General features: G+C 33.1%; 6 protein-coding genes and 1 pseudogene across 7 annotated transcripts; 5 read left to right on the forward strand and 2 right to left on the reverse strand.

Moving 5' to 3' along the window:
* Positions 1–1,483: 1,483 nt before the first annotated feature.
* On the reverse strand, positions 1,484–5,521 carry LOC114731263 (PAP-specific phosphatase HAL2-like). 2 transcript variants are annotated; one of them, XR_003738906.1, is made up of 4 exons: positions 5,140–5,521; positions 3,103–3,790; positions 1,787–2,316; positions 1,484–1,670 (listed from the first exon to the last, which is right to left on the reverse strand). XR_003738906.1 is itself a non-coding variant. In XM_028918403.1 (3 exons), the coding sequence occupies exons 1-3, from the start codon at positions 5,291–5,293 to the stop codon at positions 2,013–2,015; spliced, it is 1,146 nt and encodes a 381-aa protein (XP_028774236.1). In that variant the 5' UTR covers positions 5,294–5,521; the 3' UTR covers positions 1,484–2,012. The 2 variants fall into 2 exon arrangements, 1 of the variants encoding a protein (XP_028774236.1); XM_028918403.1 differs by having other exon boundaries at positions 1,484–2,316.
* A 7,897-nt stretch (positions 5,522–13,418) lies between these two features.
* Positions 13,419–13,806, forward strand: LOC114731260 (uncharacterized). The gene has a single exon (XM_028918400.1). The coding sequence runs from the start codon at positions 13,544–13,546 to the stop codon at positions 13,748–13,750; it is 207 nt and encodes a 68-aa protein (XP_028774233.1). The 5' UTR covers positions 13,419–13,543; the 3' UTR covers positions 13,751–13,806.
* Positions 13,807–19,496: 5,690 nt separating this feature from the next.
* LOC114731258 (zinc finger BED domain-containing protein RICESLEEPER 2-like) lies at positions 19,497–20,850 on the forward strand. The gene is made up of 2 exons (XM_028918398.1): positions 19,497–20,489; positions 20,587–20,850. The coding sequence occupies exons 1-2, from the start codon at positions 19,535–19,537 to the stop codon at positions 20,637–20,639; spliced, it is 1,008 nt and encodes a 335-aa protein (XP_028774231.1). The 5' UTR covers positions 19,497–19,534; the 3' UTR covers positions 20,640–20,850.
* A 10,066-nt stretch (positions 20,851–30,916) lies between these two features.
* On the forward strand, positions 30,917–33,879 carry LOC114731259 (receptor-like protein kinase THESEUS 1). The gene has a single exon (XM_028918399.1). It carries the CDS (start codon positions 30,968–30,970, stop codon positions 33,500–33,502), a length of 2,535 nt encoding a protein of 844 aa, XP_028774232.1. The 5' UTR covers positions 30,917–30,967; the 3' UTR covers positions 33,503–33,879.
* An 813-nt stretch (positions 33,880–34,692) lies between these two features.
* Positions 34,693–36,447, reverse strand: LOC114731264 (uncharacterized). Its single transcript, XM_028918405.1, has 2 exons — positions 36,198–36,447; positions 34,693–35,576 (listed from the first exon to the last, which is right to left on the reverse strand). The coding sequence occupies exons 1-2, from the start codon at positions 36,427–36,429 to the stop codon at positions 34,789–34,791; spliced, it is 1,020 nt and encodes a 339-aa protein (XP_028774238.1). The 5' UTR covers positions 36,430–36,447; the 3' UTR covers positions 34,693–34,788.
* Positions 36,448–45,850: 9,403 nt separating this feature from the next.
* Positions 45,851–47,362, forward strand: LOC114731261 (receptor-like protein kinase THESEUS 1). The gene is made up of 2 exons (XM_028918401.1): positions 45,851–45,916; positions 45,971–47,362. The coding sequence occupies exons 1-2, from the start codon at positions 45,893–45,895 to the stop codon at positions 47,357–47,359; spliced, it is 1,413 nt and encodes a 470-aa protein (XP_028774234.1). The 5' UTR covers positions 45,851–45,892; the 3' UTR covers positions 47,360–47,362.
* Positions 47,363–53,493: 6,131 nt separating this feature from the next.
* Positions 53,494–55,758, forward strand: LOC114731262 (receptor-like protein kinase THESEUS 1; annotated as a pseudogene).
* The last annotated feature ends 7,054 nt before the right edge of the window (positions 55,759–62,812 follow it).

Below are 62,812 nucleotides of genomic sequence, written 5' to 3' on the forward strand. Positions count from 1 at the left end.
TTCTTGCCATGTGTTGCAAGCGACACTGGCAAGTGCATGTTCTGGGAATCTCCTTCACCCCTACACAACTAAACACCTTCCCTTTTTCTTTTTCTCTTCTTTTATTCTTTTTTTAAATATTATTATTATTTTATTTAAACTAAATCTAATAATTCTGCACCTAGTCTTCTATTCTGCCACGCAAAACTTATTTATTGAAACCCTCTGTCGAAACCCTAAGCCACACACGCGCGCGCGCACGACTTCCATCCACTGACCTACATGTAAGAAACTTGCCATGGAGTTCTGATCATGCTTGCTAGATTTTTTTTGAGGAAAATAAATATGTAAATATAATGTAGAATATAAACTTGCTTGTTCAACACAGAAACTTTTACTGATGAACATGGCTCTCCACTGAATCAGATCCTGGAAATTTCTAAAATATATTAAAAAAATGTCATATAAATATTCTCTGATAGACTCACATACACGATTTTTTTTTTTTTTTTAAAATGCATTGCTAAGGTTTCTCTTCAATTTTATTAAAATGAAGATGTTTTTTCCTCAAAAAAGGGTGTGCGTGAGTGGCTTGGGATCTGGCCATGCTTGGTACTTATTGTGGGGCAGATCCCCAATCCTTGGCAGATCCCCCTACCAATGAAATTTGAGTGTTATCTCTAATTGTCATTTTTTTGCAATTGGAAAAAAAGAAGAAGACATTACTTAGTAAACAAAGGGTAACAAAATTATTTATCTTTTTGGGGCAAATATATTTTTCGCATTGTATATTTTTTATGTACGTAATATTCCAATATCTTAGTATTATTTTATAAAATTTGAATATTATTGGATCACTAAGAAGCCGAATTTTGGGGGCCCAACAACAGATATTGCAACCTTGTACGGTCACATACGTTTGGGCTCAAATGTGATGAACTTTTCTTCCGCCATCAAATCTGTGGATTTGATTGTAAAGACCAAAAAAATCTCCGCCCACCAGCCCTGAAGAGTCAAGCTTCTTGGTATGCTCATGGTAAAATCATATACAGCCAACAAAAGCTTATCCAATTAATAAGGAGTTAACTCATGCCCACAAGATCATAAATTAAAGTTTTCTTTTCAGTGTGAGGACTTTGTTGGTAGACAATTTATAAATACCTCTATTAGCACTCTTTAAGTTTAGAAACATGTATTAACCCAAGCAAGCCTCCAGGACCTAATTCATCTAAACTTTTATTGTACAGAAAAAAAAAACCTCCTTTCAATTTTAATTATAAAAACTAAATAGCTGATTCACACAGAACGAAAAAATTAGTTAAATTAGTTATTTATAAAAAATATGATAATATCTTCAAAATACTCATTTTAATTATTTATAATCCTATTAATTGCGTATATTAATATCCGCAATCGACGCATGCTAATAGATGTCATTTAGGGGGGAAAAAACGAGTAGTAATATATGTAAGAGACATATGAGGTTACATTTGAAACCAAAACAAGCTCCTCGACTTTCTCTACATTTATGACTGGAACGAGTAATAAACTTTCTCATTCAGTGTTTCTAGAGTTTATATCAATTACAACCATCACCTTAAAATGCAATTAATTGTATCCATTGGCTTGTATCAATTTCTATGTTTTCCACGACCCACATCTGGGGTTTAGAGATCTAATCTCGTTCTCTTCTGCAAGGTTTTAACCACAGCCTTGTAATTTAGGGAAAAAATGCAATGACGATGAATTGCTTCTTCTCGTTAAAATAGAGAGAAGGATAAATAAGCCAGAATATGAACCAGATTACCTCAAAAGCTGAAGTTTCGTGACTCTGTTGGAAAAGGACTAATCAAGTTAGTGAGGATTGGTCCTTGTCCGATCGATAAGGAAGCATCTTATGCCTTCGCAAAAGTGTGAACTTTGTTGATGAATAACCTATAAATACCTATACGTCATGAAACTTGATTTGCCTCTAGTAAGTACCTTTGGTTGAACTCACCTAAAACCTTTTATAATCAAGCCAAAAAAAGGACTCATAAATTTGAGGAGTCCCAACTAGCATAAACAGCTGCAATGAGTTTCTCATGAAGAGTGACCCCAGAACATGCAATTATGCCTCTGTCAAGCCCTTCTAAGTACATTCCCTTTGAGAAATCCAGAAGGCGCCCTCCAGCATCAGTCACCACACCACCAGCCTCTTCCACAATCACAACACCAGCAGCATGGTCCCATATCTTTTCTTTGTAACCTGACCTTGCAAATTTCATGAATATCTCGGCATCTCCTCGAGCTATTGCCGCATATTTCACCATGCTGTGCACCCGCATTGGCTGTTTCCTGCCATTATAATGCATAAAAAAGAAAATAAGAAATACTTTTGGGGCATTTTTCTCTGCAGAATAAAATGAGATTGATGGACAAATAGAGGGAAAAATGTCACTCATAAGCATTAGTAATATGAGTAAAGTAGACATTGCACACCTCATCATGTTACGTTCCATTAGTTACACCAAACAGGCCATAATGTTTCCAAGTCTATAAATGGTTGCTCTTGAATATACCCTTTTTTTTTGTGCTTTACATGAGATTGCGAGTGAGGAAGAGTCTCAGGACAAAACATGAGTTTTTTAAGTGTTAGCTATGGGATTCTCCAATGATAAATTGGAAGGGAAAAAAAAATCACAAGACATGTTTAGCAGAGAACCGTCATAACAAGTATTTTAAACCTCTAATCTATAAAAGTAAAACAAGTATAGCATCGCAAGGAATTGCCAGAAAAAGGGACTTAAATGCAGTACAACCAATCACTCTACTGTACTTAAGAATTATTACACATGGTTTCACACAAGGATGTTGTATGATTGACATGGTCAGAAAAAGGTAAATACTTATTTAGTCTGTTTAGTGGAGAGAAAATACCAAGTGACTGCTGACTATTTTTACAATATAGAACTTCCAAGTTCCATATTTTCTTAAATCTATAAAAAATAGGCTAATTAGGAAGTAGTGAGAGATAAGAGTTCAGCAAGCATTTTTCTCACGTGGAAAAATTATTTCCATCCATTTGGAAGGATAAAATATGTTTAAATGTTAATTCATTAGAAAAGAAAAAGAATATCATACCTAACTCCCACGCTCTGAGCAAGCCCAGATGTGAAGGAATGGTTAGAATTTGCTTTTTCCACTGGTTCACATAGAGTTGCTAATGCTGGATCATCTATGGGAGAAACCTGAATAAGTCGAGCATAATTCGGCCATTCTAGAATACTATCTCCAGCAATTAATGGCTGCAACCATGCCTTGCCACTGCCTTTACTAGCATACAACACACACCCTTTTCCCCATGCTTCTGGAATAGCAGAGGCTAAATTTGACTTCGTTTGATGATTCTGGTAATGATAATCAAGACATTCTGTCTTCACTGGGTAGTTAGGGCACCCAAGAACTCCCAGAACAACTTCTCCATCCTCAACCAGAGCTAAGGCTACAGCATACTGATCCCCACGTACAAACCCTAACGTGCCATCAACAGGGTCAAGAACCCAGTGTCTTCCACCAGGGCCTCCACTTGAGTTACAACGCCTAATGGCCTCAAGAACTTCCGCAGTGCCAAGAGTTGTCTCTGGACTTCGGAGACCATACCTGTGTGCTGAGGCTAAAGATTCGTTGACAGTGCCCACAACAGCTGCCAGCAGACCTGCTGAATCATCTTTGGAGATAATTTCTGTATCTTCCTCAGCAACAATTGACACATTTTGACTCCCAAAAATTTCTGATAGTAACCAACTGATAGTTGCTTGAACACTCAAGTCTTCCCAAGCGCATACATTAACAACAGTACCCAGTCAATTAGTTTCTTATCTTTTTTTGAGGCAACATCCGGTCAGTTAAGTTAAAGCACCATTTCAACCAAAGAAGAAGAAGATGAAAACTTGAAAGCATCGTATGCAAACATGCAGCTAAACACGTCATGGTGGATAACATGGGTAATGGTGAATAATGTTCCCATAATCAGAGGAGGAGGGAGAAGAAAATGTAATATAAGCTATAATTTGAAGCCAAATTGGTAGTTAGCATTAAACCTTCCAACTTTCACTAAAAATCCAAAAGTCTCTACCTCATACATTGCTGAGGTAAACTTCAAGATAATAGATTTAACAGTCTGGAAGTTTACAACTTGAAAACAATCCACGACATACCCAACTAATACCAAAAATTCTAGGCATTGATTCAGCAGAATTTATATTCTTTCCTAAAGGAAGAACAAGAGCCATCAGTCAGCTTTAACATCAACAAAATTCATGTTGTGGTGTTCAAATTATGTAAACTGCATGCTGCTCTTCACCTTTGATTGGTATTCATTTTTAGGAAGTTTAGAAGTTTTCTTATGATTTACATGTTCCTTAAACTTTTTATGCAGTTTCCTTTTGATGAAAGAATTGTAAGATTTCATCACAACTAAAAAACAAGAAATACTGTAAAATTTCACTCCTCATCTAAGAATCACAAATTAGAAACTAATTCAAAGAATCTTCAAATGTAGGACGCCCAAAAAAGAACATATCAACTGAGTATATTTCAACACACGACATATTAAGTAAAGTTTATATTATGTTTCAAATTGTACCTCACTCCTGGCAACTATGAATAAACTACGATTCTACTATCACAATTGACATTGACAGCATAAGACAGAGAAATTCCATAACAATGCAACAGAAAATGATTGTACGAGATAATCTAAACTCGTAAAGTAACAAACTTGCACTTTTACCACGTCAAAACTTTCACAGAGCCAGTATTTTCACATTGTCAAAAAATAAAAGAATGAAAACCTGCAAGGTAAAGTTAGCTAGCACTATCAAGGCAATTATTCAGGTTGCATTACCAACTAAAGACTGATATAAAATATTTCATTTCATAATGCATCATTCTCAAATCCAAACTATGCCACTGGAACAAATGGAAGAAAGGAAAATCCATATAAATCCAGCTAACCAAAAAGCACACACAAGTGTTCCTACTGACAGTGTTACCAATGCAGATATTACCAGACCCAGAAACCAAAAAAATCAAACCCAATGGCAATTACGTGATTCACAACCTCGCATTAGCATAATCGGGAAAATAAATTTGGAAGTGGGGTCCCAATGCAGCTACCTGCAACAGTCACAGGAGAATCATCGTCCTTGGACATAACGTGATCATCACTCGCAGAGAGCAGCCGCTCCTGCACTCTCCCACAGAGAGCACATGCCACGTGGACCACTCTAACGGCCACCTCCAATTCCTTCGCGTGCTTGTCCATCTCCATAGTTAACCAGAAGGAAGAAAATCACAAGCTTCTCAGAAAGCCGGATTCAAAATCAAAGAATCCAATTCCCTCACGCGTCTCCCACATGATGGAAGATTGGCTCCGCAAAACATGTAAAATCGAAAACATAGGAAGACGGAGGGGGATTTAGTCCAAGACAATGGCGTTCACGAGGGAGCGGAATGGGTTGTGCATCGGAAACAACAAAAGGCGAAGGAAACGTAGAGTGTCACCATTAACTAAGCAGTTCGGGGGCGAGAGAGCAATACTTGAGGAAGAAGATCGCTGGCTCTCCGTCACATTCCCCTCGCACTTATTCTTTTCTTTATTTTTCTTTTTAATAGCATAAAACGTGCCCATGCGATGGCTAATACAGGGCCAGGCACCAGAATATCAATAAACCAGATTTCCACTGGAAGTCCAGGACAAGGGGTTGGGGGGCAGGGTGAAAGGGGGAAAGGGGGAAAAAAAACCAATTTTTTATGGGAAAACAATTCCCATTAAAAATTTTACTGGTGATAATAACTTGATAAATTTTTATACATAGAAAAAAGTAATAGGCTGCAAATTCAACGAAAGATTTTTTCCCTAAATAAAATAAATCCAACTTCGCCTCTTAAATCCATCCTTTGGAATTACGAAAAGTTTATTTCATAAATTATATAATAAATTCAAAAAAAAATTATGGCACATGAGGGTTTAGGTAAATTGAAAAAAAATTAAAGGCATGTATTGTTGTCTTGAAGAATTTTTTAAAAGGGGTGGAATGGTTTGGGATGCCCTCCCAAGTTAATTTTAATAAAACTGGGAAAACATAATTATCTCTAATAATTGTACAACAATTCTAAAAAATTGTTAAAAACAAACCATTTATTCTTGTTAGTATCATTTCACACAACTGACACAAAAACTTTCTTAAATTTTATTTAAGTATGAGGTTGCATGTATTGATATAATGAACGTGCGAGTTTCTTTTTGTTTTCCTGGCAAAACTCAAACAATAGAATGCTTTGTTACGTTCCATTTTGTCCTGCTCCATTCTATCCAACGGTTTTTTGAGATCCTATCACCAAGTATTCGAATTAGTCCTCGGATTGAGTTTTGTAAAATCATTAGTGAGCAGAAGCGGAGTCTTTGTCTACGGGAAACCTCTGCAGATTCTTCTTTAGGCTGATGGCTGTATTTTCACGATTCTTAATTAAAAATTAGGGAGAATTATAATCACATCTCACAGAAAAAAAGATAATTACCAAAAAGTCCAAATAACAACCTTAACAGCCTATAATGACAAGTCTTATAATAAGAATGACAAGAATATCTGTTTTTCAATTGTTTTTTTTATTTGGGACCTCCTTATGATTCTTTCTAAAAACTAATCCGGAATGGGACCTTTAGCTCTGCTCTGAGACTCTCTCAACAAGTTTTAACTCCATGGCTCAAACACAAAACTATTGATTGAGCTGGACCAAACCTTCATTAGTTCAAGAGAGCAGCGCTGTATCTTTCTCACACGATCATGTAACAAACTCGCCAGAGCCATGTGCAAAAATTTTATCGAGTTTGCACCCACAATCAAGGGACAAAAGACCTAGGTTCCCTTCAACCAAAAAAATAGTAATAAGTTTTGTTTACCAGAGAAAAAAATAGTACTATCTTCGGTCTTAATTATATAATCTCATTTATAGTCTATAAACGAGGTCTTATAATTAGTACAGGAAGTAGTAATAATTAAAAGCATATATTATCTTATGTAAATATGGCTAAGACTATATGATGCTTGAGAAACTAAAGTATTATCTCTAATCCTTAATATAAGAGCTAGTTAACTAATTTGAGTAGATTAAGAAAACTAGTTAAGTTAGTTATCATTGCTAATTAAGTATATTGACTAGAATTATTTTAAAAAATAAATAAATAAATAAATATGAAAAACAAAATAGATTGGGATCTTATATTTAAAATCAAAATAAAAGTCAAACCATTTCTTATATTAAGAACTGGAGGTAGCATATTATTCTTCGACGCACGTGCAGTTAGTTATAAGTTTGAAAGAGTGATGATTAAAGATCTTTTACGAAATCAATACAGAAAAATGACTGATTTAGAATTAAGACTTCAAAATTTACTTCTCAAATTTTTATATGTACAAGTCAAAGTCCTGATTTTATAGTTCCGGAAAGTAATGACTTATTGTATTTATAAATTTAAATATAAGATTACGAATTTGACTCGTGTGTAAGCTGGAGTCCCTACCCCAATGACACTTAACATCTTTTTTGAGTCTTCTTTCAAGCATAAAATTGTGAATTTGATTCCCATATAGATGCGATGGGTGTATGACTTTCTTTCGCAGGATAAAGAATGACAAAAACAAAACATGAAGTTCAATAAATTTAAATAATATTTTTTTAAAAAAATTCAGATATACTGCGCATAGCAAAATAAAAGAATCAATTTATCTTGTTGTCTACACATTATATTAATTAGCTTGTAAAAGCTAATAGCATTTATATTCAAAGAATCTAATTTCTTAAGCCACCCAACGCATCTCTGTTTATGATTTTCTCCTGGGCCAGGATGAGTTTGTTTATTCCCACCGTAGGCCAACAGGAATTGATACGTGTGGATTTGCTTTTTTACTTCTTCTTTTCGTTTGTTCATATGATCGTGTCCACTGTTCCTTCCTTCTTTTCTTCGGATCAACCCAATAAAATACATGGGCTTCAAGAATGTCGCACATCCAATGGGCCACTGATTTTAACTTTCAATTATATACACGTATTATGGTCTTCTTCCCTTGTTTTTTTTTTTCCTTTTCAACTATAAATTTTCCCCTACAATACATGGATTAGTATATTTAATTAGATTTAAAATTTTAATTAATTTTATTATTTATTGTTGCTCAAGATTTAATTTCTGTAAGAGTATGATTTTCTTATTCATTCAAATAGAACTTGAATTAAAGATGCGGAATTTAGGAGAAATAGATAAAAATTTAAAATTATTGATTTATTTCTCCATTTAAACCTACAATTCATATACTATTTAATTATGATACTCCAAATTTAATACAATATATTCAAATTCAAAATTAATTAATAATTTTTTTATTTGAGCTCCCAATTGAAATTTTATTTATTTAAAATGTTTCGCATTTAATTCAATATATTTAAATTTCAATTAATATGTTATTTAAATCTCATTAATTAAATATGTTCGGATCTAATATTATCATACCTGGCCTATTTTCAAATAAATTGAGTATTACAAGTTTTCAAAAATATAGTTGATTTTTTTTTTTGTGAACACCAAGTATGAAGGCCTTAAAATTTTAAAACAAATCATATACATATTTTTTAAGTGTTGCTAAAATCATACTCCTTATACTTAGAATGAAATCTACTTAACTAACTTAAATATCACACCAAAAGGAGAATAAATCAATTAATTATAATAAATATAATATAATCTCCTTAAGATGTTGTATAAAATTAGATTATACATTAATTTATACGTTGACAAATTAATTTAAAAATAAATATGAAAAATAAAATTAATTCAAATCTTATATTTAATATTAAATCTAACTGTTAAAGACATGAGGAAGCAGTAATTTTTAAAATTTTAGAATAACCTTTTTTTTACACTAACTTTCATTGGGTCATGTACTATGTACTAACATTTTTATTAAAAACAGAAGAAAGAAAAGAGAAACGGAAACAAAAATGAAATCAAAATCTTTTAATAAATTTAAATGATAGAAAAAATCGATAATTAAGGGAAATAGACTTTTCTCAATGTAATGGAGACACATAAGAAGACGGGACTTCTCCACGTCGCATTCCATGCAGACACATCGGGCCAATGTGACTTAACATAAAATCGAGTAGATGAGCTTTTTCAATAATGGATATGTTTGTGATTAAAACCCACCAACAAATTAAGTAAATTATATCAATTACCAATTAATTATTAACAACTTAATACTCTTCCGGTCCTTATTATAAGACCCAATTTAACTTTTTATTTGGTCCTAATTATAAGACCCAATCCATTTTCTCTCTTATATTTATGCATTTTTTTTCAAGATAATCCTTCTAATAATGATAGTTTTAGCCAATATACTTAATTAGCAAGAATATTTTAGGAATAACAACACTTATTTATTATAAATAACCAACTTAACTTACTTCCTTAATCTCCTCAAATAAGTTAATTGTGTCTTATAATTAGGATCGGAGGAGTATTTTTCAAAAGGAAAAACATAAACATGAAACATTCCAGTTCCAACCAACAAAACAGGAAGAGCCGTGGTTGAATTAGCTTACTAAGCTTGTGAAACGTATTTCCCACATTTATTGTCCTTTGAAATTTGGATTCACATATAATTCGCCACCCCATACTGTGCTATTAATTGTTGGGGGACCCCCATAGTCATAATCATATTTCTGTGCTAATAGCTAACTTCCTCGGCATGATAAGAATAATCACAATGTGACTATAAGGCCGGTGCTCACATGGATAAAGTCACATGAACACAAACTTCGTCGTTAAGTCGTTAGTGATCCTCTCTCTTCTCTCGTATTTAATAATGGATCTTGTATATGCAGGACACATTTTAAATACTGTCTTTGGTCTTTAATATAAGACTCTGTTTGACTTTTATTTTGATCCTAAATATAAGACCCTAATCTACTTTATCTCTCTTATTTATACATTTTTTTCAAAGTAGCCCTTCTAACAATGATAGTTCTAATCAATACACTTGATTAGCAAGAATATTTTAGAAAAGACAACACATATTTAGGACAAATAACTAATTCAACTTACTTCCTTAATTTTCTCAAATTAGTCAACTGACTCTTATAATTAGGACCGGAGGTAGTAAGAAACTATTAATTAGTACTCATGTGATACCATTTCTAATCTTTAATATATGAGCTAATTTGATTTTTAATTTGGTTTTAAATATAAGATTTCAATCCATTTTATCTCTCATGTTCATCTATTTTTTCAAAGCAGTCTTTATAGTAGTTGCACATGTTAAATATTCAATCAAATTGTAGCTTTAGCTAATACGTGATTAGCAAGAATATTTTTAAAAAAAGTAACACTTAATTATTACAAATAACTAACTCAACGAACTTCCTTAATTTTCTCAAATTAGTCAACTAATTATTATATTAAAGATCAGAAATAGTATTGTGAATAATTTCTTAAATTTTATATAATCCGTGTGGGTACTTATACTGGCTGGAGTAATGAGAACAAATAATAAATTCCTCCTAACTAGATTTGTTCTATAAAAGTATTGTCTTCCATATCAGATTTTTGCTCTGCGAGAATAAACCAGTTTCAATAACTAGGTTCGCTACATATAATGCTGATCATGTGAGAGCTTGGTTTATATATATGGCCTCTAGTACTTAATACTCGTAGTATAAGATTAGACAACTAATTCAAAGATATCAAAAAATTAGTTAAATAGATTAATTGTAATAAATGTGTGTTGACTTTGCTAAGCCACTCTTTTTAATCATATGAATTAGAATTATTCTTAATGAGAACTCTTTGTAATCAATAAGGATATTTTTAAAAAAAATTTAAAAGACAAAGTTAATTGAAATCTTATATTTATGACTAAATTTAATCTCCAACTAACACAAGGTAGTAGTGCGTTAGATTATATTATTGATTTTCTGTTAGCAAAGAAATAATAGTAATTTTCCTTGGGTTATTATCGCCTTGGCAAATGTTGTAGTACTACCTTAGTTCTAATTATAAGATATTGACAACAAGATATTATAACTAAGACCGGAGGTTTTTTTCTTTTTTTCTTTTTTTAATTTTCACTTCTGGGGAATTGCTATGCAACCTAACGTTAATAAATCTTTAATAGTCTGTTTGTTCAATATTAGGAGAAGTGATTAATCAAACATGAAGTTGTTGGAAGAACTCTAGGATAAACATGGGGATACGTTGAAAAGAATCTACTTTTAACTTACCTTGGTAAGTTTATCAGAACAAGTTGAAAGTAAACCCCCCCTTTTTTTTCTCAAGACTTTTCTAAGCTTATCAAATTAACATAAAGTATATTATTTTCAACAGATCACTATATTTATCTTATTGAGCTGCTTTAGCCTAATTTTTTTTTTTTCATGCAACTGACTAATCCAGTCAGGACTTAAATTTGTACTCCTCCGGTCCTAATTATAAGACCCAATTGACTTATTTGAGGAGATTAAGGAAGTAAGTTAAGTTGGTTATTTATAATAAATAAGTGTTGTTATTCCTAAAATATCCTTGCTAATTAAATATATTGGCTAAAACTATCATTATTAGAAGGATTATCTTGGAAAAAAATGCATAAATATAAGAGAGAAAATGGATTGAGTCTTATAATTAGGACCAAATAAAAAGTCAAATTGGGTCTTATAATAAGGACCGGAGGAGTATCATTCTTCTCTTGGAAGGGAGGCTACCACAATGACCATCAATTCATGACGTTTAATACTTGAGTGATAATTGTAAATCACTTAAAATTTATTTAAAATAGTAACTTTTTTTTCCAAATATCAATGTCAATTAGATGGTGAATATATTTTATTTATTAATCACTTTCAATATATGCTCTATACAAATCAATAAAAATCTTAAATTTAATAAATTCTCATTTAAAATTTAATAATTTTTAATTTTAATTTTATTTAATATATAATATATATGAGAAATAATTAATTTAACTAGTTTTTTAATTGATTTTTATATTAAGTACCGGCTATCATGTCGGAATGAACAATCAAGCTGACAACTCATTTTTCAACGTACTATATGGATTATTTGAACAGTGGAGATAAATTTTCGTACTGGAGGATGACATGTGCAGGACGTACTACGCTCTGTAGATGGCAAAATAGTTTACCATCAGTTTCCATATATTTAGAATAATAGAAAGGACATTTGGAGTTGTCCAAGTACCATGATATTTAAAACTTTAACATATGGTTGGCAAAAGTTTGAAATTTCAATAGAGAACACCCAAGTCTTCTTTGTGACCTACTTTTGTGCATAAATTAATTAATCGTACTCTGTCTAGTTGGAGAATGATAGGTTTCTCTTTAAATATCTCATGAATAATTACTGGCTTACAGTTCAATTCCCAAGAAGAAACCAACGAGTACCCTACCATAGACACTTTCATTCCTTTGTTTAAATAATAATTCAAGTCCAATAACTTCATTGCACATCATCATTACACCACATAACAATAAAATTCATTAGCATTGCATAAATATTGTTTTCCCTTGAATTACACCCTCTTTAACTTTTAGTTATTAAATTAATTTTTAAAATCCAATAGATTTCTTCTTGGTAAAATGTTGTAAATTTCATTTGCTAAGCCAAAAAAAACAAATACATACTCCCTATAAATCTATATATATATACATATATACTCCTCCGATCCTAAATGTAAGACCTTTATACTAATGTATATAAGAGTCTTACATTTAGGGCCGGAGGAGTGTTATATAGGGGTATTCATAACAGGGCTGGACAGGGTCTAGCTAGAAGGATAAACAAACTATATTTTGTTTTATATATATATATATAGAGGATTGGGTGTTGTATGCTTTTATCAATATTTATTTACTTATGTATATAGTAGTATTTATATAAGAACACTTTTTTTTTTTGGACCACAGAACGATGATAAGTTGTGCAGCTAAATTTTTCACCCGACCCTTTTCGGCCACATCATCGAAGCCTTTTTCCTGTTCATGAACACAATTACACACCCATGAATGTCACTTCCACGTGTTACATTCCCATACACTCTCCCTGACCTCGATTGTCGCCGTTACCCCACATCTATTGCGCCACCCCCTCCCAACTCACAAGGCCAAAAATAAAAATATCACTAGTCTCCCCAATCCCCTTCCTCCACGTGTCATTCATCCAACGGTCTCCCTCCTGCTTCCCCCCTCACCCCGCTGCACACGTTTCAGTCATCGCCCCCTCGCAGCCCTCACCTCTAACCCCTATCTGTTCGACCTTTAACAGATCCATTTCTCTATATAAAGGCCACAGAGCGTTTTACCCTCTGGTAGGAGCCAGCTAATTTCATACCCACTCATATAAATTCCTTCACGGAGAGAAAGGAAGAAGCCTTCCGTAGCTTGTGGACTGAGAAGAAGAACATTGAGCTTCTGATTAGTTTGAGCTTCTTCGTTTTTCTGAACTGTTCGGAATATGGTTTGCTTCTGCTTCCTGGTGGATCAGAGGAGGAAGGTGAGGAGGAGCAAGCCGGCGGCCGGGACGTGCTCGCGGTGCGGCCACGGAGCCAGCGTGGCCGACATGATGACTCAGACGAGGTTTTGTTATGTTCCGTTCTACTGGAAAAACTGGAAGGCCATTATCTGCACTTTCTGTGGAGCCATGCTCAAGTCTTACAGATGAGCTCATATGTGTCTGTCCCGCGTAATGTATAATAATCACCCAGAATAGTAAATTTTTTGCCACTCTTCCTCTTCTTTCTTCGGAATCATAAATCTGCGATAGAGATTGTTAATCAGTTTGAGTTACAGAGCTGCGAGCCGTGACGACAACGTTGTAAATATAATGAACTACATAGTCTGGGTACGACAAATGATCAGATCAGAGATGATATTAGGTGCAATTTGAGCCTATTCCAGAAATAGAAGAAGTCGGCAGCTTGATCTGCTCTTTTTCGGAGTTATTTTTTCCTCCTCGTCCTTTTTTTTTTTTTTCGTTTTTCTTCAAATATGGTACTATAATCTTCTATTCTTAACATAAAACTTACTTTACAATACAAATTATACCATGAAGTGGATTTTATTTTTTTTTGAAAAAAAGAGAAATGCATCTAAAAAATTCGAATAGATATATTTTTTTAATTTTTTTCGTGAAAAAAGTACTTTTCTGCGTATTTAATATAGTTTGCCTCGTCAATTTCATTCTTAATTGATCACAATACTGATGTATATGGTAATCGTCGGCCTTCATAATGTGTATGTGTATATAACTTCTCGATTAAGTTTGGGTGCGTTTCTTTCAATCAGATAGTTGTTCGATCTAATTAATTTGCGAGTTGATTGACCAAGTAGGCTAAATTGCAAAATGAACGCATGACATTATTTCTATACAATTTTCTTTTTAGGCAAAAATCTATTTCCGTTTTCAAATTTTTATTCAGCCAATCAAGATAACTATTTAGGTGGGTGGGAGAATTTTTTTTCCCCCTTCCTCTTTTCCTCTTTGGAATATGAGGGAGAAAATATTAGTAATATCAAGTTAATTAACTTAAATACAAAATTTTCCCAAGATCATGGTTTTTTAAAAAGCTTTCATATTACAATTTTAAATATTAAATATTCCCTCTCATTCTTAACATGAATTATTTAACTAATTTAGACGGATTAAAAATTTAAATAAATACAACAAATGTGACATGAGTTCTTCCTAGATAACTATTATATTGAATCATCTATCAGTTTATAAGTTTAATATATTAGTTTTAAAAAATGATAAATATGAGAAAAATATAGAATAATATCTCACATCTATGATTAAATTCAACCCCAAACTTGTTTGGTGATATACTCCTCTGGTCTTATTTATAAGGGGGAGAGAGTTTTTTTATCCTATCCATAAGTCACTTTATTAAATTCTTGATACTAATATACTATTTTATCCTCCAATTGTTATACTGCAGATAAAATTTTTTTTTGAAAAATGTATATCTTAAATAAGAATAAAATTAAAAAATATTATATTTTAATAAAAAATTAATATAATTTAAGATTTTTTATCTATGTAAAATATATTAAAAAACATATAAATAGAATCAGAGACATATCAAGCAAAGAAGGGAGAACTTTATATGTCTATAAAAATTCGGATTGCGACACATGTCTGGATTTAATTTCATTTTTGTTTAAACTAATTATGGGGTAGCATGCTCTGCTCGGTGGTAACCCTCAACAATTAAGAGGAGAGGGTCGGCGGTGAAATTAAAGAAGAGAATTTATTGAAGCATCGTGGTTGGCAACCATTTAAAAGAAATGAAGCAGCAGCCTATGTATACAGGACACATGCCTTCCGATCCGAAGCCACTACTGGTTATAGTACGTTGTCCTGCCTAGTTAATACTTTTCGTCAATTCTTTATCTATAATAAACAAGATTTGTTTTTTGTTTTTTCACTGTACATAACTATTCTTTTATTCTATTGAATTGTAATATTATTTAAGATGTTATTAAACACTAAATAAAGACGCATTTTTAATAAGAATTTAAATATTAATTTGTTACGTTATAAAAAACTAGTTTCTCACAAATTTAACATTGATTTATTTATTTGTTTTGAACCTATCTTCGTTGATATGTGTCACATTTTTTTTTTGGGTGCAATTTCAAAGTAATTTCATTTCACTTAATAGATGAAAACGATGCCATGATAGAGACATGAAACTAAAACAAATGGCTTTCTCACTACATAAATACTAAGTCATGACAAATGCACATTCTAGTACGAACGGCCAATTCATGCTAATAATTAAGTTGACAATGTTTGCATTTATTTCATAGGTTTGTCGTATGAGGTACATCATATCTATTTAGAAAAGAGTTTTCTTCATTATTTTTATAAAACATTGTGTAAAATATTTGTTATTGTACATAATGTTCTTATTTAACGTTGGTTTGTGTTTTCAAAACTGGCTTTTAGATTTTTTTTAAACGGTCAATTGAACATGGAGAAATTTGAACATTTTGTTAACCTCTAGACACAATTAATTAATACTGTTATGGTCCTATTTATAGGGTAGAGAAATTTTTTTTCTTATTTATAAATCACGTTATTAAATTTTCAGTGTGAATATACTATTTTGTTCTTAATTTATTATAGTGTAGGTAGTTATTTCTTTTGAAAGGTGTATATATTAAATATGGATAAAATTAAAAAAATTAGTATATTTTAATGAAGAGTTAATACAATTTAAGATTTTTTTGTCTGTATAAAATATACTAAAAGTATCTTATAAATAGGACCAGATAGGTAAATTTTAAATTTATCATTACTAATTAGTTTTGATAAAAATATTTAAAAATGACTAATAAACAAGGATGAAGGTGGATAGAATATGTCCACATGATTGATGGGGAGGAAAAGGTTGGGGTTTGGATTTAATGCGAAGGACGCAGGAGGAAGCAAAGAAGCAGGTGTGTTGAACAGGAAAGCGAAAGCGATACCGCAAAAAAGAATGGCACGTGCTTGCTTCCCGTACGCTCCGGTTCTTTAATCATGGTGGCATAAGATGCTCCCCCGATAGTGAATGCAGGACTTGTTAATTAATTATAAATATAATATTTATTTTTAATTATAAATATAATATTTATTTTTTATATTTAATAATTAATCTCAAATCATATTAATACTCTCTTAATGATAACTAAGTATGAGAGGAATGAAGGATATAAGAAAGATTATTAAAATATTTTAGTAATAACATGTTATATTTATTATAAATAACTAATTTATCTAACTTTTTTAATGTTATCAAATTAATTATATAAATCTTATAATAAGAACAAGAGGAATATTGTAATTTTTCAGGTAAGCATTATCCTATTTCATAAGATTATTCAAACGATGCGTGAAATTTTAACTAACTTTTTCCCCCCTAAAATTATTGTCCCCATCCATTATATTATTTGGACGCAATTAATTCATTTGCATTACTCTTATCATTTTCCTATTTGTTTATTCTATCTCCCTCACTCATAATCTTCGTCCATAATTAAAGATATTTCCAGAAATTTGTTTATTTACTAATTTTAATTACTCTTCCGGTTCTAAATATAAGAACTATTTGTAGTATAATTTATACTACAAAATAGGTCTTATATTTGGAACGTATAATTTTTAAAAATATTTTAGTGTTAGTTACAGGACTTTTTTCTAGGGGTGCTCAAGTGTGAACCCGTCCCGGCCGTCCCGTACCCGTCCCGGAGGTTTAGGGACAGGACTGTCCCGTCCCGAGTGAGGCCGGGACGGGACACCACCGGGACCGGGACAGTAAAAGTCCCGGGACGGGACGGGACTCGGGCTAGCCTTCGGGACGTCCCGTCCCGTCCCGTTTTTTTAAAATTTTTTAATAATTTTTTTTGTTATTATGATTGTCTAATTACCGAGACGGAGAGTGAGAGTGTGAGACCCCGAGTCGTGTTAGAGACTTAGAGTGTTAGTGTTCACTGTTCACTTGTTCAGTGTTCCAAATTCCCAATTCCTCATTTCCTCCTCCTTCAGCGTCCAAAGCCGAGAATCTGAGATCTCCACGGTTGCGTTGCGCGTTCACCATCGCTCACAGACTCACAGTGTCAGAGGTCGCTCATTCACCGTCGCTCACCGTCGCTCCTCATCGAGTCACTGTTGCTCACTGTTGTTCACCGGCTTCTGAATCGGTGAATCTGAGCTTCTCACCTCTCTCTCTCTCTCGTCTCGGCTTCTGAATCTAAGATTTTCGCCTGTTGCTGTCGGTCTCAGCTTCTGAATATGAGCTTCCAGCCCCTTGCTCGGTGCCACCGTTGATCAATCGCAGGCTCGCGGGTCGCAGGTTCCACCGTCGCTTGCTCCGTCGATCACTCTCTGTAAGCAACCAGCAGGACCAGGTAAGTAACTTTGTTCTCCATCCGTTCATCATGCCCGATCCCACCTGCTTGACTGCTTTGATGCTTGCCGCCTTGCCCTGTTACTGTCTGCCAGTCTCCAAGCCCCAATCCCCTTTATTGTGCTGCTTCTTTGTTCCTTGACTTTACATTTAAACTAGTAGGAGTTCTGAAAATGATAAAAATCTTGATTCTGAAATTTAGTCGGCGTTCTTTGATTGGGTCTGCTGCTTAAAAACTGAAAATTGGGTTCACTGTGTTTGAAAATTGGGTCTCTGATATGTTCAAGTCATATGAAATACTTTGATGCTGCTTAATGTGTTTAATTTGTTCAATGCTGCTTAATCTGCTTAGGAAGACCGAAATGGCCCCTACTGGCACTACACCCGCTACTGAAAAAAACATTGGAAATGTTGAAGGAGATTCTGAAACTGAAAGCAATGATTCAGTATCAATGTCTAATGAAGAAGCAACACAAACAGAGGCCCCAAATGCCTCAAATATTGAGGGAGAAGAGATACCAGCAAAAAGAAGGAAAACATCTAATGTATGGCTGCATTTTGACAAGCTTCCTTTGGACCAAACTAAGGGAGAACACCGAGCTAAGTGCAAGTATTGCCCAGCTACAATTGCTTGTCATCCTACTAGACATGGGACAAATGGATTGCGAAAGCATGCAAGGAGGTGTCCCAAAAATCCAAACAAAGCCAACAAGATGACACAATCATTGTTTACAGCCTCTCAACTAGGGTCCTCCTCTAAATCAGTGACACATCATTTATTTACTCAAGAGCGGTGCAGAAGAGCTGTTGCAAAATTTATTATATTGGAGGAACTGCCTTTTCGGATTGTGGAAAGCGAGGGTTTTAAACAAATGATGAATGACATAGAACCCCGATTTCAAGTTCCCTCTAGAATGACTACTACCAGAGACTGCTACAAGTTGTATCTTGAAGAAGCTGGAAAGTTGAGAAGTTATTTTAAAAAGGCAAAAGTTCGTGTTTCCCTCACTACGGATACATGGACTTCCAATCAGAATGCCAATTATATGACCTTAACTGCTCATTGGATTGATGAAGATTGGCAATTACAGAAGCGACTCTTGAATTTTTCAGTAGTTGAAAACCATAAGGGTGATACAATTGCAGAAGAAATAGAGAAATGCTTATTGTCATGGAACATTGACAAGGTATTCACTATCACCGTTGATAATGCTTCTTCAAATGATAGTGCATTATCAACTTTGAAGGCGGTTTTCAAACATTGGAATGGTCTAGTTTGTGATGGGGAGTTCATGCACATACGGTGCTGTGCACATATATTAAATTTGATTGTTTCTGATGGTGTGAAGGACATGCATCACTCTATTGATGCCATTCGGAATGCCATTAAATATGTAAGATCTTCTCCATCAAGGTTTCGAAAATTCAAGGAGCTTGTGGAAAAAATGAAAATTGATTCAAAGAATCTCTTGAGCATAGATTGTCCAACTAGGTGGAATTCAACTTATATAATGTTGGAAAATGCCATTAAATTTGGTAGTGTGTTTGATAGGATGGAGCAAACTGATGTGGAGTACAAAAAATCATTTTTAGAAAAGAGCTTAGTTGGTCCTCCTAATGCAGCAGATTTTCAAGTGGCTAGGGAGTTTGTTGCATTTCTGAAGGTGTTCTACAATGTCACTCTGAAATTTTCAGGATCACTTTATGTGACATCAAATATAGCCTTCCAACAAATAGTTAATGTGGCTGCCATTTTGAATAGAAGGGCAAATAATCAAAGTTCTTTGTTGTCTTCCATGGCTAAGAGTATGCAGATCAAGTATGACAAGTATTGGGGGAAGTTTGACAACTTTAATCCTTTGTTGGTGATAGCAGTGGTTCTTGACCCAAGGTATAAGATGAAATTTTTAAAATTCGCTTTTGAGGATATGTATAATGATCCTGCACATCGTGAAGAGATGACAAAGAAAGTTTCAGATGTCCTGTATCGCCTGTATGACCATTATTCAAGGGTGCTTGGCACATCTCAGGCTGAAATTCAGACTGAAACTCAATCACAAATGGCTTCTAGCAATATCACAGACTTGAATAATGTAGAATCAGATATGGATGGAGATGATGCTTTCACTGCAATGGAAAGGTTCCTTGCACAAACTGAGATTGAGCTTCAAACAGATAAGTATGCTGAGGTGGAGAAGTATCTTCATGCTGAGTTAGCTGAAGCTCGTGATCCTGCATTTGATATTCTGGGTTGGTGGAAAGTCAATGCTAGCAAGTATAGAGTCCTTTCATTGATTGCTAGTGATGTATTAGCGATGCCTATCTCCACTGTGTCTTCAGAATCAGCATTTAGCACAGGAGGTCGTGTTATTGATGATTTTAGAAGCTCATTATCCCCTAAGATGGTTGAGGCGCTTATTTGTGCACAAAATTGGCTATCTCCATCTACATCCAAGCTAAAAGTACTTGACATTGATGACTTTAATGACACTGAAGATGTGATACATGGTAAATGAATTATGATCATATTATTTATTTTATAACATCAAATTTATTTTATTCTTAAAAATAATTGTCTTTTTCCTGTTCTTTTCTTTCTTTGCAGATGAAGAAGTAGCATCAAATTTGATTGACCAAGAGCAAGAGCCAAAGAAATAGTGGATGACTAAATGTTGACTATTGCTGATTTGTTGTGCTTCTGAATTTGTGTTGTTGTATTTCTATCTTTGTGTTCATGTTGACTGTTGAGTTGGATTTCTATAGCTGTGATTTTGTGTTGTTGTTTAAGACTTTAAGTTTAAGCGTATGAGCCTATCTATGTATTTTGATTTGGCTGGAATGGATGCTGGACAACTAAACAACTTGTGTTCAAATTATTTCAGCCTTTATCTTTGATTAATCCTTGAACTTCTATATTTAAATGATTGTTGTAGCCTTCATGGATATTAGTTAGATTGAGTTATATTTTGCTTCAGGTGGTTGTTAACTTGTTATTATGTGTTTTGAAGCTGTAAATTTGCTTGGTGGTTTTTTTTCGGTTAGTTAATCAGGTGGTCTGTGTATTTCCCCAATTCCCTGCTGTTATTATGTGTTTTGAAGCTGTAAATTTGCTTCAGGTGGTTTTTTTTCAGTTAGTTAATCAGGTGGTCTGTGGTCTGTGTATTTCCCCAATTCCTTGCTGTTATTATGTGTTTTGAAGCTGTAAATTTGCTTCAGGTGGTTTTTTTCCAGTTAGTTAATCAGGTGGTCTGTGTATTTCCCCAATTCCTTGCTGTTATTATATGTTTTGAAGCTGTAAATTTGCTTCAGGTGGTTTTATTTCGGTTTGTTAATCAGGTATTCAGGTGCTCTGTTTATTTCCCCAATTCCCTGCGGCCTGCCTTCTCTTGAAGTGTAATTCGTGTGTTTCAAGTGTTTGGAGGGTCTATGGCTTTCAACAAAAAATTCATAGGCCCAATGGATTTAGTTCAGCCCAATTTATTCCCCTTGGGTACTAGCAGGAAATTAAGGTTTTGGGCCAGGTCATTGTAACCATAAACCCATTAGTGTAGCCCAATTTGAAGCCTATCCACAATGCCTTCCTGATGCGGGACGTCCCGTCCCGTCCCGGTTGCGTCCCGGTCCCGGTTAGGACCGGGACGCAACCGGGACGGGACGGGACGCGGGACGCAAAATGCGTCCCGACCAGTTAACCGGGACGGGACACGGGACGGGGTTGTCCCGGTCCCGTCCCGTCCCATGTGCAGGCCTACTTTTTTCATACGACAGCAAAAATTTTAATTAACACTTTATTTTCTGTAATTTGATTATTTGTATTTTATGTATTCATGATCAGAGAAAATAGTAATTATGAGTAGTACTTAGCGCCTCAGCCAAGAGGGCAGCAAACGGCGGCACCTCAAATAACGAAAAACGGGGGGAGATGGGGGAGCGACAAAGTCACATTGCAATCTGGGCCACACCTTTCGGCTTCACGGGTCATCATATTCAACCACCCCTCCCCTTTTTTCTCGCAAAAAATGAACACGCACATAAATCCCCCAACCATCTTTGATCAAATCCACTTGAAGCTTTTGATCAGTCTTCGAATTGAATGCAGCAGCATCAGTCTTCTCATCATATTGACCTCAACAGCAAGAAAAAATGATGCAGTTGAGAGGGCTGTGGGGTGCTTTTATGGTTCGCACCATGTTGAGCTGCGCACTAGAGGTTGCCCACTTGATGCGATACACAATTATGCACATCATCCGCCCCACCACGCCACTTCACTTGGTTCCTCCTCCGTCCCCATCTCCCTCCTCCGGCTCCGTCATAAACACCGCTCTTTAATCTTGTGGCCGGTTTTCTTTTCTTTTCTTCTTCTTCTCTTAACCTAAAAAGTATAAATACTGATTATCTGAGATTATTAGCGGGATTGAAATTATGATCTTTCATTTGCAAAGAAGTATCCGTATCATGGGATTGTAAGGTATTTGACTTGTTGGCTGTTTTCTGAGATTATTACCCATGTGACAAGGAGCATGGCTAAAGTTCGATGAGAATGAATAGAGAATATGTGAGTTAGCTTTTCTGTTAGAAAGATAAGATGTGCGTGATATGTTTAAAAACATAGCCAGGGTTGTAATTCTATTTTTGTTAAACAATTTTAATTACTACCTCTCCGATCCTTAATATAAGACCATGTTTGACTTTTATTTTGGTCCTAAATATAAGATCCCAATTCACTTTGTCTCTCATATTTATACGTTTTTTTTTCAAAGCAGTCATTCTAACAATGATAGTTCTAATCAATACACTTGATTAGCACAGATATTTTAGGAAATACAACACCTATTTAGGACAAATAACTAACTCAACTTACTTTCTTAATCTCCTCAAATTAGTCAACTGGTTCTTATAATTAGAACCGGAGTAGTACTTCATAAAAATGAGTGAAGAGTAGAAAGGAACACATGATATCCCTTCTACCGGTACTAAGAAATAGAAAAACCACCTAAAATTATTTACTTATCTAGATATTGAGATTCACATGTTCGTACTCAAATTGATATCTAGTCGATCATGTGACAACGGTTCTTGTAGTAGTCATGTCACCAGAATACGTAGTTTATAATGTTAAAATAATTGTGCGTGTGAATAAATAAAATATTTCTCATCCACATACGTTTTGTTGTCTGCTGATCACAGGGCTTAATATGTACGTGATCGGTGATCCATTTACTTTTTGTTTGAATAAATATTGAGAGGGTAAAAAAGATGGACAATGGAAAAATGAAAAAGGTTCAATGAATTGACTTTTTGGTGGGGATATCATGAAGATGGGCTTTTCTACGTTCATCCACAGCCACAACCCATGCCGCCGCATTAATATTTGTTTGAATTTTTTTTTTTTATTTGGCCGAAATATATGCCCACAATTAATGAGTGACGCTGATTCAAGGGATAGCTCTGAATCGTGGTGTCAATTTATATCATATGATGGATCAAAGCAAGCATCTTCAATTTGTATATACTGTTTTTTTACTTTGTTTTTTTTAATAATTTGATTATAACTTCAACATCCTCGTTGTGTTTTTCAGAAGATAATCGTGTTCTTACTGTAATGGCATTGGTAGGCTGATATTGATGGGCTTTTTATTGAAAATGATACTTCTTCCGGTATTTTGTAGTGTAAATTACACTACAAAATAGGTCTTATATTTAGGACTGGATGAGTAATTTTTTTGGAATGCAAAAATACAAAGGCTGGAACTTCTGTGAAAGCATTTAAAAATACTTATAAACACGTTTTACGTAAGTTTGGATAAAATTTCTCTTATATACTTACTTTATATTCTATAAATTATGATTAAAAAGCTACTTATAAACTATTCTAAATAGTCTCAAAAAATCTTATTTATAAGCTACTTTCAATATGTTTTAAAAAAAGGAAAACCATAAACTTTATTAATTCTCTTTTAAAATTCAATAATTTTTCAACTTTATCTCTGTCTAATATATGTTATGACTCATATAAATAAATTCAACACAATAACAAATAAAAAGTAAAATTGTATACCAACACATAAACTTTTTCTTTCTCCTCCATGAGATAAATAGGACAGGGAGAGGACTTCTCATTATAAGAGTTAGCGGGTAGAATGGAGTTCCGCCTCTGTCTGTCTCTCCGAGTTTCGAGTGAAAAAAACTAGTTTTTATTTTTATTTTTGCAAAAAGAAAGACTGTCCTTAGTTATTGTTATGTATGCCTTTTTCCTCACCAAAATGAGTAAGTTTATTTTCAAAATAAAAAATGTAATGATGCAAATGTGATGCTATGGTTCCTTCGGCCCAAAAAAATGTAGTGCTGTATTATGGTTCCAATAACGCACATCTTATATTTAATTAGTTAAATTAGATTAATGAACCTGATAATATGGAAGCCGTATAATTCTATAAGAAAAATAATAAATACTTGAATCATATTTGTGCAAGTTTTTTTTTTTGGCCAAATTTGTGCAACTATGTCTGGAATAGCAAAAAACTTAGCTCAAATTATTTACATCAATTATATCAACTTCCTTAATCACTATGCATATAATTTTTTTGTTTGTTTCATATAGGTTTATAGTTAAGCGCTCCTTCTCCGATCCTACATATAAGATCCATTTTGTAGTGTGATTTATAATTTTATACTACAAATTGAGTCTTATATTTAGGACCGGAGGAGTAATATTTTAAAAATAAAATATATAGTTATATGTGATTAAAGAATTTGACATAATCGATATAAAGAACTTGATTTAAGCATTATGCTTGAAATTTTATTATTTTTATTTTTATTGAAAAAGATAAATACGATGCAGCTTGTAACCTACTGGGCCTGGTGTGAGTCGCTGTGGGATTGGATCCGGAGTTGTATATCGGGCCTTTTGGGACCAAAATTAAATAGTTTTGTTATTTGGGCTTAAAGGGTTCCATTAAGGCACACCTCGCCTAACCTGAAGATTTGCATTTTTTTTTTTGAAAAAAAAAGATATTCAGTTTATAGGATATTAATATCATAGAGTATTTGATCTAGATTATTTTTTTTGGGCCAACTTGACCTAGCTCATCCAAGTTAAATTTAAAGATCCAGATGGATGAACTTTTAATTTTAAATGGATAACGAAGGCGGAAGCAACGCAATTTTTTCAAAAATTTATAATTACAAATTTATATATATAATTTAAAAATTCAAGCCTAACATGATTTTTAAATTTTATAAGCTTAAAAAAACTTCGACTTGAATTATTGAATTATGAATTTTACTGGACTTGCATTTAGGGAAAATTCCAATTAGGTCCCACCTAAGGGAATTAAATACAAAAAGACCTATTCAAATCATGAAATTATTTTGAAGTCTCAAGAAACTTTTTTGCAATAAACTTTATTTGTTTAATTACCAAATTACCCTTCTTCTTCTTCTTTTTTTCCCTAAGTTTGTATTGACAATTAAAAAAACATTGATTAACAACTTAGGGTGTAAATATTGACAACTATTACTGCTGGTTTGACAACACATTTTCTCAGTATATCACAAAATGTAAAGCATGAGTTGTCAAATCAGTTGCGATAATTGTCAATCATTGTACCCTAAGTTGTCCACCACTGCTTTTTTAGTTGTTAATGCAAACTTAGAACAAAAAAAGAAGAAGAAGGGTAATTTGGTAATTAAACAAATAAAATTTATTACAAAAAAGTCCCTTAGGACTTCAGAATAATTTCATGATTTCAAGGGACCTTTTTGTATTTAATTTTCTTAGGTGGGACCTAATTGCAATTCTCTCTTACATTTACAGGAATTCTAATTGCAAGATTTCAATTTTTGCGTAAAAATTTCTCAATGAGATAATTATATATATCATATTGAATTTCATATGATATATTATTTTTGGTTGTAATTATAAGATTTTTTTTAGACCATAAGCAAGAGTTTATAATTAGGATCAGAACTAGTAATACAATATAGTACTATCTCTGTTTCTTAATATAAGATCTCGTTTGACTTTTATTTTGGTCCTAAATATAATACTCCAATCCACTTTGTGTCTAATATTTATGCATTTTTTTCAAGATAGTCTTTTTAACAATAGTAGTTTTAGCCAACACTTGATTAGTAGGAATATTTTAAGAAAGACAACACATATTTATTACGGATAAATAACTTAATTTTTTTTTAATATCCTCAAATTAATTAATTAGCTCTTATAATTAGAATGAGAGGTAGTAGCATAAAATATTTATTAAAAAAAAGGTTAAATGAGGAATGAGGGGGAGACAAAGCGGTGGAAAGAAAAGGCAAGAGGCATGGCATCAACGACGCGGCTTTGGGAACCGGTTCGGCAAGGCACGACAGTTGTCCCTTTCAAGACCCTCTCCTTAAAACCAATCACTAATCACCATCATCATCTCCGTTAATCCCTCTTCTTAAACTCTTAATCTTATACTACCTCCGGTCCTAATTATAAGAGCCAGTTGACTAATTTGAGAAGATTAAAAAAGTAAATTGAATTAGTTATTTGTCCTAAATAGGTGTTGTCTTTCCTAAAATATTCTTACTAATCAAGTGTATTGACTAGAACTATTATTGTTAGAAGGGATGCTTTAAAAAAATATATAAATATGAGAGACAAAGTGGATCGGGGTCTTATATTTAGGACCAAAATAAAAGTCAAACAGGTTCTTATATTAAGGACGGGAGGTAGTACCTTTTTAGTTCTATTTATAAGGCAGGAAGATAAGATATTTTTGGGTCATATTTATAGGATAATAAGAGAAATTTTTTATATGAATATACAAAATTTATTCTCTATTTATTATTGTGTTGACTTTGTTTATATGATGTATAATATATATTAAATGAGGATAAAATTAAAAAGTTATTGAATTTTAAACGAGAGTTAGTGAGACTTAAAATTTTTCTTGATCTATATAAAACATGTTAAAAGTAATTTATGAATAGGACCAGTGGAGTATTAACGTACTACTTCCTTTCATCCATAAACATAGCTATTAGTTGAATGATCGAGTCCGATTTTAAATATAAAATCTCAATATATTTTATCTGTTATATTTATTATTATTTTTTCTAAATTAATATACGTAATGCATAAACTATGCATAACTTAATATTATGTAGGAGTATTTAGAGAGATCATATTATATTGATTACAATTAACTAATTGGGTATTAAATACTTATTCAATTTTTAATTGTGATCCAAGTCTAACATGGCCTCCCATGTCTTTAACTCTTTATTGTAAAAAATTCCAAAAAGAGCTCATCATGATTATGGAAAGGATGCACGATGGGGTGGTTGACTAATGACTAATCACTTGAGAAGACAACAATAAATTAAACATTTCACAACATAAAAATCTTTGTAACGTTCCACCAGAAACAAAAATTATCTATGAAAGATGAAAGTGGGTTATATTGAGAATAAGTTAAATTAGATTAGTTAGATATAAAACACCTCCAATGAATTTTTTTCCCCAATACACATGAGATTTGAAATTAAAATCTTTACTAGTATAAATAACGTTTTTAACGTCTGTTTTCTGCACCAATTAAAGGGAATTGATTCCAAAAATGTGTGATGTCATTTTTTGTAATTAATAAGGTGGTAAACACTTGTCATTCACACATTTTTAAAATAAAATATTTAAATAATTTAATGCATAATATCGTTTAACTTAGTTCACATTTACATCCTCCATTTTCTGGCCTCTATTAAAAAAGAAAAAAAATTCGTATCGTTATCACTTAAGATCCCAAAGACAATTCTCCAACTATAACACTGAGGAAATTTGGCTTTAAATTAAATAGTAGTATCTAACATTTTTTTTCTGGGAAAATATCTAACATTATCACTTGTTCCCTTCCTCCAATATTCTATTTACATAAAAAATATTTCATTAAACTCTACATATAAAAATGAACTATGTCTTGGAGTTTTTTTTTTTTAAAAAAAGAACTAGTATGTATGTATCAAGATGATCCATGTATTGGTTTCACTAGTGGCATGCACAACCAATCATTGAGATGTCATGATAATTAATGATAATTATAACCATAATCATGCAAGGATGATAGAAAGGTGACACATTAATTAATAGATGAAATTAATTATTATAATATGCTAATATTTTTCTTCAGATAATTCGTAAATGGAAACTGGAAATACAATAAGCTAAAATATTTATCGGAATTAATTAATGAATATTGGTAACAGGGGAAAGCCCCCGTTTGCCCACTAAGTCGGTGTAAAAGGGAGAGACAGATAAGGATACGGCCTTTATTTATTCTTTATCACTAATCATCACAGAAATGGGGAAAAAAAATTATAGTTCAAGATATTACGTAGTATGCGATATAAAAAATATAGTGTTACTGATAAGAAAAAGAAATAGAAATGCTTGGTCGCTATGAATTTACAATTTAATTAATTACTAATCAATTTTTTTGGAATTAATTATAACTTAACCGTTTAGTACTTGAGTATTTATGTAAGTAAGTGCTTCTTTGGTAATAAGGAAAAAAAAAACCATATGCACATTTATTTCTTGTACATGCATATAAAAAATAACAAAATTAACAAAAGAGAGTCATCACATTTATTCTAAAATTTTTCTTTTTACCCTGAGTTACAAACTTTTTACGATTTGAATTTATGATTTCACATTTAAGAAAATTTTAAAAGAATTGATTGAAATCATTTGGACAATAAAGTCCTGACTGTTTATTATAATTTTTATGTCCTACTATTCATTTTTGACGTTATGTATAGTTTTAAAATAATTGAATTGTTACAAATGTTATATTAATATATATGAAAAAATCTTAAAAAAATACCTTTGAATTTTAACAATTTGAATTATTCTTGTTTACTACATTTTAATGGCAATTGACTACACTTGAAAAATAAATAACAATATATTTTTATAATAACTTCTGATTGGGATTTTAAAATCTAAAGACAATTTTCTTAAAAATTTTCCCTTGATATATTCATTACTGTTAAAGTACTGGTATAAAAATGATTGATATTAGACCCCAATCTACGTTGTTTCTCATATTTATATATATATTTTTTAATGTAACCCTTTTAATAATAAGAGTTCTAGTCAATACATTTGATTAGTAAGGATATTTTAGGAAAGACAACACCTATTTAGGACAAATAACTAACTCAACTTACTTCATTAATCTCCTCAAATTAGTCAATTGGCTCTTATAATTAGGACCGGAGGTAGTACTATATACATGTGAGATAGATTAGTATTTATATATTTACTCCTCCGGTCCTTATTATAAGACCCAATTTGACTTTTTATTTGGTCCTAATTATAAGACCCAATCCATTTTTTCTTTTATATTTATGCATTTTTTCCCAAGATAATCCTTCTAATAATGATAGTTTTAGCCAATATACTTAATTAGCAAGGATGTTTTAGGAATAACAACACTTATTTATTATAAATAACCAACTTAACTTACTTTCTTAATCTCCTCAAATAAGTCAATTGGGTCTTATAATTAGGACCGGAGGAGTATTATTTTTTTGCCCACATAATATTGATATATAGATTCTACAATAAAATCTGGAGGTGTTGGGGAAAAAAAAATCTAAAAAAAAAATGTTGGGAGGCAGAAGAAGACAGGGGAAGAGTGACAGGGACGTTGGGTTTGAGACAGTGAGAAGCCATGTGCTTCTATGCGGCGCTTCTTATTCTTATCAGTTTTTTTTTTTTTTTGGTTATACTCTCTCTCTTCCTCCATTAACGTCTCTTTTCATTCTTTTGGCCTCAAGCTCTCACATTCACATCAACGTCTTAAACCGCTCCTTCGCACCGTTATTTCTATTTTTCAGGTGAACTTTCCTCTTCTTCTTCACCGAATTCATGGACAAATCTTCAACCTTAAGAATTATATAAAACTAAACATATAAGAATTGCTTCTAACTTCGTCAATGAGCGCCGTCAACCCTGTCCTTCTTGTCCCTTATGAATCTTGAAGCCGCGTTAAAGCGGGTCCCAGAGATCCTTCATCCCAGCGCACCCCCATGTTCTTCGAACCCTTTTCTATGATTTCAACGACTCAAAAATTGTATATTGCAAACAAACACAACCTCCAGTTGGTGTACCTCTCCATTAAATACGACCTTCTTTCATAGCTGATAGATAATAATTACTCTTCTTAGTTGCAGAGTTTTATCATTTTATATGAACTATAATATTCTTTTTCAAAGATTCTCATAGTTTTTTTTTGAAATCACAGCGCAATAACTTGAGGGCACAGCTGGATTTTCAGATTCGGATTTTATTTCTCCCTTATAATGGAGGAGGTATAGCAGCCCGCAAGTGAGATTTCGAAGTTTCGTATGCTTTTTCTTCACTTGTGGGGTCCTCTGTTTTTCTTACTCTGTTATTGACAGCCTAATCAACAGCCTGGAAACCTGTGCTTGTACCCACACTAAAAGGCTTCAACTTCATAATGGTCTTCCACTCACCAATTGGGTTCATGTAAATCTTACTTCTAGCTTCAACTCTTTCTCGTCTCTATCATATCTCTTCACCTGGCACCACATTATGCGCATTTTGCTCCTTCCATGAGGTAAGAACTCCTATATAGTTTCAGTCTATTTACGTCAGAAAACTCTAGCAAATAGGATCTGAACTTATCGCGGAGAAGAGCTTGTGTTTTTGAATGGTCTTGTGACGTTTTAAGTTCTGTCTACTACTTGTAAAAGTAATGTCTTCTTCTGGGCATTGAGCTGATCAGATCCGGTACTACTGCAGGTTTTGTGTATGTTGCCCACAAACTGCTTGACAATAGGATTTGCAGCGTTTTGCTCATTTTTGACGTAATTCTGAGGTGTCTGTGAATTTCCCGGCTGATTCGTTTTTTCTGTGAATCGGGTATTCGGCAACCCGTTTATGGATTAGTGAAGACCCGGAAGTTAAGATGGTGAAGGTGAACATAGTGAAGTGGGTTTCTTTTGTTCTGGTAGTGTTTTTGTTCTTGGTGGATGAGTCATTTGCCTCATACACCCCTCCTGATAATTATCTGATTGCTTGTGGTTCTTCTGAAAATATCACTTTCCAAGGTCGTACTTTTGTCCCTGATTCACAGCACTCTTCATTAGCATTGGAATCTGGGAATTCTGTTGCTGCTGCTAGTTCTAGTTCTCGTGCCCCATTCCCATTATACCAGTCAGCTCGGATTTTCACGGAGAAAGCTTCTTATAGCTTTGAAATTCAGCAACAAGGCCGTCACTGGGTCCGTCTGTACTTCTTCCCTGTTAAAAACCCTAGCCATGACTTGAATTCTGCCTCGTTAACTGTGGTCACTGGTGAATTTGTTCTCTTGAACAACTTCACCTTTAAGAACTACAATGGTTCTTATATGTTCAAGGAGTACGCAATCAATGTTACATCTGATAGCTTGACTCTTACCTTCCTTCCGTCAAATGGTTCGGTGGTTTTTGTCAATGGTATTGAAGTTGTATCAATGCCAAATGACTTGTTTGTTGATCAGGCATTGGCTTTAAGCCCATCAACCCCATTCAGTGGCCTTTCCGAGCTTGCTTTTGAAACTGTTTACCGGTTGAATATGGGAGGTCCTCTGCTTAATGCTCAAAATGATACCCTTGGAAGGACTTGGGAGAACGATCTGAAATACCTTCATGTGAATAGTTCTGTCCTTAATGTTTCAGTTAACCCTTCGACCATCAAGTATCCAGCTGGTGTTTCATCCGAGACTGCACCAAATTGGGTTTATGCCACTGCAGAAACGATGGGTGATGCAAATGTGGCTCAAAATACTTTCAACATTACTTGGGTCTTCCCTGTGGATCCAAACTTCTCTTATTTCATTCGGGCACACTTCTGTGATATTATGAGCATATCTCTCAATAGTTTAGTGTTTGATATGTTCATAAATTCTGATATAGCTCTTGGAGGTTTTGACCTCTCATCCATAACTGGTAACTTGGCTGTGCCTTACTACAAGGACTTCGTTTCCAATGCCTCCACAGAATCGAACACTTTGAGTGTAAGTGTTGGTCCAGATTCAATGGCAGACATGACAAACGCCACCATGAATGGGCTGGAGATAATGAAAATTAGCAATGCATTGAAGAGCTTGGACGGGCTATCTTCAGTGGATGGTCTTCTTCCTAGATCATCTTCGAAGGCGAACAAGATAGGAATAATAGTTGGTGCTGCTGTTGGAGCAGTAGCTGCTATAGCATTCGTCGGTTTGTGTTACTACTGCTGCTTTGTGAGACGCCGGTCAAAGTCCACTCAACAAGGTAATTCATGGCTGCCTTTGCCCCTATATGGAAACTCTCAGACCATGACAAAATCAACAATGTCACAGAAGAGTGGGACAGCAAGTTACATTTCTTTAGCCTCGACGAATATTGGGCGTTTCTTCAGTTTCCAAGAGATCCTAGATGCAACCAACAAATTTGATGAGAAGCTGCTTCTTGGAGTTGGTGGTTTTGGGAGGGTTTATAAAGGAACACTCGAAGATGGCACCAATGTAGCTGTCAAAAGAGGCAATCCCAGATCTGAACAAGGCATTGCTGAATTCAGAACTGAAATCGACATGTTGTCCAAGCTTCGCCATCGTCATCTTGTGTCTCTCATAGGCTATTGTGATGAGAGGTCAGAAATGATTCTTGTCTATGAATATATGGCTAATGGACCTCTTAGAAGCCATTTGTATGGAGCAGACCAGCCACCACTATCATGGAAGCAGCGGCTTGAAATTTGCATTGGAGCAGCTAGGGGCCTCCATTATCTTCACACTGGTGCAGCTCAAAGCATAATTCACAGAGACGTGAAGACAACAAACATCCTCTTGGATGACAATTTTGTTGCCAAAGTTGCTGACTTCGGCCTCTCAAAAACTGGCCCTGCTCTGGATCAGACCCATGTAAGCACTGCAGTGAAAGGCAGTTTCGGTTATCTTGACCCTGAGTACTTCAGAAGGCAACAACTCACAGAGAAATCAGATGTGTATTCATTTGGAGTAGTTCTAATGGAAGTATTATGCACAAGGCCAGCTTTGAATCCTGTCCTTCCAAGGGAGCAAGTTAACATAGCTGAGTGGGCGATGACCTGGCAGAAAAAGGGCATGCTTGATCAAATCATGGATCAAAATCTGGTGGGGAAGGTGAGTCCTGCTTCTCTTAAGAAGTTCGGCGAGACGGCCGAGAAATGCTTGGCCGAGCATGGTGTGGACAGGCCATCTATGGGAGATGTATTGTGGAATCTTGAATATGCTCTGCAGCTTCAAGAGACCTCTTCAGCACTCACAGAACCTGAAGATAATAGCACAAATCACATTACTGGAATTCAGCTGACTACGCTTGAGCCTTTTGATAACAGTGCAAGTATGATTGATATGGGTAACTCTGGCACAGATGATGATGCAGAAGATGCTGCCACAAGTGCAGTGTTCTCACAATTGGTAAATCCTCGAGGAAGATAAAATCTTCCTGTGTGTGTTCAGGGTCAATTCGAGCCTTGGGCCATCAAGTACAGTGGCCTTTTTGGCCTCGGAACAAGTTGAGAAAGTTCCTGATTGATGAATGGAGGTTTACCATCATTTCTCTATATTTTTTTAGTCCCTTTTTTTTTTCTTGCCCATAAACAATTCTTGTAACATAGTAAACTGCCGGGTGCAAATGAACCTGTCAGCAATTGCCTGCAAGGTACCATCAAGATTCTGTTGTTCTTTATATATATATCAAAGGAGTCAAACTTCCCTACTTCCCTTGTTTCACACATTGCAATATATGGACCTTGTAAGTTCTTTCGTTATGAAATCAATATAGAAAGTAAGGGTCTTCTTCCTAGTTCTGACTACTGATATTTAACTGAGTTGAATTCCTTTCTATTGCATTTTTCCTATCATACTTGATTATCTTTTCAACAACAACTACGGTTGCAGATTTCCTATTTATATGACCTGTGAAGGCAAGAAACTCGTCATATGAAAGAGAAACATCGTGAAAGGAAATAAACCATATCTATATTCATATAATCCATTTTCTTTTTCTGCATTGAAACAGATGAGTTCAAACCTTCTTCATATCTTGGATAGGTCTGATGTAACCCTGAAAAACTCTTTCTCTGCCTACACAAGTCCCCTCACCCAAGACGCAGAAGGGAGCGGGGCTTACGCAGCACAGCCTGTGGCAGGCCAAGTACGAGATGTGTTGGGGGTTTAAATTTTTATTTCTAGTATTTATCATCAATAATTTTTTATGTAATTTTATAATAGCAGAGAAAGGTCACTTGGAAATAAATTATGTGTAATAATATAAAAATAAAAAATAAAAAAGATATTAAATTTAAAATATATGGCCAACGTTTTTGAGAAGAAATTCAACAAAAAATCATAAAGATTATATTAAAAAAAATTTAAGTTATTAATAGTCATGAAGAGTAAGTATGATAACGATGAAAGCTTCAATACATTTATGCTGTCTTGTATATAGATAATTTAAAACGAAAATTGAGATAAATACATCGAAATTTATAGCAAAAATACAACATAAATTTGATCTTTTTCTTTTCTTTGTTGAAAAAATTGATCTTTTATAGGAAATGAAATTTCTCCATCATTTTATCAATAATTAATAATGAGGTAAACGAAAGGTTACACATAATTTTTATTCAAACCACGAAACTTAACGTAGATAAATATTTTCTTAATAAATATTCAAACATATAATTATTCCAGAATCACCAATGGTGATTTCCAGATTTTGTTTATCTTCTGCAGACTATACCATTCCCACTGTTGGCAACACCTCTGCAGTCTAACGTCTCATGTTCCGTCACTGGCTCTATCTTCTCTGGAAAAGCTTGAGCAGGGGAGAACAAACACACCCCACAATCCGCAGAAAGAAGTGAAGTTGTTCTGTACTTGTCTTCCCCTCCGACCACCGGCATTGCCACGCCCGGCTTCGCCGGATTCTCGAAATCCGGCTGGTAAGTCCTTCCAAGAACTCCTTCAACTTTAGGTGACAAGCCATGGAACTTAAATTGCACCTCCAGGTGAGCAAAGCAATCATCTTCAGGTATCTGATAGTTATGGATTCTACTGTCTTCCTTGGTCACAGGAACAACATTGACGGAAATCTCTGCAACTTCAGTAGTAAGCAAGATACTGTTCTTGCTTGAAGTTCTCTCCACCCTAATTTTTTTCTCTGGGGATTCCCAAACAGAGAAATGACCTTCTGGGATCATGAGTTCTTGTCCATTGTAAGAGAGCTTCAAGTGGTCAACTTCATCAGCCCATGTTGCTGCTGGGGTGGCTTCAATGGAGAATTTCTGAGAGTCAAAGAGGATTCCCAGTGCTTGAATCCAAGTGTAGTCCCTAGACCGGCCGGCCGGCCGGAGACCGATGAAACGGGCATTGATTTGCAGGTTGGTGTCTGATACCAAGGAGAAATGCTCGTTCTTCCTTCCATGGAAATAAAACACAATCCCATCTGCGCCAACAAAACGAGGGTCCAAGCATGCAGATCCACGCCCATTGCAGTTTGGTTTGCGTCCTGTTTCAAAATTTTCATGAGGAAAAGTAGTTCATAATCAAATAATAAAAGAATGAAGGGCCAAAGGCAGGATTTAATTAGAGTCCAAGATTTAAAAAAAAAAAACACACATATATACTATAGAATTTACATAAAACTGGCTAAAAACGTGTAACACTTTCACAACAATATGAAAAGATTGAAAATTTGAGGCCATAACTCCACTAATCCCCCGCCCTTCTACAAAATGGTCTTCATTGTGAGTTCAATTGAAAAACACAGAGGAAAAATTACTGAAAAATTTCCTATCGCAAAATTTATTATTCTAAATATCTAAAAACCTGATTTTTGAGTGGGTGTAACTCTTCTTCAATCTTTAGTTGTATGCAATATATCTTCAACTATATGCAAATGTCTTTTGTTTTGCACATAGTTAAAGATAGGTTGCACACAACTGAAGAAGAGTTGCACTCATTAAAAATACATTATATCTATGTCCCAAACAAATTTTACAATGAGGGAATTTTCAGCAATTTTCCCAAACACATATAACATAAAGTTTGCATAAATATTGAGGATCAGAAGCATACAATAGAACACTAAGAGAAAAATTGAAAATTTGTGGGGTTGCCAGCCTCTTACTTTTGCATTGAGCCTTGCAGATTGGAGAATCACAATCAACATAGCAGATTTTGGCCTTTGGATCAGAGGGCGAGGAAGAAGGGCACTGAGCTGGGCATTGAATCCTCTTCAAGAAGCATGGGCTCCTTCTGTTGGTGCATGTCTTGGTTTCTGCGTTAATCTGCATCACACAGAATGCAGCCAACAGCATCAGCGCCACACATATTGAATCTCTTCTGCTCAACATATCCATTGCCTTCTATTTCCTCTCTCTCTCTCTCTCTCAGATGCGTGGAAAATTAAAGGTGGCTGCCACTTATATATATACACTTAGAAATCAGCAAGATGTCATTTTTCTATTCAATTTCATGTGAGTGGGAGGGATGGATCTTGAATGCTTAATGGATTCTTAACTTGGTCAATACTATTACAAAAAAGCCAAAATTATAGTTGACTTTTGGTGCCTTTGAGAGATGGTAAACGCCTTCATATGATAATATGGAAGCAAATTAAAATGCATGGAATGATTCATTGGGATTATTGAAAGTGAAGAAATAGATTGTGAAATCGATAATCCCAGATGCATTGTTTGGGGGCAATATTGCTTCCATAAAGAAGTAATGTAGTTTTATTTTTAAGTTTTGATAATTCTTTTTTTTCCAAAAAGAAATTCTGTGGGTTTTCAGAATAATCTGAAGGGTGATTTTTGGAAAATGATATCAGCTTCTCCAAAGACGATGCGGTTATTTTTGCAATATTTTAGACGTCTGATGGAAACAAATTTCAAATTGTTATTAACTACTGGATTCTTCAATATGATTTTATTCCTAGAAATAAGACTAAAACATCCAATTATAAAATATTGTACAGCAAAAATAATAGTAACCTAAGCACATTTATTATATTAAAATTTTGATAACAAGGTCTTTGATATAATAATTACAAGAAAAATCACTCTCTGTCCCTTATAACAATTCAGAATATAAAAAGTCTCTTCAAATCACAAAAATATTCTGAAATTCGATGTCCTTTAATGATAAATAAGTTCTGCGTATATTTATCAAAATGTATTTAACTTTGAAAAAATGATCCTTCGTTCCATAAAGAGCAGCCAACTTCAGAGTACGTTAATGTTTTTCTTTTTTCTTTTGGAATGAAAAGCTGATTTACTAATTCAGCAAAACACCCCAGTACAAGGGGAACCAAGGGCTAAAAGTCCTCATTTCCTTCACCACCGTCCAACTCATAGCTAAGAGTGGGAGGGTGGTCAAGGATACAAAAATTACCATCCATCCTATGAGACATTTTTGCTAAAGCATCGTGTGTTAATGTTTCAATAGATTTATTTTTTATAGTAGTATTAGATATTGTTGTGTGGCATCTAAGAGTAATTTTCTCATAATCATATTCTATCATCTTTTGCAATCTTAAGTTACGTTGAGGAAGCGATGAAAATTAGAGATAGGAATTGAAATTGAGATTGAGAAAATCTATTTAAAAAGTGTTTAGTATAAGAGATTACTTGTTATATGAGATTAACCAAAATCATGTATGTGGGATTATCCCACCTATATGGGTTTGGCTAATCCCATGTAACAAGTAATTACTCATGTTAAATACTATTTTGATAATTATTTTTAATTGTAATTCCAATCATTATTTCTCATTTTCAATATTTCCTAGCAAATGGGACATTAGTTTATATAACTTATATCCCTCAAAGGGTGAAGCATGCCATGCGGCCATTCTTTTGCCCAGCATGTGCCATTGAAGTCCTTAATAGTGCAATTTTTTTTGGTAGGGCTAAAAGGTATCCTTTTCTTTGGCAGAAAATAATATCTTTAAATATTTCTCTGGTTCATCATATAGGTTTAATTTAACCACCGCACAAAAAAAAGTTAGGATGTTATAAAAATTCGTTGTACTTTCCGAATTTACTCTTATCAAAAGCCAACATTATATTAATAATAATAAATTAATTACTTATAATATTTAATTATACACAGAAATTGAATAAAAAATTAAATATTCTAAATATTATTAAGTTGAACTTATATTTTACATTATTAAAAGTAAGAAAAAGTAACATATATATTATGAACAGGAAGAGCACATCATACCTGAGAGGCTGAGACCATAGGATGTCTGATTTCATCATATCTATTAATTGTCATGTCTAGAAATTCCTATTTAGTGGGCCAAAAAAATGGAAATTTATATTTTAAAAAAATCATAGCATTTACTGAGTTGGGAGATTTGAAAAAAAAAAAGTTAAAGGCTCCTTACATGGGAGTTTTGCTACTTTCTTTTGTTACTCTTTTTAATGAACCACTTCCTTTTATAATTGTGATATCATTTTGTGTCTTATTTGTTATTTAAAAATTGCATGACAACATTAATTACTATTTTTCCGGTTGCACCTTATTTTTACTCATCTTAGAAATTCTGTTTTCTTTTTTAATTTTAATATATGTATAATTTCAACGTAACAAAATAAGAAAGAATTTAAATCCGTTAAATTTCTTAATCTTGCTTGTGGAAGATCTCTTCTTCTGCTTGATCCAATCACTTTTGAAAGTTAATCCAACATTAATTATTAAAATTAAGGGTATATAGGCAAAAGAAACTTGGCACATTAATTGTATTTCTTCTGCTGGCAAAAAAAAAATTGTATTTCTCATTTTGACCCTTTCTCTTTGCCAGCGCTCAGTTTGAACCATTTAAAACTTAAATGACAGGTAATAAGAAAAAAAAATGAAAAGTATCACGGACGAAATTTGAATATTGCATTTTGAGCATCATGGGCGGAGCCTGAGCCAGCCTGCGACCGAGGCTCGTTTGGACTTTGGATTAATATCTGTAAACATAACTTTTTTGGGTTAATATAATCTTTAGTTCTTCAAGTTTGTTATCATTTTGGTTTTAGTCTCTTAAGTTTTACATTATAAATTTTGATTCCTTAAAAGGAAAACTAGTTTTAAGTTTTTGTTTGATTATAGAGACCAATGTTTCAAATGAAAAAAACTTGAGGGACCAAAACTAAAATGATAGTAAATTTAAAGGATTAAAGTTTGTATTAACTTTTTTTTTTTATTGGTGTAGGTACAAGTATTCTCCTTTCGGAGGTATCCTTAGACACTAAATATAAGTATTTTTTCCAGCAATGATTTGAACTTTGATTCACTATATTGTGAGGGACTAACCCCTCATTCTAGACCCAACCTCCTGTTGGTTGTAAAGATAACTTTTATCTTAATTGACTTTTACAAATGAAAGCGAGATAAGAGTCAATTAATATAATTTGATTTATATTTAAATAGACTTTTATATAAATATAAATAGGGTGTTTGGAATAGCTTTTCACTTTTTAGAAATAATTTTATATAATTTAAAATAAGTATGTGAAAAGAGTTTTATTTGACTTGAATAAAGATATTTTTTTAAGTGATTATTGTTCGGTAGTTTGACAAAAATTTGTTTCAATGGTATGTTAAAATGTTAGTTTTAAAATGCTTAAATGTGAAGAAAAGCTAAATTGATGGAGTGAAGTTTAAAAAAATTTATTTCAATTTTAAAATGACTTGTAAATTTTAAGTAAAACAATTATTTTGCTTGAAGCGCTTATGCGTAACATTTTTGTTTTCAACTGACTTTTAAAACTCCAAAAATCAAATTTAAGATCCCAAACAAACCCTGGCTGTGGGGGGAAGGGGGCGGAGAAAGGCCAAAATTAGTTTAAATATTTTTCTTTTTGAGTATTTGTCACGTATAATTTTATCAAACCAAATTCTTATAAAATTAAAATTATGGAGACTAAAATCAACAATTGAAAAAAAAAGGACTAAAATCAAAATTTAATTAAACTATAAAAACTAATAATAATATTAGCCCAATTTTCATAAAAAGAAATAGGACAATGCTCGTCTTTGATACTCTTCCGATTCTAAATATAAAATTTATTTTGTAGTGTAAATTAGACTACAAAATAGGTTTTATATTTAACACCAGAGCAGTATTATCATTCTTTACTTAAATGTGAATTCTTCAATATGATATTATGGGCGCATCAGAAACATTATTATTACGGGTCCAACCGTGAAACGTGGAAATGAAGAAAGAACGCCAACTCGAACAAATTTTTATTAATTAAGAATTTGATTAGAAGCTATTTTAGCCAAATAATCATATTTTTACAATCTGAATTTATGTCTTTCAAAGGGTGAAGCATGTCATGCGGCCAGTCTTTTGCAAAGCATGCATGTGCTATTATTTTGAAGCCCTTTGCCCCTTTGACTATCTATCTATCTATTTATTTTTGCCTAATCAATATATTTTGATATCTCATACGTCAGATTAAAGTCTAGCATAACTGTCATCTATAGAAAATTATTCTAATATTTACTGCAACTACTTTATGGTAATGATTTGAAGAGAGAGATAAAAATGTGAGGGGGGAAAACGAGGAATTTTTAGCAAGCATCCAGTTTCATGCTAGGCTTCCATTATGAAATATCCAATGCAGGACGGCCATTTTTGTTTCCTTGATCAATTTCTACCTGATATTGGGCTGATCTTGACGAAGGAGGTAAATGTTTGCTTAGTAAAGTTATCCAATTTTTATTACAAAAAAAAAAATCTAACAGAGTTGCGCGAAAACAAAAGATAAGAAGAGTGTGGGCATCGGAAAACTTCCTAGGCAAAGAAGCCTGCGGAAGCAAATTATAATAATTAAGGACGGAGGTAGTAGGTTTTATATTAAAGAAGAAGGTGGCATTTCTTTTTTCTTTGACAAGAGTGTAATTCCCCGCCATCTAATGACAGGCAGTTGGCATAAGAGTTTAGTCTTATTAGAGCTCGTGCTTTTAAGTCCTTCTTGTTTAATTTGGAATTTTTTTAAAAAAATAATTAGGAATTTTTTTTGGTTGGTTAGATTATCCTTTCACCTGAACGGTGAGATATTAATCTCTCAAGATATTATCAGGTACCATAGCGGAAATTCCTCCTAACAATGTTTTTTTTTCATATACACTGCTTTAAGGATCGAACTCAAAATATGATATTTAAGGTATCCAAATCCCTTTCATTTCGATCAACACTTGTTGGTAATAATTAGGATTTTTTTTGCTAAAGTATAGATATTTTCATATTAAAAATAATCTTATTCGAAATATTGTCAGATATTAAATGTGATCATCTTTCATAATTAGGAAATTTTATTCAAAGAGAAGTGGAAAAATAAAAAAAGGGTACCCTGCAAAGTTTGGGCTCGCTTATAATGGATTTTTAACATGAAAGCGTAAATGAGGGCCCAATCCATAATCCACGGAAGCATTAAAAAAACAGATATAAAACACGCAATAGCACGGCAGCAAAAGGGTGAGACATATGACCAAGTTGACATGTGTTCGATCTTTGGGGAGTATCACTTTGTTGTGGTTCCAGTCGTGGCGCTTGAGGAGGCATCCTAGCTCTTGGGTGTCTAGGTAAACGCCTGAGGGTAATTGACGGCTCGCCCTGTCCAGTATTGGTATGACCTAGGAGGAAGGGAGATTTCGCCCTGCCTTTGGATCGTGGGTGAGCCTAACCCCTTTCCAAAAATTTTGTAACCAAAAAACCAAAAAAAAAATAGCATGGTGGCAGAAAATGAGCGAAAATTTAAAGGTTTGTTTGGATCAACATTGTAAAAGTGCTTATAACTATTTTTACACAAAGTAAAACAAAATTTTTCTCATATACTTATCGCATATTCCGTAAATCATGTTTGAAAAGTTACTTATAAGTCATTCTAAACAAATCTTAAGGGGGTGTTTGGCAATTCTCAAAAATTTCTGTAAAACAAGGCAAACTCTTCCACATATTTACTTCGTAAACTGTAAAAACACTTTTAAAATCATGGTTTAGTTTCTATTCAAACACCCCCTAAGACTTCTTTTGGAAAGCCCAGCAAAAATAAAAAAATTGTTTATTTCAATCACCATACGAATTGAGTCGAACTTTATATTTTATGGAAGGCTAAAGTGTATATTTGATCATTTAATTTTATGTAAGGTTTCAGTTTAGTCCCTTAACTTTAAAAAGTATATTTTTAGTCCTTTAATTCTAAAATTATTAGTCTTAAATGATAATTTTTTGTAACAATCATGGCTATTTTGAATATTAAACTTAATGTATTAGCATTTAGTATTGTTTTATCAACATTTGAAAGTTTAATATCATCATTTTTTGTTAACAGTTTTAGAATCAGAGACTAAAAGTTTATTTTTTCTAAAATTTTATTTTTTAAAGTTAAGGAATTAAAATAAAATATGTAAAATTAAAGGACTAAAAGTATACTTTAATTTTTACGAAAAGAAGCACTCAACTTATGGATCTTCCGATTGAGGGATTTTCAATTTTTTTTCCTTTTTGTCTTTTGCCAAAATATGAGTATATTTCATCACTATTATGGAGTGTCATGGTTACTACTTGTTTATTAGGATAAATTAATCTCTGGATCCTTATAATTTTATCTGATTTTTAATTAGGTTCTTATAAAATTTTTTCTTTTTATCAGATTTTTTTACTTTCACATGTTTTTAATTAGGTCTCTCTATTTTTTTTTATTTTTATCTGGTCCTTATAGTTTCACTTATTTTTTAATTAGGTCCTTTGTAGTTTTAAAAAAATGTTTATTAACTTTATTCTGTAAAATTAATTTTATTTTTAAATTATAATTATATAATTGGACAAAATAATAAATATAATCATTAAGTAATTAATAATTAATTATACTTAACTATAAATTATTTATAATTATATTCTAATTTTAGAAAATTTTATTATTATAATTTGAGTTTTATAATTATGAACATTAGAATTGAAAAATAAATAATAGATATTTAACTAAAAATTTTAAAAAATATTAACATAAGATTATTATAATAATTTATTATTTATTGAATATTCTTATTTATAGAATAAAGAATAAAAACTACAAGGACCTAATTAAAAATAAGATAAAACAATATAGACCTAATAAAAAGAAAAAAAATTATAAAGACCTAATAAAAAGAAAAAAATTATAGGGACTTGATTAAAAACTAATTAAAACTATAAGGACCTGTATATTAATTATCCTTCAAAGAATCTCTCACACTTTTGGAAACTCATTTGTATCTGTTTACGCAATCCAATTAAGCTATGTCTACAATTCTATTCTTCTGTTGTTATTTACCGGGGTAATTTTAACATATTTTATATAGATTAAAAAAAAATTTAAACTGCGTTAACTCTTTTTTAAAATATAATAACTTTTTGACCTTACTCTTATTTAATATATACCGATATGGTCATTTTTAATTGTCAGTTATAATAGTTTCTCACATACTAAAAAGATTATTAAATACATAAAATCTTTCATTTTTATCCTTATTAAATAGCTAATATATTATTTTTCTGATCCATTCCCTTTCTCTTCACCTTTATTTTTGTCTTCCTTAATTAATAGGGGCAAAATTGAAAATGAAATATTAAAAAAGATATAAGTGGCAAATAAAAAGGATCAAAATCGTCTCCTATAAGTGACAATTAAAAAAGACTAAAGTTGTACACCTTTCCAAAAAAAAAAACTATTCATACTATAATAAATAAAAGACATAATAATATATTTATACTCTCCGCTTTATAAATAAGACCAGAAAAATACAGAAAATGATGTGTTTGCTAATGCAATTACCAAAACTTCAAGAAAAAGGTAAAAATAAAAAAGTTAAATGTATAATACTCTTTTTGTTCTAAATGTAAGACCCATTTTGTTATGTAATTTACACTACAAATGAGTTTTATATGTTAGGGCTAGAGGAGTAATAAAGAGAGATACAACTTGCTGGCCCTAATGTTAATTAACTTGTAAACAGTGAATGATATGAAAAAAATTACACCATTTACGACATCAGTAAAATAACTTATTATGCTATGTGCTTTTTAAAGTTAAAATTCTTCCCATTATTCTCCTTTTAATTTAATTTTTTATTTTGACCTTGAAGTCTTCATGGTGAATATGATAAGGTGTTTGCCATGATTTTTCTTGTTTTTATTTGTATTTATTTGCGTTTTATGTGGTTCCATTTTTTTAAGAAGAGAAAAAAAAAATTACCAAGTTGAATTTAAAAGGACCAATTTTGGTGTTCATTGAAAAGATGAGTACCATGATGCTTGTTGTTGTAATAAAATCTACACTATTTAAAGACAATTTTAGTGATCTAGATCTAAAATTTTCAAATTATATGTACCTATTAAAGGAAATCATTTTTTAGAAAAAATTTAAAAATTGGCCATCCATGTTAAATTTGTAGATTGAAATTTCATACGCATTGTGATGTTCAGATTCCGAATTAAAATATTACATCGGGGCCTCATCAAAAGTAAATCTTTCGATGAGATTTTCCTTTTTCATCATCAAGATTCGAACTTTCCACGTTATTAAAGGGCCAAAAAATCGACTTTGCTTTGTATCATCTAGTGTTTGTTAGAATTTATTTTATCATTTCTTTGAGTTGAGCCCTTGATCTGTATGCACATGGCACCGCAGCCTTGTCACCTAAAGATTATGTGGCAAAAAATTGGTGCATTTTAGAAGAACATTCACCTTAACAAAGAAGATTTTGTGCGTGACTAGTTCTCATCAGGAGTCCAAAGGTAAAAAGCATTCGTTCAAACGACCCACAGGAGTTGACCCAGGTCAATCCATATGAAAAAAAAAAAAAAAGAGGGCTCGTTCAAGATGCAAGTGGATCACAAATGACAAGTCTTCTGCTTCTTTGGCCATAAATGAGAAATCTATTGAAAGAACAAACACGTCATATGAAAGGGTACGTAATTTCTTCTGATTTTCTCAAGTAAAACGTACAGCAGATATGGGCGTTCCTGACTTTTCATGTGGACGTCATTTGCTTTGGCTTCTCTTCTTCTTCTGACCATGGAATCATGCTCCTCACTCACACCTGTTGACAACTACTTACTCGCTTGTGGTTCTTCTGTTGATATACGCTTCGAGGGTCGAACTTTTCTCCCTGAATCTGTCTATGATAAACGTACTTTACAATTGAAAAGCCAGAAATCTATTGCTGTTACCACTCAATCTCGTGCTCCATCTCCAATCTACCAGTCAGCCAGAATCTTTTGGGGTAGAGCTTCATATATATTCAGAATTGGACATCCAGCTCAGCACTGGATCCGCCTCTACTTCTACCCTTTCCCCAACTCTCACCAGAACTTGCCTTCTTCCTCAGTAACAGTAGTCGCTGATGGGGTTGTGCTTCTCAAAGATTTCAACTTCATGAGTATGGTGGCTCTCACTTGTTCAAGGAATATGTAATCAATATCACATCCCCACAATGACCCTCACATTCATCCCTTCTGCCAACTCATCTGTGTTTGTTAATGCAATAGAAGTTGTCTCCACACCGGGTGATCAAGGCATTTATGCAATCAACAACACATCAGTTCATCTGTTGCATCTTTCAAAATTTGTCCTGGAAACTGCTTACAGGTTAGATATGGGCTATGAATCCCTCACCACTCGGAATGACGAGCTTGGTCGGAACTGGGAGGGTGATGAGAAATACTTGGCCTCCAATAGTAGGGCGCTGAATATTTCAATTGATACTAAAGAAAGCAATTTTCGATACCTTACGTCTGTCATAGCACCAGATTGGGTCTATGCTACAGCCAAAGCCATGGCAGATGCAGGAAGCCCCGACTTACGTTGGATCTTCTCTGTAAATCCAAATGACAACTATTTTGTTCGGGTACACTTCTGGGATATCATAAGCAGCCCGGAAGAGATGGGAATGTTCAACCTGTTTATCGATGGTGTAGCTTATGAAAGACTCCGTCTTTACTCTCCAGATCCTAGAATTTCTGGGCAGGAGCGACATTACATGGATTTTGTTGTGTCTACAAGAGGAAACAATTTGACAGTAACTGTTGCTCCTGATAGAACGACAAATAGTACAAATGCTACCATGAACGGGCTGGAGATAATGAAGATCATTGATGAAGTTAGAGCCTTGGATGGAAGGGCTTGCGTGGAATTAATAGTTGGATCTATCTTGGGTGCTGCAGCCTTCCTAGTTCTCATTGTAGTAACTTTATGTTACTTGAAAACTCACAGGTCAAGGGCAGGCTCCAGAGGCACAACCAGATCATGTAGGCTTTTCACTTTGCAAGAAATCAGTGAAGCAACTAACAACTTTGAGGAGGGTCTGCTTCTTGGAGAGGGTGGTTTTGGCAAAGTCTACAAAGGAATGATGAATAACGGGAAAGAAGTAGCCATCAAAGTGGCTAATCCCCAATCAGGACAGGGTCTTCGTGAATTTGAGAATGAGATTGAATTGCTATCCAAGCTCTCTCATCAGAATCTTGTCTCTTTGATAGGATACTGTAATGAAGACTCTCAAATGATTCTAGTCTACGAATTCTTGGCGAATGGATCTTTGAGTGGTCATCTCCATGGGACAAACTTTCTTCCTTTATCATGGAAGCGAAGACTGGAAATATGTGTTGGGACTGCGAAGGCTCTTCATTACCTACACACAGGGGCTCCTCGAAGTGTAATCCATCGCGATGTTAAGACAGCAAATATTCTCTTGAATGACAATTTTGACCCAAAAATTGCTGATTTTGGAATCTCAAGAAAAGGTCCTCCTCTGGATAAGAGTCATGTAACAACCTTGGTAAAGGGCAGCTTTGGTTATATTGATCCTGAGTATTTCAGAACAAAATATCTCACAGAGAAATCAGATGTTTTCTCATTTGGAATGGTTCTGATGGAAGTTATGTGTGGCAAGTCTGCTTTAGACGACACTCGTCCAACAGAGCATCTTAATCTGGCAAGATGGGCATTAAGCTGCCAAGAAAATGGCACCTTTCATGAGATTATAGACCCATATTTGATCGGTAAAGTGAACTTAGATTCTCTACACAAAGTACGTGAGTTGGCTTGGAAGTGCTTGGAGGAGAGTCGCATAAATAGACCATCAATGGGGTATGTACTGTGTGAGCTTGAAGATGCTCTTCACCTTGAGTTGGCTTTACCAATTCAGCAAATTTCTGCGGATTGTGCCATCAATATGGTTGCAGAGAATGGAATCAAGGATGAAGAGGAACAAGACTTCCCTGCAAATCTCGTTCTCTCAGTTTAATGACTTTAAACCCCTCTCTCTGGAGGGCATTTTGGAGAAACGCTTGAAGTTGGCTTGATATGTTCTTAACTTATTCAAAAAATTACTATGAAGTGCGAAAGAAAGAATATAATTAAAAGCTTATAGTTTTGATTATTTGGCTGGTTGTTTGTACTTGTCTGTATATTTGATTGAGACTCTCTTGTATCATGTTTTGATCATAGTGGATCCATTTTCTATTGATCTAGATGACCCATGATTTTTTCTGTTGTATTGAGGGGTTTTTTACATTTGGTATCTCTAGTGTTATTTATTTTCTATCATATATTTATTTTTCTTTCTCAAATATTTTTACAAGTGGTGAGAGAATATTTTGTACTTATAGATTATTCACCAACAAGATCCTCATATTGACAAAAATCACTACCTTGTAGGTTATGAGCTGACTTTTTACTAATTAGATCAATTCTTATTGATGAGTTATATGTTTTTCTTATCACTAGTGATAGATAATTGGTAATGAGTTCAGTCCTATTGGAAGCACTGCTTGTAATCTATTCTTCTTGTTTGGAAAAGGCCAGATCTGTAAAATACAGTGAGCCCAGAATCTCTTGGATGATAGAATACGGATGCTTGATTTTGGTCATGTTTGGATTTCTGTTTGGAGGAGTAAAAGCTTATGGAAAAGTGTGAAACTGAGGTTTGAGGCTTTTTGGGATTCAACTGGCTGTTTGGATGGATTAAGATGCCAACTAACTTTTGGGCCAAACTACCGGTGCGTTCCAATACTCAGACTTATAACTTTTGGAGCGTTTAGGAAGGTGCCTTCCTGCCTTTTCCAAGCTTCTCCCTCTCTCAGCCTCACCCACCTTCTCAATTTCATCCACCATAGCTGGGAACAGGGGAATCGCAATGACTCCAAAAAGGATTTTAGTAGAAAAAGAATTAAAATCTTAAACAAACACTAATAAATTCCCAAACTAGAGAACAAATAAGTTTTAATTTATATTCATATTTATCCATTATATATGTTTAATTATCTTGGTAACAAATATTTCTATTTTATAATTTCACAAATAAACTATTTTTATTTTATCATAATAATTTTAGGTATTTTTTTAAATATTATCAAATTAAAAACATAAAATATCAAACACTATTATTTAATAAAGTTTATATCCTTTCCAGCCATTTTCAACTAAACTAACTTTTTTATTAATCATTCAACAACTTTCAACTTTTTCAACTGACTTTTTATAAGCACTTATTTAAACATAAATCACATTACACTAACTGGCTTTTACTCTGACTTCAGTTACAAAAATCAGTCAGACTAGAAGTCAGTTTTACCCAGTATTAATCCAAACACACTCTTTATCTTCACCCAGAGCTACGTTTTATTTCCTATTATCAGAAAAGCAAAAGCCACATTTCTTTATTTTTGATATCGTGTGGGCTTTTGACCCAAAAAAAAAAAGATATCGTGTGGGCCATTGGTCTACGTGTCGTATATTAAAAGAAAGCAAGAGCTGCCTTTCTTTTATAACAAATTATCTGATAAAAGAGATTGACCAAAAGAATTTCTAGTGAGAATCCGAGGCCCCAGTTTTAAAATCTAATGAGATTTGTTCTGATATATTGATATTGAAATTATTAACCAATTTAGAGAATGACATGATTATGCTTGGATTGGAGTTTAAAAAAGTTGATTTGTAAAAGTGAGATTGGTAAAAAGTTGTTTGGATTATGATTGAGTAAAAATAAGTTTGACTGTAAAATTACCAAAATGGGTATGAGTTTTAAAAAATAATGAAATATGATTACAAAAATAATTTTACATAATACAATGAATTTAAAATAATTTAATATGAAGAAGTGAAATTTAACAAGTTAATTAAATTTTAAAAGTTTAGAAAAATCATAAAAAATATTTTAAATGTAAAATAAAACATGAAAAAAAAAGAATGGGAGGAAGTACATCAAGAATCTATTTTATGATGGCATATAGATTGAAGCAGTTTGAATGGGAATCACATGACTTTTGATTTTACCCAAAAAAAAAAAAATTTGGTGTGCGTGTGTGTTATGACTTTTGAGTACTAAAATTTAACTTTATTACTCTTTTGAAAAAAAAGGAAAAGAAAAAAGAAAAAATAACTTTCCTAATTCCCACTACCCTTTGTCGGACTCGGAACCTCTCCATTTCCTTACTGTCCATTCTCCCTCCACTTCCCTAATCTGGACCATTCATTAAATCCAATTGCTCATATTTTCACAGCACACTACAAACCCCCTCCCCTCTCTCCCACCGCCACTTCTATTTTACTTTAGCTTCTCCCCCTTCCATTTCATCTCACAACAGAGATCTTGTTAAATGAAATGGCTCATGTTTTTAAAACACAATTCAAAACTCCGCCTCCCCCTCATTCGATCTTCCCTTCTTTTCCAACTTGGCCTCGCCCCTGTTGCAGAATGAGATCTGAATGAGGTGAAGCTTAATTGAAAACGAATGCTGAAATCCAATGCAAATATGAAGATCCTAATTTTTTAATTTAATAAGACCTCCGTTGGCTGTTGCAGAATGAAATAGAAGAGGGCGAAGCTGAATTCAAATAGAAGAGATGGGGAGAGAGGAGAGGGAGTTTGTAGTGTGTTGTGAAAACATGACCCACTCGATTTGACGAACGCTCTAGATTTGGTAAGTGGAGGGGAAATGGACAGTAAGGAAATGGAGAGGTTCCGAGTCCACCCTTTGTCACGCATGAGGCTGCTGGTCCGCTGACGAATGGGACCCACATGTCCACACGTTATGCTCAGTCACTCCACGATATCTGACACATCACAAAGGTAAAGCCAGTAAGCTCTTCAAAATAAGCTTCTTTTTGGGGCTTCCATTTGAACGCATGCTGGGTGAGCTTATTCCAGACAAACTTAATGGCTTAAACCCTCCCAAACTAGACAATATTTTCAATCAGGCTTCTGCCCAAAGTAAGTAGCTTCTCACCCAATTTAAGCCTTCTTAAATGGATACTCAGCTTATTCAATTTAACTTTTATCTAATCTTACTTTTGAAAGTCATATTAAAAATAAGCTACTTTTTCTATTGCCAATCCAAACGAACCCTTAGGAAGATTCTAAGTTTTTGCTTTGACCATTTTTTCCCAAGGTTTTCTTAGCCTAAGAATTATGAACAAACACAAGCTATCAGGAATTGCTACACTTTATAAAATTTGGTATGGTAGAGTTAGTATCCATGACGCACCTGGCATGCACACTTGAAAACATACTGCTAGAGTTGTGTAACTCAAGTCTAGGACTCGGGCATCAACCAATCCTACTGTTATAACATATTGCAGAATATATATGGGGATAAACCAGCAGATTTGGGCATGCTGGAACTGTTCATGTGGATGCAATTTGCTTTGGGTTTTCTTCTAGGCATGGGTAATGAATCATCTTCCTTATCCATACCTGCTGAAAATCACTTGCTCGCTTGTGGCTCTTTTGTGAACATAACCTTTCAGGGGCATCAAGTTGCCAAGAAAAGGGCACGAGAGACACTTGAAGTTGGCTTGCTCATGTCATCCAGCGAAGATAGAGCCAGTACTTGGTACAAGCTTGGGCGTAGCTTTTTCTTTCTTTCTTTCTTTCTTTTGATTTTGTTTGTGTTTTTTGTTTAAGTTTCTTCCGTTTCTTTCTACAGGTCTTTTAAACCAATGATAGAAATATATAATTAAATGTTAGAGTTTTCAGTAAAAAAATTCTAATATATTCTTAACTTATTCGAAAAATTAGTATGAAGTGTCAAGGAAGTAATATAATTTTTGACTTTTGATTGTTTGGCTGGTTGTTTGCACTTGTTTGTGCAATTGATCAAGACTCTCTTGTACCATGTCTTGATCATAGTAGAACCATTTTCCATTGATCCAAATGACCTGTGGTTTTTATCCTTGTATTGAGGAGTTTTCTACGTTGATGTTTTTTGGGTCTCTAGTGCTATTTAATTTCTGCTATATATTTGTTTTGCTTTCTCAAAGATTCCAGTCGATCGCTCGGGTACAACTGGCCCCAGCCTCCTTGTACCCGAGCGATCTGGAAGCTTGACAGAGAAACAGTTAAATCAGATAGCTCGCACATAATGACAAGTAGTGAAAAGATGTTCCATATATAAAAGCTCGAGTTATTGAAGTAATGCTTTTGGAGAATGTTAGCTGCAGGGAGTGCATTTGATGGGAGAGAGATTGCCCAAAAGATCTCCTAGTAAGAATCCGAGGCCCCTGTTTTAAAATGTGATCCAAGACTTATTCTGAAAATTTTTAAACTGAATTATTAGCCAATTTAGAGAATGACACGATTTTTTTTAAAAAAAAAGTGTCATCTATTTTCCTGACGGTCATTTGTGGAGAGAAAAAAAACTAAACTCATAAATATTCCACGAACTTATTTAATTTAGCAATTCAATTATCAAACTTGCCACCGACTAAACTGAAGGTGTGATTTTTCATCATCCAGCGGGCAAAGTCATGATGCGTTCACTTCCAGCTATATTAACTTGGCGGCATAATTAATTCTGCAAACGTTCCTGAGACCCAAGTGAAAAAAAAAGTACAAATTGCGCTTTTTTTTTTTTTTTTTTATAAAAATAATAAGGCAATTTTATTTTAAAAAAAGTAAAAAAAGTATGGTATAAAATTTTAACTTGATGCATAAATTAGAGCCCAATCCATAATCCACTGAAGCATAAAACAGATCCAAAAAAAAGAACCCCAAAATGAACTAGAAATAGATCAAATGAAAAGACCCAAGAGGGAAAATTTAAAGCAACTTCCTGAGACCCAAGTTTGAAAAAAAAAAAGGGAGCACAAATTGGCTCTTTTTTTTTTTTTTTTAAATCCAGTTCTTCATTCAAAAAAAAAAAAAGAAGCAACTTCGCCACTAGCGCCACCTCTCCAACCCCATGCATGGGATAGGTCCTGGGATTTAAATTGTTTTTAATTGAGAGATAATTGATCTTTGAATTGTTTAAGTTTGATTAAGATAACTAAAATTTCAAATGTCAACACAAAACAAAACAAATATATCTTCCAGTTAAGCCTATCAAAATATATTGGTTCATTTCAAAGAACAAGTAAATTGATTTTTTTTTTTTGGGATAACAGGACTAGTAAATTTGATTTGAAGATGAATGTCTCCAGGAAAGTTTCATATTATGATATTCAGCCAAAAAAAATTCCATAGATTAAATATGACATTTTTCAATACTATTAACGCAGAGTAATAATTAGTATACATGACATCAAGTGCTTCAATTGTATAGTAACTTTTGGATTTTGATTTCAATTAATACTAGTGTAGGAGCATTACAACACGATTCCGGGGATAAAACAGAAGACATGGGCATTCTGGAGCCATTCAAATTCTCATTCACTTTGCCCAAAAATATGTCCCCTGCCTTGATAACATTAATCACTGGCAACTACCATTAAAGATTAGGTTTAACAGAATATGTTAGTCTTTCATAATGTAATGAATCAAAATTTAAAGTCCTATTAAGAGAAGTGTTTACATTTAGTACCTGATAATATGTCGAATAAAATTGTCTCTGATAAGAAAATACCTGTGTCCAAGAAAAAAAGTAATCATACTTCTCAATAGTTTCGCCATTATGGAGCAAGGTGGCCCGTACTTGTTCAAAGAGTTGCAATCAAAGTTACATCTTCAGCCTTGCCTCACACATTAGCTGTACAACTTTGTTTAACATTGACGTGTCAATTTTTTTTTTGGCAGTCAAAGATCACGCTGCGTAAGAGATCCTAATAGTTTGACATTTCAACTACGATCACTAATTAGGGAGATGAGGAAGATTCTAATTTTTGCTTTGACCATTTTTCCCCCAGGGTTTTCTCGGCCTAAGAATTATGAACAAACACAAGCTGTCAGGAATTACTTTCCTGGAAAATTCATGTCTTTATAATATCCATAAATACTACACTTTATAAACTTTGGTATGGTAGAGTTAGTATCCATAACACACCTGGCATGCACACTTGAAACCATATTGCTATAGTTGTGTAACTCGAGTCTGGGATTTGGACATCCACCAATCCTAGTGTCATAACATATTGCAGAATATATCTGGGGATAAACCAGCAGATATGGGCGTGCTGGAACTGTCCATGTGGATGCAATTTGCTTTGGCTTTTCTTCTAGGCATGGGTAATGAGTCATCTTCCTTATCCATACCTATTGATAATTTCTTGCTCGCTTGTGGTTCTTCTGTGAACATAACCTTTCAGGGTCGCACTTTTTCTCCTGAATCTGTCTATGAGAAGCACAGATTAGAATTGAAAACCCAGAAATCTGTTGTTGTAACCTCTGATTCTGGCTCACCGACTTCAGTCTACCAGTCAGCTAGAATCTTTTGGAGCAATGCTTCATATATATTCAGAATTGTGCGACCAGGCCAGCATTGGATTCGCCTTTACTTCTCCCCTTTGCCCAACTTTCATCAGAACATGTCCTCTGCCTCAATAACAGTCATCACTGATGGAATTGTCCTTCTCAGTGATTTCAGTTTCATCACCTATGGTGGTTCTTACCTTTTCAAGGAGTACGTAACCAATATTACATCTCCTAGTTTGTCTCTCACATTCATCCCTTCCAGAAATTCATTTGTCTTTGTTAATGCCATTGAAGTTGTCTCTGTACCTGAAGATATCTTTGTTAATGTAATCGATATTACATCAGTTTTTATGGAGAATTCTTCAGACCTGGTCCTTGAAACTGTTTACCGTTTGGATGTGGGCAATGAATCTCTCACCACCAGGAACGATGACCTTGGTCGAAACTGGGAAGGTGATGAAAAGTACATGGCCTCCAATAATAGAGCATTAAATGTTTCAGTTGACACTTCCTCTATAAATTTTGCTTCTCAGACTGAACCTACCATAGCACCAATGTGGGTTTATGCTACAGCCAAAGCCATGGCAGATGAAAGAAGTTTAGATTTAACTTGGGTCTTCTCTGTAAATCCAAACCATACCTATTTTGTTCGGGTGCATTTCTGTGATGTCATAAGCAACTCAAAGAGTCTTACAATTTTCAATCTGTTTATAAATGATGTTGTTTATGAAAGAGTAGACCTTTACTCCATATTTCTCAAGTTTTCAGTCCCATTTTACATGGATTTTGTTGTCTACACCAAAAAGCGTGATTTGACACTAAGTGTTGCTCCAGATAGGATGACGAATAGCAGGAATGCAACCATAAGTGGGCTGGAGATAATGGAGATCATCAATGAAGTTAGAATGCTGGATGGAGTGGCGCCCTCTGAGAGTATTCTTCCCAATTCATCCTCAAGAATTGTGAAAGTATCAATATATAACTGTGCCTGTCATTGGCGTTGCAGCTTTCCTAGTTCTCACTGCAATAAAATTATGTTACATAATAGCTCACAGGTCCAGGGCAAGCTCCAGAACTACTCCCTTATCATGCAGGCTGTTCACCTTACATGAAATCAGTGCAACAAACAGCTTTGACGAGTCTCTGCTTCTTGGAGAAGGTGGTTTTGGCAAGGTCTATGAAGGAACGATGGTTAATGGGATAAAAGTAGCCATCAAAGTAGCCAATCATGAATCAAGGCAGGGTCTTCATGAATTTCAGAATGAGATTAAATTGCTATCCAAGCTTTCTCATTCGAACCTTATCTCTCTAATTGGTTGTTGTAATGAAGACTCACGGATGATTCTTGTCTACGAGTTCTTAGCTAATGGATCTTTAAGCGGCTACCTCTATGGAGCTGGCTTTATTCCTCTTTCATGGAAGCAGCGGCTAGAAATATGCATTGGGACAGCAAAGGGTCTTCATTTCCTTCACACAAGAGTTCCTCGAAGCATAATCCATCGTGATGTTAAGACAACGAATATTCTGTTGGACAAGAATTTAGTTCCAAAAGTTGCTGATTTTGGAATCTCAAGAAAAGGTCCACCTCTTGATAAGAGTCATGTAACAACTTTGTAAAGGGCAGCTTTGGTTATATTGATCCTGAGTATTTCAGAACAAAATATCTCACTGAGAAATCAGATGTTTTCTCATTTGGGATGGTTCTGATGGAAGTTATCTGTGGTAAGCCTGCTTTGGACAATACTCGTCCAACAGAGCATCTTAATCTGGCAAGATGGGCATCAAGCTGCCAAGAAATGGGCACCTTTCATGAGATTATAGACCCATATTTGAACGGAAAAGTGAACTTAGATTCTCTAAACAAAGTATGTGAATTGGCTTGGAAGTGCTTGGAGGAGAGACGCATAAATAGACCACCAATAGGGTATGTACTGTGTGAGCTTGAAGATGCTCTCCACATTGAGTTGGCTTCACCAATTCAGCAAGTTTCTGTGGTTGTGCCATCGAAAATGGAATGAAGGATGAAAAGTGCATGACTTGGCTCGGAAGTGCTCAGGGAAGAGTCGCATAAGCAGACCACCAACGGGGTATGAACTGTGTGAGGTCGAAGACGCTATCCAACTTGAGTTGGCTTCACCAATCTGGCAAGTTTCTGCAGAGCATTGATATATATATATATATATATGTATATATATATATATGGATGCAGAAAATGGAACCAAGGATGGAAGACGTTTTCTCAGTCTAATGACTTCTTTGCTGCTAAACTACTGTAGGTTGTTTTTGTAACTGCATGATAATATAAATTATGGTGAGATAGCTATAATTAATAAGAGATGTTTTGAAAACCACAAAAAAAAACACAGTTTAGAATCATCTGAAACAGAATGTACGAGTGATTATTGTTTGTGAAAAATATATATATCATTGTTAATTTTAGTTCAGGTTAATTTTGCTTGCTTGAGCCTATCATAAATTAAGAAAACCCAAGTGATTTTTTTCCATCCAATGGAAAAAGTGCATTCTATAACATATGAGAACATGCCACAACTTACTCAGCTACAAATTAGTATCATCAATCATCGTACGCCCCTGGTCCAATGAAGATATGATCTCCAATAATTACTTTTTTCTTGGGTTGAATAACTCCAGTAGTTACTTTTACAGTGAAAAAGATTAGTCCAGAAATATGACCAGAAAAACCAAGAAAAAGAAATTCTCGCAAGTTATCAAGCAAATGTGCACTTTATCCCTCTCACATAGTTCTTGTTAATTGTTAAACATCATCCAGACGGTACTGTTAATTTTTTTTTTTGGACAAGAATATATAAAAGAGATTTAATTGAAGGGAGAGAATAAAAAATTAAAATTGAAAAAGTACAACTTATAGATTTTTTTCCGTACAAAAATTATAGGAAAAACAAGATTAGGAATAATGAACCCACAAGATATCTGGGAGCCCAATTAATTTGACCCCATAATGACCTTAGTTTGAATTCAGAGACATTCCATCAGGCCCACTTCAGTTGTAAGCCCAAATGAATATGTGAATTCAGTCTTCCTGACGGATATAATGGTGGCAGACGGTCCCTTTTCTCCTCATATTACTCTCCGGCTCTTATTATTCGTTACTTATTAAAAAAAATTTAGTCTTAAATATAAGCTTCTTGTATGAAATTTAATGATCATTTTCTAAATTTACTCTTATTTAATTCTTGTTAAAAAGAGGGGAAAAAAAGAAGGAAAGAGGTTAAAATCATTTGTAAGTGCAGCAAAGAAAAAAAAACTTTAGTAAGAGTTAAAATTTTTTTTTCAATTCAATGTATTTCTTGACATGTAAAAATAAGTTGTAAGTGACTTGTAATGAGAATTGAGTGGTACATGCGTTGTGCCTTTGGCTGCTCCCAATATCATGGATTGGAGAGAAAAACCTTGGTTTTTTGAAAATAAAAAAAAACATTCGAAAACTTTTCGCAGTCAATTTTTCCACTGACTGAATTGGTATAAGCAATCCAAACACTTTTTTGATAAGCTGGGGGAACAACTTCCAATAAGCACTTTTTCCCATAAAATCTATTTTACTCAATTTTTTTAATAAAAATCTATTTTCCTTAAAATCTATTCTTCTGGTCCTATTTATAAGTTATTTCTATTGTTTCACATGAATCAAGAAAAACTTAAAACTTCATTAACTCTCATTTAAAATTCAACAAGTTTCTAAATTTATCCCTATTCAATATACATTATATTTTATATAAATAAAGTCAACACAATAATAAATGAAGTGTAAAATTGTACATACATACAAAAAATTTCTCTTAATAGCCTATAAAAAAAAAAAAATCTTTTTTTCTGCTCTATACAAATCCAATTTTCCGCCTTCTTTCCCCTCCCCCCGGTTGACCTTCAAAATTTCCACTCTTTAAGGCTCTTTTTTTTTTTTGGCCAACCTTTAGGGGTTCAGAATATAATTATACAAACGTAACCCATATTTATAAAGAAAGTGACAGACATTAATGTTGTAATTTTGATTCAGAGTATATTATTAATTAGATGTTTGACAGTACAGTTTGCATTCACATGCGAACCTGCAGATATTTTAAACTAATAAATAACAAGAAAACACGGTTTGAAATAGACGATTCTAGGAAGGCCAATAAGTATATATGACGTTAAGAGAAATATATATTGAAGAGTTAGCTCATATCTCATAAGATCACGAGTTCAAATTTCACTGTTGACATGAGAATCTTAGTGATAAGCAATTTATAAGTATTTCTGTAAATACTCTCTAATTCTAAAGGTATGCACTAACTTTGGTGAGCCATCGGGACCTAATTCACTCAAACTTTTTCTTGTAATAAAAAAAAGAAATATTATTGTCAATATTTACTATACGTAATTCTTCAGTATGATTTCTTATACAAAAATATTGCTTAAATAATCTAACTATGAACGTGAGAATGAAGAAAGAGTACCGATTCCAGCAAATTTCTATTACGAATTTGATGACAAGATATTTTAGTTTAATAATCGCATATTTTCAATCCGAATTATGTTTTTCAAATTTGCAACTTTATTTATTTATTTATTCCCAATCGCATATGCTAAAAGCACCACACGGAACTGAAACGATTGATCGAAATGCAAGGAAAACTGCTCAAACGGTGTAAATGTAAGGAAATCTATTCTCCTTAAAATTTACTTTTCTAATCCTATTTATAAGTTATTTTCACCATATTTCATATAGATCAAGAAAAATCTTAAACTTTGTTAACTCTCATTTAAAATTTAACAACTTTTTAACTTTATTCCTATTTTATATACATTATACATCATATAAACAAAGTCAACAAAATAATAAATACAGGATAAATTATATATCTATACAAAAAATTTCTCTCAATGCCCTATAAATAGGACAAAAAATATTTTCTCTTCATGTTCTATAAATAGGACTAGAGGAATATCCTTTAAACCAATAAAATGTTTAAATAGGACATTTTTTATGAATTTAAGTTTGTCACAATTTTCCCTGTTTTTTATTTTATTATTTTAATATTGTATTATAATTATCTATTATACTATTATAAAATAATATATGTTAACATATCAATCACCTTAATATAAACTATAAATGTTTTGTTAATATTAATTTATTTAACTTATGAATTAACATTAATTTGTATTAATTCAATTTAATATCCTTTTGATTCAGTTTTTGTGCGGCTCGAAAAAGTTATGCATTGTTTTGGTGTTTGACGCCTTTGATTAGTTTGTGATTACCAAATCTAATAATTTGACTGTATGTTATTGTTAGGTAGGAATATAATTATCGTTCACAAGGGTAGAAGACCAGACTTTACCCCTTTTCTTAAAGTCTATTATCGGTGCATCGTCTGCTTTTTTATAATTAATTATGTTGGGATTTATTGTTTAATATTTTTTAACTATAAATTAGATGGAAATTGTTGCTAACATGATAATGACATAGGTTGGAGGAACTCTGTTATCCTTGAAAATTTTCAAGGAACCAACTAAGAAACCCTCCGTGCAGTTGGATTTTAAGAGAGGCAAATTGAATTACTGATTGGGTAAAGTGTTTTTAAAAAGTATTTTTTCATAAATCAAGAGAAATTTTTTATATATATTTATTCGTATATCATAAAAACACTTCTAAAATCATAGTTTTGTTTCTACCCAAATACCTCCTAAAACTTCTTTAAATGGGTCTGGGTGATGAGACTGCTGCCTCTATTGTGTAAAAGAAACTAACTTTTGTAATGCTTATGTTGATGTAGGCTGATTTTGATCCTGCTTTTACTGTTTTTGAGCTTTCAAGATATTGTACTGTTGATTTTATGAAATGAACTTGTTGGCAAAAAAAAAAAAAAAGATAATGACATTATTATCTTTTAATTGAAAAGGTAGGCGCTGGCAGCTGAGATTATAAAGGGATGGAAAACCCAACAAGCTCCATTTATAAGAAAAGATTCATAATACATTTTTTTCAAGTGAAAAAATATTCATATTACATTAAGTTACAAGATTTTTACCTACACTAACATTATTATATTTGTACTACCTCCAGTCCCTCGTATAAAAACTAACGGAGTTGAATTTGATCCAAAATATAAGATTACAATTCATTTTGTTCCTCTTATTTAACCAAACCAATCTTATTAATTGCATTTATTAAATGAAGCTTGCATCAAAAGGTAATTTCAATCCAAATTATTTAAAAAGATATTTTAAGAAAACTAACATATATTTTTAACAAATAAATAATTTATTTTTTCAATTTATCTGAAGTAATTAAGTAGATATTATATTAAAGATCCGAGGCAGTGTTTTGTTACAAGATTTAGATTCACGCCTGTTTACCGGCTCATAATTGCGTGTAAAGGCACAACTAGGGTAACTTATTTGCCGCTTGTTGAGGTCCAAATATTCATAATGACGAATGGATAAGCATAGTAAGTCCGCACGTTAAAGCCTTTTTAAATGGGAAATACTACTTCCATTTTTTAATATAAAAACTTGTTTAAGTTTTATTTTAATTCTAAATATAAGATTTTGATTCATTTTGTTTTTTATATTTTTTTTTAAATTGTCCTTATAATAATGGTAGTTCTAACTAATACACTTGATTAGTAAAGATATTTTTAAAAAATAACACATATTTATTACAAATAACTAACTTACTAATTTTTTTAATCTATTCAAATTAGTTAACTAATTCTTACTAGTATATTAAGGACCGGAGGTAGTGGTAAATCTGAATCACATGTGAATGATATGATGAGTGCGTAGGTCATGACAAAAGGAAAAAACTTAGCATAACATAACAACACAATGACAACAAGTGTTATCTTAAATCTGTTTTACCCATTTCCGAAGGATTTCATGTTATTTGATTTACTAGTCTCGTCATGGCAACTACTAATGGTCTTCTTTGTGTATATATGAACTATCTCAAGTGATTTTTTTTTTAATAATTTTCTCTTTAATAGGCATTTAGGATATGGCAACTCTTCGTGCAAGAATTTTAACTTTTATTTTACAATTATACATCCATCTCAATATTCTCATCGTAACTAGTTTAATCAAAATTTAAATTGTTGTTTCTCGTTTGAAAAAATATTCACTAAAAGATTAAGTTTTAAGAAATATCTGGTAATCCTGTAGAAGATTTGAATTTCAAGAAATATAGTAATGCGGCTTGTTTTGAATTTCTGTTGAATTTGAAAGGACTAAAGTGAACTTATACAGGACTTCTAACTACATTCTTATAATTTCTTAATATAATTATAATCAGGCAAAAACTATAATTATAAAAGTGATTAATTTTACTGGCAAAAACATCATAAATGATCACTCTAGTATAGTTTTTTAAAACGAGGAGAGACGCGTTTGTGTATGGGTTGATATAATTCGTCCTGAATATGCCAAAACTATTAACTAAATAAGAAAATAATGTTACTTTTTAAATACATACACAAAAGAAAGGCGTGTTGCTCAGGTTGAGATCAGAATCCACTAATTAAATTGAGTTGATTAAATATTAAAATCTAATACCTGACAAAAAAATTAAAATCTAATATGAGAATATACTCCACATGATTTCATTTGTTGATATACATATATACATACATACACATACATACATACATATATATATATATATATCTAGAATGTGATACTAGTGTGCAGATCATATTTAAGTATTGTGTATCCTAATTGGGAGAAATTCTGATATATACTCTGATTCTAAATATAAGACTCATTTTCTAGAGTAATTTACACTACAAAATGGGTCTTATATTTAGAACTGGAGAAGTCATTTTTTTCATTTACAATTAACCAAAAAGAAGTAGTCAGGCTTAATTTTAAAACAAGGAAGATTTTAAATGAAGTTAAACCTGATATGTGAAGCATGTCATTTGGGCGAAAGAAACCGGACCTTACAGATGAACTACATCAATTGGGAGCTCAACCCCCTTGCGGATAATATTGAAACATGTTGAAACTAAAATTATTAACCAATTTAGAAAATGACGTAACTTTTCTTAATAAATAAAGGATTTCTTCTATCTTTCATGACGGTCACAATTCGCAAAAACTAAATGTCACAATATTCCACAAACTTATTCAATTTAATGAGCAATTATTCAATTGTCAACCTTCCCACCGACTAAACTGAATAATTTCCATCCTCCTGCAGGCAAAGTCATGATACATCTACTTCCAGCTATGTTCCTTGATCACATAATTAATTATACAAATTGTCGTGAGACCCCAGCAATGGGAAAAATAAAAAAAATAATGTACAAATTGTCTAGTTCAATCATCATACAAATTGAGTTCAACCTTATCTTTAAGGAAAAGAGCACTCGACTGATGGATGTGGTGTGTGTGTGTGTGATTTTTTTTTTTTTAAATTAGAAGACATGTACTAACAGCTTAAAACTATAAGATTAAACTATATCGTGCACCCTCCTAGTCATAAAAAACTTATATGTCATTAGACTATAAGGCGATTGACATGATCCTTCATGAGTAGATTGATTTTAAGTTTGTTTTTTTAAAATCTTTCTAAAATATGATGAGTATATTTCATATCTTAGAGCAACAACTTTACACACACTAATCCATTCAATAAAAATAAAAAAACTCTTTTGTAGGTGCGTATAATTTTTTTCAATTTAATGGCGATTTATAACCTTTTTTCCTCTTGAATAAATCATTTAACTTTACTCTATTAACATTGTTAGCTCCTATGATTTCGCTCTGTCAGTCGTTATGCAGAGTTAACAGTGCTGAAAAAACAAAATTAAAAGATCTAATTAAGAGAAAAAAATAGATATTAAATTTAAAAATAAAAAATATAGATCTCTTAAAATGGTTGTCCCTAAAAATACACAAGAGTTTAAAGGTGTCAGATTAGAAGAACCTTTTTCTTCTCGTCAATCAACCATTTCTTCGATCTCCTCACCAGACTTTATTTGTCACGCCACTAACACCACTTCTCCGCTCCATGCATGGAGAAACCCGTCTTGGGATTTAAATTCT

This window comes from Neltuma alba, unplaced genomic scaffold (assembly GCF_004799145.2).
Source record: "Neltuma alba isolate B1F8T4 unplaced genomic scaffold, ASM479914v2 tig00012812_pilon, whole genome shotgun sequence".
In the NCBI taxonomy this organism is placed as follows: Eukaryota; Viridiplantae; Streptophyta; class Magnoliopsida; order Fabales; family Fabaceae; genus Neltuma; species Neltuma alba.

Excerpts from the sequence above, each read along its gene's own strand:
- LOC114731264 (XM_028918405.1), bottom strand. The coding sequence starts at position 36,429 with ATGGATATGTTGAGCAGAAGAGATTCAATATGTGTGGCGCTGATGCTG. Across the intron at positions 35,577-36,197 it reads CTGCAAGGCTCAATGCAAAA|GACGCAAACCAAACTGCAAT; the intron begins GTAAGAGGCTGG and ends ATTTTGAAACAG.
- LOC114731259 (XM_028918399.1), top strand. The coding sequence starts at position 30,968 with ATGGTGAAGGTGAACATAGTGAAGTGGGTTTCTTTTGTTCTGGTAGTG.
- LOC114731261 (XM_028918401.1), top strand. The coding sequence starts at position 45,893 with ATGGCAGATGCAGGAAGCCCCGAC. Across the intron at positions 45,917-45,970 it reads CAGATGCAGGAAGCCCCGAC|TTCTGGGATATCATAAGCAG; the intron begins TTACGTTGGATC and ends GTTCGGGTACAC.
- LOC114731260 (XM_028918400.1), top strand. The coding sequence starts at position 13,544 with ATGGTTTGCTTCTGCTTCCTGGTGGATCAGAGGAGGAAGGTGAGGAGG.
- LOC114731258 (XM_028918398.1), top strand. The coding sequence starts at position 19,535 with ATGGAGCAAACTGATGTGGAGTACAAAAAATCATTTTTAGAAAAGAGC. Across the intron at positions 20,490-20,586 it reads CACTGAAGATGTGATACATG|ATGAAGAAGTAGCATCAAAT; the intron begins GTAAATGAATTA and ends CTTTCTTTGCAG.
- LOC114731263 (XM_028918403.1), bottom strand. The coding sequence starts at position 5,293 with ATGGAGATGGACAAGCACGCGAAGGAATTGGAGGTGGCCGTTAGAGTG. Across the intron at positions 3,791-5,139 it reads TTCTCCTGTGACTGTTGCAG|ACTTGAGTGTTCAAGCAACT; the intron begins GTAGCTGCATTG and ends GCGCTTGGGAAG. Across the intron at positions 2,317-3,102 it reads GCTCAGAGCGTGGGAGTTAG|GAAACAGCCAATGCGGGTGC; the intron begins GTATGATATTCT and ends TTATAATGGCAG.